This window comes from Stegostoma tigrinum, chromosome 26 (genome assembly GCF_030684315.1).
Source record: "Stegostoma tigrinum isolate sSteTig4 chromosome 26, sSteTig4.hap1, whole genome shotgun sequence".
Lineage (NCBI taxonomy): Eukaryota > Metazoa > Chordata > Chondrichthyes > Orectolobiformes > Stegostomatidae > Stegostoma > Stegostoma tigrinum.
Window position 1 is genome coordinate 4,171,671 of NC_081379.1, and position 72,089 is coordinate 4,243,759.

The following is a 72,089-nucleotide window of genomic DNA, read 5'->3' on the forward strand; positions in this document are numbered from 1 at the left end:
TTTTGTACGAATAAAGTATTTTTTTAAATAAAAAATCTTGTTGGCATGAACTAGTTGGACCAAAAAGTCTCTTTCCATGCTGTACATCTCTATGACTGTATGAGAAGCCTTTAAAATTGTGAAATAGTTTTATAAGGTGGTTGTAGAGAAGTTGTTTCTAATTGAGGAAGAAAGTCCTAAAGTAGGACCCATAAAATACAAGGTAATTTCTGATATGTCAAATAGAGAATTCAGGAGAAACAAATTTAACAAGACAGTGGTCAGAATATGAATACATTACCATAGGGAATCATTGAGGCAAATAACACAGCTCATTTAAGTTGAAGCTGGATAAACACGAGGGATTAAAGGAGACAGATACCATAATAGGCTGAAATGAAGCGGGGTGGCAGGAAACTCATGAGGAACAAAAAAGACCCTGGGATGGACCAAATGGGCTGAATGGCCTTTCAGACATGTAATAGATATTTGAACAGTGAGTTACTGCATTCTTAGTTCATTGAGAATGCCTGGAATAGCCACAGGGGTAAATGTGCTTTATACAAAGAGACTCTGTCACATTGACTCACTGCCTGAAATCCCACTGGGCTGAAATCAAACCCAGCTCAGTGTGGCTTGTGTCTTGGGTCTCATGTTACCAGGCACTCTAATTTTAATCTTTCCTTGTGAGGCTACTTCATAATGTCTTGGGAAAATATTTGCTTTCCTCGTACGCAAGATTGCAAAGGCGTCAAACTGGCGGATGGCACAAGCATACATAATCATTCATTTAAAGTATTTGCAGCATGTTATTTTGTGTGCATGTAGGTGAACACAGTGTGTGCATGTGAGTCAGTATGTGTAAGTGTGAGTGTCACGAGGTGAGTGTGTCCGTGGGTGAGTGTGTTAGTATGAGCATGTGCAATGTGCCAGCGTGATTACGTAGATCAGTGTGGTGGTGTGAGAGTGTCAATGTGCGAGGATCTGTGAGTGAGTTTCAGCAGGTGAGTGTGGACAGGGTGAGAGTGATGGATGTTGCTGGCTGGGCTTAGCCTTTATCACCTGTCCCTAGTTGCCCCTTGAGAAGGTGGGGGTGAGCTGCCTTCTTGAACCGCAGCAGTCCCTGTGCTGTGGGTTGACCCACAGAGCCCTTATGGAGGGTGTTTCCAGGATTTTGACCCAGTATCAGTGAATGAACAGTGACATATTTCAAAGTCAGGATGGTGAGTGAAAAAGAGCCACTGGACTCAAAATGTTATCTCTGTTTCTGTCTCCACAGATATTTCCAGACCTGCTGAGTTTCTCTCTAAGTTTGTTGGAAATGGTACGTACTGCTGAGCATCAATGATGGAGGGAGTGAACATTTCTGGATGTGGTGTTAACCAAGCGGGCTGCTTTGCCCTGAATGGTTTTGAGATTCTCGAGTGTTTTTGGAGCTGCACCCATCCAGACAAGTGGGGAGTATTCCATTACACTCCTGACTTGTTACTCAGAGATAATCGGCAGGCTTTGGGAAATCACGAGGTGAGTTACCTGCTGCAGTATTCCTAGCCTCTAACCTACTCTGTTAATACAACATTTATCTGGTTCATCCACTTCAGCTTCTGGTCAACAGTAATAGCATTGAACCCAGCTGCGCTGCTTCCACAGCTGATCAGCCTGTCTGAATGTATCACCAATGTTCACAGATGCAGAATGGATACTTGACAGGATTGCTGTGCTGTAAATCCTTAAACATGAGGTGTCTGTTTCTCTTGAGAGAAACAGAATGATGCAGTGCAGACAGTGACCATTCAGCCAATCATTCCAATGCTAGCTGTTGGGACAAGCAATCCAGTCAGGCCCCCTCTCTTTTTTTTATAATGTCCTTAGCCCTGCAAATGTTGACATATTCATAGTTGGAAGTTTTTATTGAATGTGCTTCCGCCATATTTTCAAACCAGACCACAAAATAAACCTCACAGTGCAAGAAAACGTTCTCATTTCTCCCCAGGTGCCTTCATGTTATTTAGTTTAAATCTGTGGTTACTTCCTCACCCATTGGTGGAAAAAGCTTGTCCTTGTTCGCTTTACTAAAGTGGCACAGCTACGAACGTCTCTTAAAAAAACATTTTCCTGTTATAAGATGTGATGGAGATTGTTACATTTTAAAAGAATCTTGATTGGGTAGAGATAAGGTTCCTGGTGTTGGGGTGATCGCTCAGGAGCTCAGCAAAAACCGTTTCACCCAGAGGCTTGGGAAGGAAGGTGAAAGCATGACCAGGGAAGCAGTTGTTAATCACATTTCAAAGGAAAGCCCAGTAAACACGCAAGGGGGAAATGCTTGAAAGGACTCACTGAGAGGCTGAGAGGAAGTAAAATGGATGGTGGCTCAGATGGACCATAAACTCCAGAATGAGCCGGATGGACCAAACTCTGTGTAAAACTGTTAGTCCCTGTCACCAGCAAAGACTGAAGTAGGAATCTATGAAGAATTGAATCCCAAGTGAACAGCGCCTGCATTGTCAACAGGATTTGCACTGTCATTGCTTCCCTCAGCCATTAGGCATCTGCTATGTCCTGGTAGCCAGGCACAGTTTAAGAGGCTCAGACATTCTGCAATCTATCTCAAATGAATGAATCCATTTGATGGCAGTTTTCCAACCAAGATTATTTTGGAAACCCTGCAGTTCAGAGAAAATGCAAATTACATTGAGGCGTCTGTACCCTGCCATTCTCCCGGTTGCCATGCTGATAATTTGAACAGATGCTTCCTGCAGTCACACTGACATAGCGAGTGAGCGTCCGCTCTCTACTGAGGGAATCCTATCGTGAAGCTTAAAGTAAAGGATCCTGAAGTGTCAGTAGGAGAGAGACGGTCAGCCCTGGTGCTTTACCAGGTGCTTCTAGCCAGCAGCATGTCTGACACCCTGGGGAAAGGTAGTGTCACCTCTAAGCAGGAATGGGGTAGAGGGAGCAAGTGGAATGTCACTGCTGAATGTGGAGCACAAATGTCTATCCACAGTCATTACCCGCTCAGTCGGGTCTGATCTGGGATCAGTGATTCACCCCAATCAAACCTGTGCTGTAGGTTGACCCACAATGCCCTAAGGGAGAAGGGTGTCTGACAGCCTGACGTTGCTAAGGGATACGATTGCCTATTTATAGGATGGGGGGGGTGGACATCTGCCTCATCAGCATGGATCAGGAGGAATGCCTTTACGGGGATATCTCACACCAACAAAATTGTGTCTAGCAGATCCACAGTTACCTCCCGACTGCTCTACACCGACATCAGTAACGTGGTTTCAGGCAGTGGGTGGGAATCAGAAAGCGTTCAATTAAAGCTGGGGCCTGGCCCTCGCCCCCAGCTGCCTTGCTTGTGTCTTGTGTAGAACGGTGTGTCAACTCCATCAGGAGGGACGTAAGCGAAAGTGGGTGATGATCCCAGGCAATAGAGTCACTTAGAGTAAACACCCCCACCCCTCCACCACCACCACCGACCCCCCCCACCCCCCAACCCCGTACATGGGCATTGTCACTGCTTCCTGCTCGGGTCCGCTGTCACTGTACAGACCTACAAGTGTCTGCGAGAGGCTCAAACTAGCCCCAGAAGCTAAAATAAACCACAGCAAGAGCAACAACATGTCCTTTTGGGAATGTATCGACAGATCCTATGTCCCTTTCCCCATCAGGGCGGATGACCTGAGCTGCTGGAGGTTTGGTTTGGGGGGGTTAGTAGAAACTAAAAGGAGCGAGTAGCTACGGTCAAACCGTACGGTCCCCGCTGAGCAGCTGGGGAGGATGGACCCTCTACATTAGCAGGGGGAACTGGTCATCAGGCGGGAGTCTCACCCCCACCCTTCCACACATGACTCTCGAGGGGGCTGCGTTTGGGAACCACGCACCTCCTTCTGGAATGGTACTTTTACAAAGAAGCTCTGGAGAGGGGTGCAATGCTTTTTGTCAAGGTTCATCATGAGCAGATCTGTGATGCAGGACTCTGTGCTGTACAGGCTGCTCCCCACGAAGCTCACCGAGTCAACTCTATCCGAAGCACCATCACCCTCAGTGACAGACCCAATCTTCTGTCTGCCTCTGATCTTCGAATGCAAAGTATTGTCCTCAATCAAGCCTGGCAGAGTGGCACATAGGTGCAAGGAGAAAATCTCACCGTCTAAGGCCACTTGGTCTTTGTACACACTGGTGCTGGTTGTCTGACAAGTAACGTACAACGTGTACATCAAGAGAATTGAAATTGTATTGAGACACCTCAGAGTGAAACACAGTGCACGGAGAAAAGTTTATTTCCATTGCATTTTCTAAAATGTTCAACCTGAAATGTTTTGACCTCAGGCTGCATGCCTAACATGGAATGTACTTTGCAGGCATTTAAACTGTTGTAATTGTCCTGAGACTTCCAAAGGCTAAAACATTATGAGTGAAGATTAGTTGAATCTTATCATTTTCAAGTTGAAATGGTTTGCAATGTACTTTTACAAATTTTGTGGGTAAATTACAATTTTTTTGTTTTTGGAAACAAAACCATGAGAGACGAGAATTGGCAGTGGCAGCTATAGCTCAGTAGGTTGACTCTTGGCTCCGAGTCCGAAAACTGTGGATTCAAGTCCCACTCCGGAGACCTGAGCAAATAATTGAATCTGAAACTCCCAGCATCAAGAGAGGCCTGAGCCATTGGACATGACAGCTTTTGGATCAGATGTTAAACCAAGTGCCTGTCTGCTCTCTCAGATGCCAGGGCACAAGCTAGAGAAGAGCAGGGGAGTTCTCCACACAGCGCTGCGCAATATTTAAGCCACCAGCAACCTCAACAGAACAGATTACCTGCTCATTATGACCTGGATGTTTGTGGGAGCTTGCTGTGCACAAATTGCTTGCTGCATTACAACAGTGACTACACTTCAGAAGTACTTGGCTAATAGTGTTTTGAGCCATGCCAAGGCCATGAAAGGTACTACAGAAATTTAAGTCGGAATAATTATTAATTCATTCACCTACAGGATGACAGGCCCTAATGGTCATTTAGATAACTAAGGAGTATGACTCTTCCTCATTCCAAACAATAGTCATACCAGACTTAAACTGTTTACTGCTTTTCCTTCCATAGAGCTGCTGAGTTTCTCCAGCATTTTCTATGTTTGTTTCAGATTTTCAGCATCCCTGGTATTTTATAAAAGAAATGTCCACTAGGTTTTATTTAAATGAAGATAAAATGATCTGATCTATTAGCGATAAGATTTACTATTAAAGCAAGTACAAACACTGATTAACACCTTAACCACAATCCAGAATTAATACTTTATCCACTTAGTTCCAAACATATCTAACATAAAAAACAGAGATGGAAATAAGAACAAAATGTGAAGATTTATCACATCAAGTGGATTTCCTGTTGATGAAGCTGAATTACTGACAGCTAGAGATTGAAGATGGACATCCAGTTCTGATTGTAATGACTTCAATTTGAGTCTTTGTGGGTTGGACATAGTCTACCTCTTCAGATTTAACCAACTTGGCAGAAATACTGGTACTTGGAAATTCTATTAGTTTTCCAGGAATATCTACTGAGGATCAGGATTTCAGGAGAGAGTCTTGTAATTTCTGGAGTCATCTCCAGTGTAACACTTGGGTCTAGAGCTTAGAATTCCAAGAGCAGAAAAAGCTGCTAAGCAATCATTAATAGAAAGGGCTCAGTCTTTTCAAAGTCAGGTTTCCCAGTAATTAGGGCAATAAACTTTATCTTTTATCTTCTTGAAGGCTTTAATTTCTGCTAAACAGCAGGATATTAAGCTGCTGGCTTTACTTTCAAGAAATTACAGGATAAAAACCCATTTCAAATCAGAGAGTGGGCAATAGCTGAAGAACTTCCTTTTTCTTCCCAGAAAGTCCTTAAGTATATATACAGACCCCCAACATTTATTTAACTTGATTTGAATTGCCCGGCTACGATTATGGATTTGAACTCATTTCTCTAAATCATTAGTACAGTGCTCTGGATTACTCGCCCAAAAACATAATTACTACAGTACTGTTCTCAAATGGTGCTTGATTCTTCTATTCAGCTCGGTTCCCAATCTCAGCTAGTTCCACATGAAGGGAAGACAAGTCTAGGGCCGATCCCCTCTGTGATCAGGTGAAACCTAAATTAGTAAAAGAGGACTTTGTTCAAAATGTTGCCGAAGGAAAGGAAAAGAGGAGAGAAATGGAGGAAAGAGCCTTACAAAGCAACAACAGGGCCTTCTGCTGATTGCTGGCGATGCCATAATGCACTGAATCAGCACAGAAGGAAGCCTTAAAACTCTCTCAAGTGCTGCATTTGGAACCAGGAGGCGCCTTCTCTCAATTCAGACACAGGAGCATCTTTTCTGTTAATCCACATTGAGGAAAACTATGACTTGGAGAATTGCTCCAAAGTCCTTTTCTGTTCCCAACCACAAACAGGATCAATTGATGAGCAAAAAAACAGAAATTGCTTGAGAAAACAGCTGCGTCTATGAGGAGGAAACAGATTCCAGACTTGAAACATTAACTCTGTTTTCTCTCCAGGATGCTGCCAGACCTGCTGAGTTTTTCCAGCCATTTGTTTTTGTTCCTGATCACTAGCATTCGCAGTTCTTTGATTTATTCAATTGACAAGATATTATCACTGGTCACATTTCTCTCTGGCTGCAGTCTGCTGCTATTTTACTTGCAAAATAAACAAAAAGTAATGTCACATTTCATAGCCAGGTTTTGGATATCCAGTATCCCACCTACTCTTTGGTCACACTATCCTACAAACTAAATGCACGTTGCATCTATATTGTGTCTTTATTGTAGTAAAACATCTGAGGGCAATTCACAGGAACACAGAGTTTGACATTTAGTAATGTCAGGAGTTATCAGACAAGCAAAGAAAGGCTTGGTTAAAGAGGTTGGTTTTTAATGGAGGCAAGAGAAACAGAGGAAGACGAGGTTACAGAGAATATCCCAAAGTCTAAGTCTTGGCAGCTGAAGATATAACTATCAACAGCGGAGCCTTACAAGCAAGGATGGGCAAGAGGCGAGAATTGGAGGAGTACAGAGATCTGGGAAGGTTGTGCGTCTAGAGAAAGTGACAGACATAGAGAGGGGCAAGACCATGGAGGGATTTGAGAATGATGAAAGTTTTAAAATTGTCTTGTTACTGGAACCATTTGATTGAAGATAAGTCGCTGGAAAGCTAGTTCTGGGCATAACCCAGGTCTGTTTTTAATCATTTCTTGCTGCCCTCACCAATGCCTGAGGAATATGGGGTGTATGGGAAAGGGAAGGCAAATTCCGGGCAGTATTAGAGTAATCAATTCCACACTGACTTGTTGGGAAGATATAGGGAGGTAATGGGCTCGTGATAATATCACTGGACAGTTAATCCAGAAACACAGGTGATGTCCTGGGTACCAAGGTTCAAACCTTGTCTTGGCAGATAGTGGAATTTGAATTAAATATAAGCAAATCTGGAATGGATTCTAATGATGACCATGAATCAATTGTCGACTGACAGGAAAAGCCCACCTGGTTCATTAACGTCCTTTAGGGAAGGAAACTCCCATCCTTACCTGGTCTGACCTACATGTGATCCACAGAAGTGTGGTTGACTCTCAACTGCCCCCTGGGCAATTATGGATGGGCAATAAATGCTGGCCCAGCCAACAATGCCCTCATCCCATGAATGAATTTTAAAAAAACATTTCAGGCAGCCAGTGTCATCTTCATGAGATTCTGAAATCAGGGGCCACTGACTTTATTTGAGCCCCTAAAATAGCAAGTTTAATTGTTTTCTTGTAGATTGAAGACTGTACATTCAGGGCTTCAGATGGAAACTTAAGGCCCCCCTGATATAATCTTCCTTGGCTCCTCTCTCTAACATCTGCCAGGACTGTAGACACATCTCCTCAGAGGCAACATCCCCCACTTGGAATTTAAGCGATGGAATTATTGTACCAACTCCTTAATGTATTTGTATGAAACTGTTCTCTTCACCATGTCATTGGAGAGTTTAACCTGTTTACTTAAAGTGAGCTAATGTCATCATTGAAACAGTGAGAAGAGTGCCTAGTGTGACAGTGTTGAGTGTTCTTTTAATAATATTGCAGTGTGATCTGCGGCCTCCAGCTATTTATCTATTTTTAGCACCTCCACATCATCAGTAGCAACCTGCCTCTGAGGATTCAGGTTTCTTCATCTTCAATGTCCTGCATTATCCGTCACTGGGCAAGTTTAGCATATTGATCCCAACGCATTGAATTTATAGGCCATTCAGTCCATCTTGTCTATATTGGTGCATACACTGCTGAGTATTCTCCTCCTGCCTTTCTTCATCTCATTCTGTCAGCATTCCTTTCTCCCTCGTGTTTTATTTATCCAGTTTCCAAATAAATCCATCTACACTGTTCACCTGAGCCATTCCCTATGGGAGCGAGTTCCACGTTCTCCCTATTCTCTGGGTAAAGAAGTTTCTCTTGAATTTCCAGCTGAATTTATTAGCATCTACCATGTTTATGACCCCTAATTTTGGTCTCCCCTCCCTGCCCCAACAAGTGGAAATATTTGCTTTATGCTCACTGAACCCCTTCAAAATTTTAAGGACCTCTATCAGGTCACCCTCGGCCATCCCTCTCCTAAAGAAATGTTTGCCAGCCTATTTGAAAGATTAGGGAGAAAGAGAGAGTGGAAAACAGTCATTGCTGTGAGGGAGGAAACAAGGCAACAAGCTCCCACAAGTAGCACTTTGATAAGGACCAAGTAATCTGTAGTTATGATGTTGGTTGGTGGATTAATATTGGTGAGGATGCCAGGTGTATTACCATGCTCTATTCAAATTTTTTTTGTGGGATCTTTGACGTCCATGCAAGAGGGCAGACGGAAGCTCACTGCACTGCAATTTTCAAAAAGACAACTTCTCCAACAATGCAGCAGGCGCTTGGCATTCACTCCTCAGCCTAGACATGTTTGTTTAGCTCTCTAGAGTGGGAATCTGGCCAACAGTCTTCAGACTCTAAGGCAAGATTGATATCCACCAAGCCATCAATCAAACTTTGCCCAACAATTTCCTGTTTTATTAACTGTCAGTCATATTAAGAATTATTTTCGGAAAATTTTTGTTTTGAAATAAAGGAAATATTAAATGAATGAATCAAACTTCAGTTTGAGTGTCTGCAGTTTGAATGTCAAATAAGTAACCACATATGATTCAGTGTGTGGGAAAAGCTGTCTGTGGCCTGAAGGCACTAGAAATACAAGTGTGTCGTACACCAGGCCAGCTGATGCAGTCTCCTTTATAACGTAAAACCTGAGAGACATCAAACAGCATGTATCATCAGCCATTATTGTGATGGGACACTGGTTTATTGCCATGCAATCCCATTCTATTTTATATCCACAGCCGCTGATAACTGTAGAGTTTCAGATATGACATTTCTGTAAAATTTCACAACTTATTTACAGGGGGTAAATCTTGAATTTGTGGGCTGACGGAAAATTGCTGATAGCAACCCATTGTGCACCCTCTAAACTATATCCCATCACTGCCCAAATGACTTTATTTCCGTTGGCTGCGATGATGAGGTCACCAATAGAATTCAGATTTGCTATCACCACTTTTACACCAGAGATCAATTGGACCCTTCACGTCTTCATCAATGTGGCCATTTTTGAGAATAAAAATACTTATCCATCCACTGCCCACCCCTAACAATGCCGGTGGCCACTGAAATCACTCATTAATGAGTCTGATTGTTCTCCTAGGAAATTCCGTGTCACTGGCCATGGGTCCTGTGGGTCATTGGGCGGTTAATGAGCCCAATCCTCGAGCCGCATCCTACAGCCACATTGCTGATTACACATTTAGCACATTTCCCAGAGGTGGTAGTGCTCCTTAGCCTTGAGATCTTTGGCCCATTTCTTTCTTCGGTTCCTTCTCCATAACTTCTTCTTGCCGATGAGCTTTCTCAAAGAATTGTACAGGAGGCTCATCCAAGTCAGTTTCTTCTGGAAGAGGCTCTCCCAGATATTGACATCTGTGTTGCATTTCTTGAGAGAAGCTTTTGAGAATCATTGAAATGCTTCCTTTGTCCTCCCCTCACTGAGCTGGGTGAAGAAGATTTGCTGTGTCAGTTGGATCTCGAACATAGAACATAGAACATTACAGCACAGTACAGGTCCTTCGGCCCTCGATGTTGTGCCGACCTGTCATACTGATCTCAAGCCCATCTAACCTACACTATTCCATGTACGTTCATATGCTTATCCAATGACGACTTAAAAGTACCTAAAGTTGGCGAATCTACTACCGTTGCAGGCAAAGCGTTCCATTCCCTTACTACTCTCTGAGTAAAGAAACTATCCTAGACACATGGCCTGTCAACTGCCCAACAAGATTTACCCTCTGTAAATAAGTATGTGAAATTGTACACAAATGTCATATCTGAAACCCTACTCTTATTAATGGGTGTGGATATAAAGTAAAATAGGATTTCATGGCAATAAACCAGCCAGCCCGGTTGGTTTTAGCTGATCATGGCTTTGATGCTGGTGCTGTTAGCTTCTTCAAGGATGCTAATGTTTGCACGCCTGCCCTCCCAGCTAATGCAGAGAATCTATCTCAAACAACATTGATGGTACTTCTCAATGTACACCCTACAAACCCTAACAGTGTGTACTTACACAGCATCACTGACAAGGCAAAACTTCCCAAGGCATTCCATGGGAGAATGATCAGACAAAACCTGGCATGAGTAGAGGCAAAACCTGGTCAACAACAAAAGGTTTGAACAGACTCTTAGAGGATGAGAGAGGGAAAAAGGGGTTTAGGAAAAGCATTCCATGGTTCAGGTTTTGTCTGTGAAGGAATGGTCACCGATGGTATGGAGTATGGAAAACTGGGAATACTCAAGAGTCCAGCATTGGAGGAGCACAGAGGGTTGTAGGGCTGGAGGAGGTGAGAGATGTATAGGGTTGGAGGGCATAGAAATGTTTGAGAATTAGGATGACCATTTTAAATCTATGGTGTTACTAACTGGAAGTCAGTGAAGGCCCATGAACATAGCAGTGATGGGTGAACAAGACTCAAGGTAAATTCATGTATACCCAACAAGAGCTTTGACTAAGCTCAGGTTAAGGAATGGGAGATTGGTCAGGGGAGCTTTGCAGCAGTTGAATTTGGAGACAACAAAATATGATTTCTAAAGCCTGGATTTCCATTCCTTGGCTAGGATTGCAGTTCAGTCCCATTTATCCATCAACAAATATCTACATATTACCTATATCACACAGCATAAAGTCTAGCTCAACGGTTCCAGTGCAGTACTGAGGATGTGCTGTACCATCAGAGTCTTTCAGATGAGATGTTAAGTCCCATGTGATCTTTAGATGGTCATGTAAGATCTCAGACAGGCTTTTGAAAAAAAATTGAAGGAACTCTGTCTTGTGAACTGGCTAATGTTTATCCTTCAACCAACATTATAAAAAAGATATTCTCACCATTTACACACTGTGATAGAAAGTCAATGGCAGTCCCTGCCCCTTATCACAATCTGATAACCTCTGCTGAACAGGATAGGGGCTGATGCTCTTTACAGTCAAGCAAATTGGTTCTTAGCTAAAGAACAAATAGTAGACTGAATAGCACAGGATAACCAGTGGTATCTGTGAATGTGTGACAGCACAATGCAGCATCTTCAAATGAGAAGGGGCTGGATATTTGAACTTTTACTTTGAAAAATGAATGTGCTTCTGTCTTCCAGGAGAATAGCCAAACATTTAAATAGCACCTTTAACGGATTACAATATTCAACTTCACTTTATATACGAGATTATCAAATTAAATTTGACACCTAGCTACACAATGAGGCATCAGGAGAAGTGACCAAAAGCTTGGCTAACAATTCGATTTTAACATGAGTGAACTTTGTATCCTATAAGTATTGACAGCTTCACAGTGGCTGCTGATATCAGATTATTACAGCAGATCTTTTGAAATTGAATTCAAATCCCTGTGTGGTGGAGTTTCATTTTGTGCTCCTTACGTTGATCATCCAGTAACATTCCAGATCCTGATGATGTCTCAGATGGATGAAGTCCCACTATGTGTCAGCACTCCGATGGGAAAATAATCACCTGTCAGACACATTGAAATTGTGAAATTATTTATTCATAAGATCCCATTTTATTCCTCCCTCACCCAAAAATGAAGACAAGAATATGGCAGCTGGAGCTTAAAGTCAGAGAAACATCACCCCCCCCCCCCCCCCCCCACCCCCAGTTCACTGGTAGCTTTGGGAATCCTGTTATTATTTAGGAAGCACAATGGACTAATTTGCATAGAGCAAGCACCAAAAACAGTGGCATAGAAATGACCAGAATCTGCTTTTTTTAAAGTGATAACGATGGAGGAATAAATGTTGGCCGAGACCTTGGGGAGAACTACTGCGCTCAACTTTAAAAGAGTGTCTTGGAGTCTTTTGTGCCACTCCGAGAGTAGATGGAGCTCAGGTTAACAGGTCAACTGAAAGACTTTACTTCTGACAATGCAGTCCTCCCTCAGGATTGCACTAAAATGTTAGACTGGAATATAGTGTCCATGGCTCCAGAGCATGACTTGAACCCCCAAATCTTCTGATTCAGATGCATCTTGTTACCTACTGGTTATTACTTGGGAGAGTTATTTCATGATTTAGGATTTTGTCTCAATCCTTCATTATTTGCAATAGACAATGCAGTAAGCTGATATGAAACCTCAAAATGGTGATCCAGGTGCAATCTTGCACTGGGAAAATTCCACTTGGATCTGTGTCCGGGAAGGATTGAAGGAAAAAGTAAACAGAGAAAATAGTATGCAGCTGGCTTACAATGTAATTATAATAAAGTACTGGGAGCATGCGTGGAACGGGAGAATAGATGGAGAACAGTCATATTTTCTGCAGTGACATTCAGGAGCAACATGATAAAAAGGATGTAGTGGTCACCACAGTCAACAGAATGAAAGAACTTGCATTTCTATAGTGCTTCATCACACTTCCTGGAAACATTCCAGAGCACTTCACAAACAATGACTGCCTTTGAACTACAGGCAGCATTGTTGTGCAGTCAAAGGCCCACGGGAGCGGCAATTTGCAGACTGCACTTCATTCCTGTATTTTACAACTGTTCTAATTTTGAAGGCCATTGCTTGGAAATTGCAGAAGTGCAGTACTAACTACTTGTGCACATGTTGAACTACATCATTAACAAATAAGATGCACTGATGTTAAATTTATTGTTAGGTTGGATTGGGAGAAACCATTTCCTGTAATAAGCAAGATAACAAAGTGTGGAGCTGGATGAACACAGCAGGTCAAGCAGCATCTTAGGAACACAAAAGCTGACGTTTCGGGCCTAGACCCTTCATCAGAAAAGGGGGATGGGGACAGGGTTCTGAAATAAATAGTGTGAGGGGGGGAGGTGGATTGAAGATGGATAGAGGAGAAGATAGGTGGAGAGGAGAGTGTAGGTGGGGAGGTAGGGAGGGGATAGTTTAGTTCAGGGAGGACGGACAGGTCAAGGAGGTGGGATGAGGTTAGGTAGGAAATGGAGGTGCGGCTTGAGGTGGGAGGAGGGGATAGGTGAGAGGAAGAACAGGTTAGGCAGGAGGGGATGAACTGGGGTAATGGGAACTGCAGATGCTGGAGATTCCAAGATAATAAAATGTGAGGCTGGATGAACACAGCAGGCCAAGCAGCATCTCAGGAGCACAAAAGCTGACGTTTCGGGCCTAGACCCTTCATCAGAGAGGGGGATGGGGGGAGGGAACTGGAATAAATAGGGAGAGAGGGGGAGGCGGACCGAAGATGGAGAGCAAAGAAGATAGGTGGAGAGGGTGTAGGTGGGGAGGTAGGGAGGGGATAGGTCAGTCCAGGGAAGACGGACAGGTCAAGGAGGTGGGATGAGGTTAGTAGGTAGCTGGGGGTGCGGCTGGGGGTGGGAGGAAGGGATGGGTGAGAGGAAGAACCGGTTAGGGAGGCAGAGACAGGTTGGACTGGTTTTGGGATGCAGTGGGTGGGGGGGAAGAGCTGGGCTGGTTGTGTGGTGCAGTGGGGGGAGGGGATGAACTGGGCTGGTTTAGGGATGCAGTGGGGGAAGGGGAGATTTTGAAACTGGTGAAGTCCACATTGATACCATATGGCTGCAGGGTTCCCAGGCGGAATATGAGTTGCTGTTCCTGCAAACAACTGCACCTCCCAGTCGCAAACCATTTCCACTCCCCCTCCCATTCTCTTGATGACATGTCCATCATGGGCCTCCTGCACTGCCACAATGATGCCACCCGAAGGTTGCAGGAACAGCAACTCATATTCCGCCTGGGAACCCTGCAGCCATATGGTATCAATGTGGACTTCACCAGTTTCAAAATCTCCCCTTCCCCCACTGCATCCCTAAACCAGCCCAGTTCATCCCCTCCCCCCACTGCACCACACAACCAGCCCAGCTCTTCCCCCCCACCCACTGCATCCCAAAACCAGTCCAACCTGTCTCTGCCTCCCTAACCGGTTCTTCCTCTCACCCATCCCTTCCTCCCACCCCCAGCCGCACCCCCAGCTACCTACTAACCTCATCCCACCTCCTTGACCTGTCCGTCTTCCCTGGACTGACCTATCCCCTCCCTACCTCCCCACCTACACCCTCTCCACCTATCTTCTTTGCTCTCCATCTTCGGTCCGCCTCCCCCTCTCTCCCTATTTATTCCAGTTCCCTCCCCCCATCCCCCTCTCTGATGAAGGGTCTAGGCCCGAAACGTCAGCTTTTGTGCTCCTGAGATGCTGCTTGGCCTGCTGTGTTCATCCAGCCTCACATTTTATTATCAGGGGATGAACTGGGCTGGTTTTGGGATGCAGTGGGGGAAGGGGAGATTTTGAAGCTGGTGAAGTCCACATTGATACCATTGGGCTGCAGGGTTCCCAAGTGGAATATGAGTTGCTGTTCCAGCAACCTTCGGGTGGCATCATTGTGGCACTGCAGGAGGCCCAGGATGGACATGACGTCTAAGGAATGGGAGGGGGAGTTGAAATGGTTTGCAACTGGGAGGTGCAGTTGTTTACTGTGAACCAAGCATAAATGTTCTGAAAAGCGGTCCCCAAACCTCCGCTTGGTCTCCCCAGTGTAGAGGTAGCCACACCGTGTACAGTGAATGCAGTATATCACATTGGCAGATGTGCAGGTGAACATCTGCTTGATGTGGAAAGTCATCTTGGGGCCTGGGATGGGGGTAAGGGAGGCGATGTGGGGGCAGGTGTAGCACTCTCCTCTGCACCTATCTTCTCCTCTATCCATCTTCAGTCCGCCTCCCCCTCTCACACTATTTATTTCAGAACCCTCTCCCCATCCCCCTCTCTGATGAAGGGGCTAGGCCTGAAATGTCAGCTTTTGTGCTCCTAAGATGCTGCTTGGCCTGCTGTGTTCGTCCAGCCCCACACTTGGTTATCTTGGATTCTCCAGCATCTACAGTTCCCATTATCTCCTCTAATAGGCAAGCCCAGGCTGATGAAATATGTCAGAAAGAACTTCTTCACACACAGAGCAATGGAAATCTGGAAATCTCCCCAGGAAGTCATTGATGCTGGAGGTCAATTGAAATTCTGACAACAAAAAATTGGAGAAAGACTGCAGAAAGCTACAGAACAGCCGGATTTGTGAAGCCTTGCCCATGAATCACAAAATCCTAGCCTTCACATTCAGCGGGTGAAAGGAAATGCAAATGGAATGTTACCCTGCGTTTCCAAGGGATTGGGGTTTAAAAGTCGGGAAGTTTTGATAAAACTGTACAAGGCATTAGAGAGACCACACCTGGGATACTGTGAACAGTTTTGGGCCCCTTATCTAGGGAAAGAGGTACTGGCAGTGGAGGCAGTGCAGAGGAGGTTCACTCTGCTGATACCAGGTACAACAGGACTGTCTTATGCTTAGGTTGGGGATGTACTCATTTGAATTTAGAAGAATGAGGTGTGACCTTTTTGAAATATACAGGATTCTTGGGGAACTTGACAGGGTAGATATAGAAAAACTGTCCCTCCTTAAGGGAGAGTTGAGGACATGATCACATAATCACAGAGTAAGAGGTCACACATTTAAGTCATGGATGAGGAGAAATTTCTTCTCTGAGGGTCGTGAGTCTGTGGAAATCTTTACTGCAGATGATTGTTGAGGCTGAGTCGCTAAGTATCTTCAAATCTGAGACAGACAAATTTTAAGCCAGGAAGGGAATCGAGGGTTACGGGGTAAAGGCAAGAGGGAGGAGTTGAGAATTATCATATCAGCCATAATCTCATTGTATGGTGGAGCAGACGTAATGGACTGAATGGACTACTTCTGCTCCTGAGTCTTATGGCCCAATATTTTATTAATCAAAGACAATAGGGTGTATGGAACCAAGGCAGGTATTAGAGTTGAGGTACAGATCCATCTTAATATAACTGATTGACAGCAAACGTTCAGAGGACCAAAGGTTCCTGAGATTATGGCTCCTCAGCTAAAAGCCCTTTGGGTTGCTGGCTCACTTCTCACAGAATCACATTTAGATTTCAGACCCCAATAATGTTGGCTGCGGGAGGATAGTCTTACCCCGACCAGCGCAGATTCTCCAACTCATGATCCGTATGTGTGCTTCCTCTTAGAGACACAGGATTGTGGAAATAGCCCTGCAGAATCTACTGGGGTTGGTTAACATCAGTCATACTCAGCCAGAACACTCAGCAATACTCAGCTCTGCAATTGGCTGTTCAAATGCTTCTTTAAGCAGCCAGCCATTTTAGTTTCCTTCACAAACTTGAAGTGATCCAAAGCCGAATCAAATCCCTTTGACCCATCGCAGCATAGTTGCTGACTGTAATGGCTGATGGGTCATAATGCCTCAAACATAAAATTCCCACCCATGTTTGCAAATTCTGTCATTTGTTCAAATCCCCTATGGCCTCAACACCAGCCAAATTCCTGCAAAGCATTTTAGTACATTTTATTGCATGAGGAATGCTATATAAATGCAAGTTATTGTTCTGATATCTTTATGCATATGTAAAACTGCAATGATAACCACTTTGATGGAAATGTAAGCCTGGGATATAACACTGGGTTTTCTGAGTACCAATCTCAATCAGCTCTCCAAATTTCAAGCAAACTAGGAAGTGACTGAGAACGTTGAACATTTACAACCTGTCAGTCCATCATTCATATAATTTTAACCTCACTGTGAAGCATCTTCCAGGGATGCCTAACCTGAAGAAGTTACCCTCCTCCCTCTGGGCAAACCTCAGGGGATCTCTCTCCCATTGCAATTCTCTTGTACTATCCGCCTCCCCCCTCTCCCTATTTATTTTAGAACCCTCTCCCCCTCCCCCTCTCTGATGAAGGGTCTAGGCCCGAAACGTCAGCTTTTGTGCTCCTGAGATGCCGCTTGGCCTGCTGTGTTCATCCAGCTTCACACTTTGTTATCTCGGATTCTCTAGCATCTGCAGTTCCCATTACCTCAGTCAATCATTTCTGTACTAGTTTGTTGGTTGATCCAAAGATTTTTTTTCATTACCACCAAAAGGTTGAGATCATGTCATGAACAATAAGACTGATTTACTAACATTACCTCCAATCTCTGATAGGAGCTGCCTTCAAAAACACAGTCCAGTGTTTGTTATTCTCAAAATTCTTGCCTGATTTCTGTTATTCAGCAACACATGGTAATCCTGTCAAGTTCTTACATGGTCTATCACACAGTTTGACCTGCAATGATAATGTTCAGTAAGATTTGACAAACTGCGATATATGGATTACCTGGAATATTTTAGGGAATGTTAGCGTTCCCGTCTATTACAAAGCAGCCGTCAGCAGCCAGAATGACCAAGATGCTACCCACGATACTTCAAATAAATGGCGAATGAACCATTTGAAAGCTGTAATGGAAGCACTGAAGGTTTTTTGTTTGGATGAACTGCAAAGAAGGCTGACTGCCTTTCCTTGCAGTTCTTACTTTGTGACCTTGTGAATTACACTTACATTGCAAAAGAAAACTGCTGGGGCCATCTACGCTGAGCTTTTAAGGTACCACAGCAAATAAAGAAATATTATCAAATTACCAGTAAGAGTTTTCAATGATGCATGCAATTTCTTTAGGTACCACCCTGTATAAGTGGATGTAGAGGCATTTGAGAGAGTGCATCCTGATTTACTAGAATGGTAGCAGAACTGATAGGGTATAGCTGTCAGGAAGAAAACTTAGCCAAGTGGGATGCTTTTCTCCGGGAAAAAGAATCTATAATATTCAATCAACTGCACCATGTGCTACTGAGTTTTACATTCTCGCCACCCTCTGGGATCATTATTTATCCCAGCGACAATTCACTGTCACTCACCTCCTGCTCTGTCAGCGCCACATCTGACACCAACTGCAAATCTCTCACTCACCACAATGTCCAATGCAAATTCCTTGTGCTGTTCAACAGAAAGCGTGTGCATCAGGCTGACATACACAACTCTCTCCACTCAGCTGGACAGTAACCAAATGAGGGAGCAGGCAGCTGGTGAGATCCCAGTCAGTTAGAATCATTTGACTCATCCTGATATGAACTGAATATCATCTATTATTATCTACTTTAATTACTGTCCCTTATGTGCCTGTACATTTTCCTTTGATTACAATTTTATTTTGTGGCTGCCAATCTCACTTGAGTCAGAAGAAATAATGGAGGAAAATAAGGTGCATTATCGAGTGCTTGGTATAGAATGGAGAAGGGAGGGCTGTGGGAATCTCAAAAGCTTCCTCCAAAAGCAGCGCTTGATGATACTTGTTAATGACAGAATGCCAAAACTGAGGCTGATAATATTTCTGTTAAGAAGGGAACACCTTGTGAGTGGATGGAGTGAATCTATTGGCTTTTAAATCCATCCGTTGCATTGCGCATATCTAGTTCATGGCTCATTAACGTTTATCTATTGAAAATGGGATAAATGCAACTGAAGAGCGTGGAAGTCTATTAAAGGGATGATGTCACAAAAACTAAAAGAACTGCAGATGTTATAAATCAGAAACAGAAATTGCTGGAAAGGCTCAGCAGGTCTCGTAGCATCTGTGGAGAAATCAAAGACCCATCCTCGGAACTCCAAACGTCATGTTGTTTTAAGACTCTAAACAATAAGGTTATTGTTAATCATCTTAACCTTGTCCCGAAATGGTCTAGCAAGTCACTCTAAAAAGGCAACTCAGAATGGCCAACTAACACTGGCATTGCCAGTGATGCCTAGATCTCATGAAAGAATAGATTTTTTAAAAGGGTTAACAACTGGAAAGATAGAATCAGAAACAGCAGGTGGCCGTGTTTAGTGGAGACATGGTGTCTACATTTGCAGTAATGACAGTCTAGACACAGAGATTATTTGTTTTGGGATTTAAAGTAGTTAAAAGCATTCACTGAGCACGAAGTCTATAAAACAAATTTGCTTCATCAGATCAAAGAATAAATTGTAAATGAGAGATATTGCGCTAAAAAAGTCTGGGTAAGGACAGTTCAGAACAGGCTACATCATCATAAGGTGAATCTTAAGAAAGTTGTCTGGTTTCAATTTATATGATTGTTCAATTTGAGAGGAGTTAGTTGTAGTGTGGGGCTGGGAGAGTCAGTCAGTCACAGAGTCACTCAGAGTGCTGAACAGAAAGTGACTCCAAGCATCAAAAGTAGTTGTGAGCAGACTCCAAGCAGTTAGGAGTCCTATGGAGCAGTGGTTCCATACTGTGGAAAAGTGTTAAGACTGAAACATAGCATACGGTGCCAGTGATAGTTCAGCACAGCTGAGAGTGGGCTGCAGAAAGACCAAAAGCAATACGCTTGATAAAATTTCAGAAGATTGGAGCTTAGAGAAATTCAGTAGAAACTTGAGGAAACTAGCTGTTCATTAAAAGCCGAAATTGTGCCAGTAATTAGATATTTGAATGTAATCTCTGGAGTCTTAGGAACTCAGTCTTAGGAGATAAGTTTTAACAACCAATACATGAACAATCATTGAAGCAATCTAAGATGGTGAGGCTCTGAAGACAATCCAAGACTAGATCTTCAAAATTTAAAAATTGAAACCTCTGTGAAGGAGACTGAGTTTTAACAAGATTTGGGTGACCTACAGTTGTTTAACATCTGGCTAGCATCAGTCATGGTTGCACAGACAATTTAAAATGCAGTGGAGGATGTGATTACCATTTGTCTAGTAACTCATATTTACCACTTTTTAATCATGAAATTAGCATTTAACTGGTATGTTTTGTATATGCTATAGAATCACCATCTTACTTGTGCAATAATCTAATTTAGTCAATATTGCTTTCACTAACTTTGTTCAAGTTTCCATAACAGTCTTTTTTGGCATTTCACTTCAACCTCGGAATCCTGCCACATATTTTCTTGTTCTGGTTTTTCCACACACCATGTTATTTAAAAGATTATTACCTAACAAGCCAGATTGTAATAAAGATCCAGCTCGTTTAGTTGTCTCATACCTGGGATCATAACAATTTGGTGGTCACGTCTAGGACTGTAACAACAGCCACACCCCTCCTCTTCTCTATAACGTCATCTTGCCTGACAAGCCTTGAGATGTCTGCCTTCCTCCTAGACTTGATGAATCCTGAATTTGAATTGGTAAACCAGTGATTAAATGTTTTCAGCTACTCAATTCTTGAGCATTTGGATTTCCTCCTTAAATCTTTCTGCCTCCTTCTTCACTTTAGACCATTCCTTAGAAGTTAGAACTTTAGTCTTTGACAAAGCTTTTAGTCAACTGCTCTAATACAGATAGTTCACACACAATGCTGTGGTTGCACTCCTGAAAATTACATCTTTAAATGAAATGACTTTAAATGAATTAATATTTTCCCATTAAAGCCAATTAAAATCTGCAGATTCAGCACGATCTATTCATTAGAAATAGATATTAAGGCTTTCTCGTTTGTGAGCTCAAATACTTGAGTTGACAGTCAAAATGAAAACAGAAATTGGGGAAACTTTCAACTCCAATGATTCACTTAACAAAACCTTAACTCTATTTCTCTCCCTATAGATGCTACAGTTTTGTTAAGTGAGTCACTGAATTCAAAATGTTAACTGTTTTTCAACAACAAAAACAGAAGTTGCTGAAAAAGCTCAGTAGGTGTGGCAGCATCTGTGGAGTGAAATCAGAGTTAACATTTCAGGTCCAGTGACCCTTTCTCAGAATTGATGGTGGCTGGGAAAACATTGGCTTATGTGCAGAAAATAGGGAGGGGGCTGGTGTAGGGAGTAAATGATACAATAGAGCCCAAAGAGAGAGAACAGCAGTTGGATAAACAAAGGAGTTGCTAACAATCAGGCTGGGAGGGTGAATAGTTGTTAATGGGGGCTGTTAGTGACTAACAACAGGGGGTGTGTTGGCTGGCTATGTGGTAACAAGGCCTGGTGTGTGGGGTAGGGTGCTAGTACATGGGAGAGATTAGGCCTTAAAATTATTGGTCAACATTGAGTCTGGATGACTTCAGGGTCCTGAAGCGGAAAATGAGGTGTTATTCTTCCAGCCTGTGTTGAGTTCACTGGAACACTGCAGCAAGCCAGAATCAGAGATGTTGGCCAGGGAACAGGATGGTGTGTTAAAGTGTGTTAAAGATGGTGCACCTAACCATCATCTCCAACACCATTCATGACCTCATCACCTCAGGGGACCTCCCACCCACAGCCTCCAACCTCATTGTTCCCCAACCCCGCACGGCCCGTTTCTATCTCCTTCCCAAAATCCACAAACCTGCCTGCCCTGGTCGACCCATCGTCTCAGCCTGCTCCTGCCCCACCGAACTCATCTTCACCTATCTGGACTCCATTTTCTCCCCTTTGGTCCAGGAACTCCCCACCTATGTCCGTGACACCACCCACGCCCTCCACCTCCTCCAGGACTTCCAATTCCCTGGCCCCCAACACCTCATATTCACCATGGACGTCCAGTCCCTGTACACCTGCATTCCGCATGGAGATGGCCTCAAGGCCCTCCGATTCTTCCTGTCCCGCAGGCCCGACCAGGCCCCCTCCACCGACACTCTCATCCGCCTAGCGGAACTCGTCCTCACACTCAACAACTTCTCTTTTGACTCCTCCCACTTCCTACAGACCAAGGGGGTGGCCATGGGCACCCGCATGGGCCCCAGCTATGCCTGCCTCTTTGTAGGTTACGTGGAACAGTCCATCTTCCGCACCTACACAGGCCCCAAACTCCACCTCTTCCTCCGGTACATTGATGACTGTATCAGCGCCGCCTCTTGCTCCCCAGAGGAGCTCGAACAGTTCATCCACTTCACCAACACCTTCCACCCCAACCTTCACTTCACCTGGGCCATCTCCAGCACATCCCTCACCTTCCTGGACCTCTCAGTCTCCATCTCAGGCAACCAGCTTGTAACTGATGTCCATTTCAAGCCCACCGACTCCCACAGCTACCTAGAATACACCTCCTCCCACCCACCCTCCTGCAAAAATTCCATCCCCTATTCCCAATTCCTCCGCCTCCGCCGCATCTGCTCCCACGATAAGACATTCCACTCCCGCACATCCCAGATGTCCAAGTTCTTTAAGGACCGCAACTTTCCCCCCACGGTGATTGAGAACGCCCTTGACCGCGTCTCCCGCATCTCCCGCGACACATCCCTCACACCCCGCCCCCGCCACAACCGCCCCAAGAGGATCCCCCTCGTTCTCACACACCACCCTACCAACCTCCGGATACAACGCATTATCCTCCGACACTTCCGCCATTTACAATCCGACCCCACCACCCAAGACATTTTTCCATCCCCTCCCCTGTCTGCTTTCCGGAGAGACCACTCTCTCCGTGACTCCCTTGTTCGCTCCACACTGCCCTCCAACCCCACCACACCCGGCACCTTCCCCTGCAACCGCAGGAAATGCTACACTTGTCCCCACACCTCCTCCCTCACCCCCATCCCAGGCCCCAAGATGACATTCCACATTAAGCAGAGGTTCACCTGCACATCTGCCAATGTGGTATCCTGCATCCACTGTACCCGGTGCGGCTTCCTCTACATTGGGGAAACCAAGCGGAGGCTTGGGGACCGCTTTGCAGAACACCTCCGCTCAGTTCGCAACAAACTACTGCACCTCCCAGTCGCAAACCATTTCCACTCCCCCTCCCATTCTCTTGATGACATGTCCATCATGGGCCTCCTGCACTGCCACAATGATGCCACCCGAAGGTTGCAGGAACAGCAACTCATATTCCGCCTGGGAACCCTGCAGCCATATGGTATCAATGTGGACTTCACCAGTTTCAAAATCTCCCCTTCCCCCACTGCATCCCTAAACCAGCCCAGTTCATCCCCTCCCCCCACTGCACCACACAACCAGCCCAGCTCTTCCCCCCCACCCACTGCATCCCAAAACCAGTCCAACCTGTCTCTGCCTCCCTAACCGGTTCTTCCTCTCACCCATCCCTTCCTCCCACCCCAAGCCGCACCCCCAGCTACCTACTAACCTCATCCCACCTCCTTGACCTGTCCGTCTTCCCTGGACTGACCTATCCCCTCCCTACCTCCCCACCTACACCCTCTCCACCTATCTTCTTTACTCTCCATCTTCGGTCCGCCTCCCCCTCTCTCCCTATTTATTCCAGTTCCCTCCCCCCATCCCCCTCTCTGATGAAGGGTCTAGGCCCGAAACGTCAGCTTTTGTGCTCCTGAGATGCTGCTTGGCCTGCTGTGTTCATCCAGCCTCACATTTTATTATCTTGGTGTGTTAAAGTCTCAGGCAACAGATAGCTTAGAGTCTTTTTAGTGAGCAGAACATAGATGTTCTGCGAAGCGGTCACCTAGTCTATGCTTCATTTCCCCAATGTAGAGGAGACCACATTGTGAGCAGCGAATGCAGTAGACGAGATCCTGAGAAGTTCACATGAAGTGTTGCTTCACCTGGAGGGTACATTTGGGCCCTTGGGTACTGGGGAGGGAGGAGGTAAATGGGCAATTGTTACACCTTTGCCGGTTACAGGGGAAGGTGCTATAGGGCTGTGGGTGGGGTGTGTTGGGGGAAAGGAAGTGTGGAGCAGGATATCCCGAAGGGAATGGTTCCTGCGGAAGGCAGACAAAGGAGGGAGGGGAATATGTGGAATATGTTTCGGGTGGTGGCGTCTTGCTGGGGGTGGTGGAAATGGCATCTGACGATCTTCTGGATGTGGATGCTGGTGGGATGGTAGGTAAGCACAAGGGGGAACCCTATCGCTGTAGCGGCAGGGAAGAGTAGGGGTGAGGACGGAAGTGCTGGAGATGGGTCGGACCTGGTTGAGGGTCCTGTCAACAACAGAGCTGGGGAAACCTCAGGTGAGGAAGAAAGTGGACACTTCAGAGATTTCAGACATTTCCCTTAGGTAGTTGGCCTCATCTGAACATATGTGATGGAGACGGATGAACTGAGAGAATGGGATGGAATCTTTACAGCAAGTAAGGTGCAAGGATGTACAGCCAGGTAGCTGTGGGGGTCAGTGGGTTTGTAGTGGATATTAGTGGCCAGTCTATCCCCAGAAATGGAAACAGAGGTGTTGAGGGAGGGAAGGGAGGAGTAAGGGAGAGACTAGGTGAAAGTAAGGGCAGGGTAGAAATTGGAAGCGAAATTGATGAGCTTTTCCAATTCAGGATGAGAGACGGAAGCAGTTCCGATGATATTATTGATGTATCGGAGAAAGAATTGTGGGTGGGGTCCAGAATAAGACTGGAGCAAGGAATGTTCCATGTACCCCACAAAGAAACAGGTATAACTGGGGTCCATGCAGGTACCCATGGCCACCCCTCTGACTTGAAGAAAATGAGAGGAGTTAAAAGAAAATTTGTTGAGGGTCAGGACAAGCTCGGCCAAGCGGAGGAGGGTAGTGGTCGCTGAGGACAGTTCAGGTCTTTGCTCCAGGAAGAAACAGACAGCCCTGAGATCATCCTGGTGGGGAACGGATGTCTAAGGGATTGCACGTCCATGGTAAAGAGGAGATGGCTGGAACCGGCAAACTGGAAGTTTTGAAACTGGCATAAGGCGTCAGCGGAATCATGCATGTACGTGGGCAGGGATTGGACCGGGGAGAGAAGACTGAGTCAAGGTAGGGAGAGGTGAGTTCTGCGGGGCAGGAGCAGGTTGAAACAATGGGTCTGCTCGGACAGTCCTGTTTGTGGATCTTTAGAAGGAGGTAGAAGTGAGCTGCGCAGGGCTGGGGGATTATCAACTTGGAAGCAGTGGGGGAAGAGGTCGCCAGGTGAAATGAGATCAGTTACCGTAGTAGATACAATGGCCTGATGCGTCATGATGGGGTCATGGTCCAGGTGAAGGTAGGAGGAAGTGTCTGAGAGCTGGCACTCAGCCTCTGCAAGGTAGAGTCTGTACACCCAGACTATAATAGTACCACCTTTATCAACAGGCTTAATAACAAAGTCAAGGTTAGATCTCAGTGCATGGAGGGAGGTGGGTTGGATTTGGTGAGGAGGTGGAGGCAGAGAAATTGAATCGACAAACATCACGTTGACAGTTCTCAATGAACAGGTCGAGTGCAGGTAAAAGGCCAGAGGGAGGGGTCCAGGTGAAGGGAGAGTGTTGGAACTGGGCAAAAAGGGTATTTGTGGCACGGAGAGGACTCTTGTCCAAAGAAATGGGCACAGAAGTGAAGACAGCAGGAGAAGCGTTTGACACAGACAAATAAAGCTGAGGCCTCTGCTGAGTACAGAACATTCAGCATCGGAGAGTGGAAGGTTAGGTGGTATGGTGACTAACCAACAGGACTAGGGGTTAGGAGAGGGGATCGAGTTAGAGGGAAGGGAAGGGGACAAAGGTTCCAGAGAGTCATGGGTATGTCTGAGTTGTTGCATCCTGTGCACCTTGATGCCTGAAAGGAAAAGAAAACATTTCTTGTTAGCACGATGAATAAGTCGAAGGATGAAGTGGAACTGCGGAGTGGTGCAGCCCTGAGCCAGTGTGTTACGATGCTGTTGGAGAGAAAGGTTGAGAGTGCGCATGTGACGCTGCATGGCACCGAGTGTGGATCTCAGGATGCGGAGAGAGCAGCTGTCCGTGGAACGTTGAACATCACGGAGACATCAGTGACCCTGGAAGAATTCAAAGCACGAGGGATGAAACTTCGGTTGGAATCCACATGGGGTGAGTCTGCGCCGAAGGCAGTCACTGAGGAATGTGATATGGCTGTGGACATGAGTTTTAGCAAATACCTGGTCGACACCAGGAGTGAGAGTGAAATTAATGTCGGGGGCAAGAAGAAAGATTGGAACGGGAATCCCAACGGAGAGAGGAGCAGAACTTCAAGGTGGGCATGCCTGGAAGAGATGTGACAGTGAGGTAAACACTCAGTAAAAATCAAAAGAACTGCAGATGCTGTAAATCAGGAACAAAAACAGCAGTTGCCGGAAAAGCTCAGCAGGTCTGAAGCAGGTCTAAACAGTGTGTATCTGTGTCTGTACGATTGTCAGCATCTATGAAGAAAAAAATCAGAGTTGATGTTTAGGTTCCGGTGACCCTTCCTCAGAACTGGTGGTAGCTGGGAAAATGTCGGTTCATATGCAGAAAATTGGGACGGGATGAGGTAGGAAGTAAACAATTGGATGGAGCCCAAAGAGAGAGAAGAGCAGTTGGATCAACAAAGGAGTTGATAACGATCAGGCTGGGACGGTGAGTAGGTGTTAATGGGGACTGTTAGTGACTAACAACAGGGGGTGTGTAATGGCAGGCTACATGGTAACAAGACCTGGTGTGTGGTGTGGGGGGGCTGGGACATGGGAGAGTTTAGGCCCTAAAATTATTGAACTCAGTATTGAGTCCGGAGGGCTGTAGGGTCCCCAAGTGGAAAATGAGGTGTTGTTCCTCCAGCTTGCATTGGGCTTTGCTGGAACACTGCAGCTAGCCAGAGACGGAGATATTGACCAGCGAGCAGGGTGGTGCGTTAAAGTGGCAGGCAACAGGTAGTTCAGGGTTTTTTTTGCGAGCAGAACATAGATATTCTGTGAAGCGGTCCTCTAGTCTAGCTTCATTTCCCCAGTGTGGAGGAGACCATATTGTGAGCAGCAGATACAGTAGACTAGATTCCGGGAAGTGCAGGTGAAGTGTTGCCTCACCTGTTTCTCTCTTCCCATAGATGTGCCAGATTTGTTGAGCTCCTCCATCAATTTCTGATTTTATTCTGATCTCCAGCATCTGCAGTGTTTTGCTTTTAGCTGAACTAATCAGGTCAAAAACATCCCACCTTGGATCCCTGGTCTTTGCTGAGGAAGTCATCACAGCCAAAGTGGTAACAGAGTGCTGTTATTGGGCTGAGTGATAAGGAGGGGAAAAAATATCAGCTGGGATTCCTATTCTCAGGTCATTGTACAGTTACTCACTGGCTATGCTTTTGATCAGTAACGGCAGGATTTGATTTAATAGGGAAGCCCCCTATCCATGCCCACATGAACATACAATCATACAGACACAGATACACACTGTTTAGGCTTAGCTACCGTTAACAAAAACAGAAATTGCTGGAAAAGCTTAGCAGGACTGGCAAGATCTGTGGGGAGAAAGCAGAGTTAAATGTTTTGGGTCAAATGACTTGACCCAAAACGTTTAACTCTGATTTCTCTCTGCAAATGCTGCCAGACCTGCTGAGCTTTTCCAACAATTTCTATTTTTGTTTCTGATTTATATATATAATCCGCAGTTCTTTCAGTTTTTATTAGCAACCATTAATTAGGCATGATTCAGGGGGTGGGGAAGGAGCTGGTATACAGCAAGTATACAATGCCTCTGGAGTGAAAAAGGAAACATTTTCAGAAAGAAAACTGAACAGTACAATAAAAAAAGAAACTAAGACAAGAATGATGTTGGAGGAGGCGATGAATAATCCTGAGCATTGAATGGATCAAGGTTTAAGTGCGGAGGAAGAGAAATTCTCGGCATTGCCCTACGTCTCATTAGCGCTTCATGAAGAAGTCTTCCTGACCGTTGCCGGTAATTCCAAACCCCAGGCTTCGCAAGCAACTCTCGAACTCATAAAGCAGAATGGCTTTTTATGGACAATCTTACTGCCAAGCACCGCAGGCCTGCTTTTCTCCTCACAGACACTTTTGTATTGTGGTGATTTTGTCTCTCCACACATGGGCTACAACAGCTGTTGGAACATTCAAACAATCCTTCCAAAAATCAATAAACTGTTCCCACAATATCTACATAAGCAAACATTTGGCAATTTGAGGATCCAATGTTGTGAGACAAAACTGAATTCTTTTTTCAAGATTTAACTTCCCACCCCTCGGGTATCCTTGTGTTGGTGACGTGATATCTATCACTAGCAGAGAGATTGGAATGCATTGGCACTCTACCAGATGCTGGCTTTTCCCTCCAGGGGCAGGAAATGGCTCTGCTGTGTTAGTGGGCTATTAATGAGGCTGATTAGCTACACTCTACATGGGTATTTCGTGCAACCAATCCCTGATCCCAATCATGCAAAACAAAAATGGCTCAGACATAGAATAGAATCCTTACAGTTCGGGAGCAGACCATTTGGACCACTGACCCTCCAATAAACATCCCACCCAGGCCCATTCCATCTCTGTAATCCTGTATTTTCCACGGTTAATCTACCTAGCCTGCACATAGAGTTATACAACACAGAAACAGACCCTTCGGCCCAACTTGGCTATGCTAACCAACTATCCTAAACTAACCTGGTTCCATTTGCTAACATTTGGCTCATATCCCTCTAAACCCTTCTTATTAATGTACCCATCCAGATGCCTTTTAAATGTTGTAACTGAATCGTTGAACTGCGGGAGGAAACCCACACACGCACGGGGAGAATGTCTGTCTGTGTGGAGTTTGCACAGTCACCCAAGGCTGGAATCAAACCTGGGTGCCTGGCACTGTGAGGCAACAGTGCTAACCATTGAGCCACCGTGCTGCATAGGGTGGCTCAGGAACATAGTCTAATTGTCTATTAGATGCAGAGGGGTTGTTCCCATTGCAGGACCAAAGAGCATAATGAGCTCTTTATATGAGCAGTTGTCCCTTTAACGTGGAGATGAGGAGGAATTTCTCCCAGGAACAAGAGGTGACCATTCAGCCCTCAAGCCTGTTCCACTGATGGGATCATGGCAGATTTGTGGCCGAACGCACATAACTGCTGTTGGCCAATACCCCATAATCTCTTCACTTAGCATAAAATGTTTACCCATCTCAGATTTTAAATTAACAACTGATCCAGCATTCACTGCCATTTGTTTAATAGTGTTCCAAACCCCCCTCACTCTGTGTTTTGAAGTGTTTTTTAATACCTCTTCTGAACAGTCGGGCCCTAATTCTCAGACTCTGCCCCCTTGTTCTAGAATCCCCCATCAGTCAAAATACTTTATCTTTATCTGACCCAGTCTTATCTTGTTAATACCTTGAAGATTTTGATCAAATAACCCCTTAACCTTTTAAATTCTACAGAAAACTGGCTTAATTTGTATAATCTCTCCTCATAACTTAACCCCTGAAGTCCAGATATCATTCTTGTAAATCTAATTTGTACTCCCTCCACGGTCAATCTATCCATCCACACAGGATGCTTACAGAGTCGTCAGTCTGTGGAATTCCTTACCTCAGAAGGCTGTATTAGACTGAGTAATTAAGAATATTCAAGAGAGAGCCAATCAGACAGAGTAATCAGTAAGAAAATCAAGGGTTATATGGAAAAGGCAGCAAAACAAATCCAGAGAGGCCAATACACTTTCACCAAGTCACGTTTTATTTACACACAGAGTCCATGATGCTGATCCAGCTCCCTCAGCACCAGTTCTCAGAGTGAGCAGGATGTCTGACACACCTGGACTTATCTGTCAGCTAGGGCTCCCAGATTGGGGCTGTTTATCCCATCCAATTAGGGAGCTCATATTCTATGAGGTCCACCTGGAACACCTCATTTCAATTACTACAGGCAGAAAACAGAGTTGACAATTATCAGATCAGCTATGATCACATTGAATGGTGGAGCAGACTTGATGGGCTGAATGGCCTACTTCTGCTCCTTTGTCTTATGATAAATTCGGCTTGCCTCTGTTCCTGAACAATGGAAAAGCAGAAAATCCTGGAATAGATTTCTGATCTGGGTGCTTTGTCAAGTTAAAAAATGAAACAGACATTTACTATGGACAGAATGGACCTGTTAACCAAACCACAGGTGGGGGACAGTAGCTGTCACTGTACACTTAAGAAGGGTCAGAATGATGCCAGATATTACTATGTATCTGTGACACATTCATTTATTAGTCAGCAACATTCCTGACAATTTGAATTTCATTGTGTCTAACTTTGCACATACTTGGAGCACTAATTGGGCATAGTTAATAACAAAAAAAGCATTTCCGCAGTACTTTTTGTTATTATCCCAGTTGATGGTCATGCCAGACAAGTCAGACACAAGGATGAAACTTGAGCTGGCCTGATAAATCATAATGTTTCATTTTTGCAGTTAGGTCATGTGGTGATTAGTCACTGAAACATATTCACACGAGGTTGCAGATAATTCTTTAACAGAACATAAGTTCATTACACAAAAGAGAAAAGCAAACAAAAGATCTTATCAATAGCAAAATAAAGTTTCAATCTGTTTCCCAAGACTATCTTTTTACAGATATTCAATCCTGAGACATATCGCTCCGATCAAAACTTCAGCATCTTAAATAATCAAGTCTTCCCAGTTTATTTTCCTTGGACTGTTGGGGGAGGTTTACAATTGCTTTCCAAGTCCATAGGCATGAACTCTTCACAATTTTCATGGCCTAAACTCTTTTAGTTCTAACAACATGAAGGCTTTCAGAGAATTTTCCTGGTTTACAAGCTCAACAAACTAAAACACTGAGGAGGGTGATTAGTTCCCCTGAACAAAACTGAAATACTTGACTGTCCTTTCAAGTGAAAACAGTCCTTCCTTCTGACCGGAACTCCTAATTCTTCTGAACAGAAGTGAAGTCAAAAGCTAAACTAATAGCCTCTGGGCTGCTTGTAAACTCAGTAGCATAAACATTTCACTACTAACACCACAGTTGTCCTGCCAGACACTTGACTGAGATCACATGAGAGCATGTCTTTAGGTCACCCTTCCAAACTACCTTCTGATCTTTAAAAAACATAACTTCATAGAACTGACTAAAGTCATAGAATCTTAATTTTAAAATCTACAGCCCAATTATAATATACACTATGTATTTTTTAATCGCACTTAAAGTATAGTAAAAATAGGAGAGGAAGTGGCCCAGTGGTATTATCACTGGACTGTTCATCCAGAGACCCAGGTAATGTTCTAGGGGCCCAGGCTGAATCCCACCGCAGCAGGTGGTGGAATTTGAATTCAACAGAAAATATCTGGAATTTTAAGAGTCTAATGATGACCGTGAATCCATATGGAAAAACCCACCTGGTTCACTAATGCCCTTTAGGGAAGGAAACTGCCATCCTTACCTGGTCTGGCGTACATGAGACTCCAGATCCACGGTAATGGGGCTGACTCTGAACTGGCCCGTGGGCAATCAGGGACGGGCAATAAATGCTGCCTAGCCAGCAATTCACTCATCCCATTAACGAACAAAGGAAAATGTCCTAAGCCAATTCACAGGAGCAATGCCAGATGGAATTTAAGGCTGAATTAAATAAGGAGGACAGATGAGTAAAGGCAGTTTTGAAAAAGCACCTTAAAAAGGAGAAGAGAGGCATCGAGGTTTTAGGGTGTGAATTCCAGAGCTTAGGGCATCATAGTAATACTGAAGGCTGTTCAAACAGGAAATGATAATGCCCTATCTATAATCTTAATCTTAATTTTTGAAATCTTTTGCTAAATCCTGCAAAGAAAGTTATTTGAATTGCAGAAGATCAGAGATCTCAGGGGGTAACAGGTTGGAGCTGATCAGAGAGAGTGAGGGAAGGTTGAGGCCATGGAGAGATTTTAAAGCAGGGGTGAAGATATTAAAATCACTGGTGTTGTTGGGTTGGGGAGGCAATGACACTTAGTGAGACAGAAACAGATGATGGGCGAATTTGACTTGATATGAGCTTAGATATGGGTAGCAGAGTTTTCTTTGTCCCATTTCCAAGCTCTTGCATTATCATGATCTTTGACACTCCAGCATTAGTAGCCTTGACTTCAGTTTCCAAATTCTCGTATTTTCCCCATAAACATCTTAGTCTCTCTCTTCTTCGAAAATTTGCATCTCTGACCCAGCCTTTGCTCTTCTGCCTTTAATATCCCCTTACACAACATAGTCAAATTGTATGTGATCACCTCTTGTGAAGTACCTTAGGACATTTTACTATATGCATAGCACTACATTTATGCAAGATATCGTCAAGAGAAATTTTATGTTTTATGAGGCAGTTGGGGGTTGATAGAAAATTAAATTCTTTTTCCCTTCTAATGTTAATGCCAACAGGAGATTCACTGCCATCAACATGCTGTCACATGATGCTCTGTCAGTCAGTAGAGAGTTTATGTGACTGTGTAACTGTAGAACTGTTCAATACTAAAATGATTCTCAGAGGAAAATATTGTCTTAATTATGGCAAGTGTGCAGCTGATCGTCAAGTCTGCAAAAAAAAAGCAAGTTTTAGGGTAATTATCATTGTGCAATTAAAAAAAGCAATGATGGGTTTTTGCACATTTCAGGATAATTGTGTCATTAGTAATTGTATGATTTAATTTTACACTGAGTCACAATGCCCGATCAAACCTACCCAACTCCCCCTCTCAGCTGCAATCTCCATCAAACAGGTAAATAGACACTGTGTACTCATTTCTGGAACACTGTCAGAGAGTGAATCAGCACGTAAGGAGACTGACCAGGCCTGTGCCAGCTCTTTGAAAAAGCTAGACAGATTAGTCCCACTACACCGAGCTTTTTAAAATAAAAACACAGGAAGTATTTTAGCTTCCTCCCGGATTCAATTCTCTCCGTCTCAGAGTCAGTAGCTCTGATACTGACTTTCTGACCGAGAAACAAAAAGGCAGCAAATGGTTCAGATGGAAAGAGCATGCATGCTCTAAGAGGAAGCCAACATCATTCAGCATCGACAGAAGTTTCTCAACTCATTTCATGCAATATTAGGCAACAAAATAGGCAGTGTGAGGGACCATGCAGCACCATTGCCTGTACCCATGCCTTGGACCAAATGGGTGTGAGGAGCCAGAAGGGAACAAGCAACATGAAATACAGGTAGGGTAATCTGTGCATGTGTTAGTGCTGACACACTGCACGTGAAACATGATGATGTTGGCAGCACATGTGCAGGTGATCCTGGTACAGTGGCTGTCATGATCACCTGACATCTCTAACCCCATCTCCAGAAGATGCTGATGTCCATTTTGGGATTTGTGATAATCACTCCAAAGCAGAAATGGACAGATTTGTGTATACTATGACATCAGGGGATATGGAGATAATGAAAAAAAAATGTCATAATGGTTGATAATCAGGCGTGATCTGTTTGAATGCTGCACAGGCTCAGTGGGCTGAATGGCCTATTCCTGTTCCAATTTCTATGGAATGCCTCCAGTGACTCAAGCAGATGGCCAACACCTGAGGTTAACCAGTAAATGCATGTGCAGTCTTTGATAGCTAACACTTGGTAACTGATAACAGAAGTGTGAAGCTGGATGAACACAGAAGGCCAAGCAGGCAACTGATTCTAATTCTGCACTTGCAGAATTCGTATTTCCAGAAGGCCTTTGTCAAGGTGACACACAGGAGACTCCTAAATAATATAAGAACCCCATGGTGTAAGGGGCAAGGTACTGGATTGAATAGCGAGTTAGCTGACTTGGTAGAAGGCTGGGAGTGGCAACTAGTGTCTAGTGGGGTCTGCATTGGGACCACAACTATTCACATTATACATTAACAAACTGGACAAAGAAACTGGGAGAATTGTTGCTAAGTTTACAAATGGCACAAATGGTTGGAGGGACAGGTAATGCTGAGGAAGTGGGGAGATTACAGAACAGCTTGGACCAGCTGGGACAGTGAGCAAAGAACTGGCATATGGAATACAATTTGGCAAAGTGTAAAGGTATACATTTTGCTGAGGAGAATTGGGGTGTAGGTTATTACCTAAATGGGGAAAAAATAAAGTTGCTGGAAAAGCTCAGGTCAGAAATGAGAAAGGGTCACCAGACCCAAAACATTAACTCTGATTTTTCTTCACAGATGCTGCCAGATCTGCGGAGCTTTTCCAGCAACTTCTGTTTTTGTTGCTGATTAACAGCAGGAGCAGATTTTTTTCATTTTTTATTATCTAAATGGGAAAAGGCTTCATAAATCTGAAGCATAAAAGGACTTGGGAGTCCTGGTTCTGGATTATTTTAAGGTTAACATGCAGGTTCAGTTGGCACTTAGGATGGCAGATAGAATGAAGGCATTAATTTTATGGGGGCTAGAATGCAAGAGCAGAGATGCATTGCTGAAGCTCCATAAAGCTCTGGTCAGACTGTATTTGAAATACTATGAGCAGTTTTGGGTCCCGTGTCTCAGGAAGGATATGCTGGCTGGGGATGGGGTCCAGAGGAGGTTTACAAGAATGACCTTGGGAATGAAAGGCTTGTCATATGAGGTCCAGGTGAGGACTCTGGGTCTGTACTTAATGGAGTTTGACAGAATGCTGTGGGAATCTGATTTAAACTTATAGAATATTGAGAGGCCTGGATAGAGTGGATGTGGAGATGTTTCCACTAGTAAGAGATCCTTCCGCACAACACCAACCCTCAGAGCATCCCACCCAGAACCACTCCCCTATCACCCACCTAATCTACACATCACTGAACACTATGGGCAATTTAACATGGCCAATTCACCTAGCCTGCCCATCTTTGGACTGTGGGAGGAAACTGGAGAATCCAGAGGAAACCCTCGCGTATATGGGGAGAATGTGCAAACTCCACACAGACTGTCACCCGAGGGTGGAATTGAACCCAGGTCCCTGGCACTGTGAGGCAACAGTGCTAACCACTGAGCCAACGTACCACCCTATGCTGTATGGCTCTAGTAAGTGTCCCTCTTTGGGGGAAGGTTGAGTCAGTTTCACTTCATGGTCTCATTCCAGAACAAGCAGAGTGAATCTGACATAAATCACATTGTTTTGTGAATGATAATCAAAAGGAACCACCCAGCCAGGGTGCTATGTTCCCAACCCAGCTCAACAGGTCATGAATGATCATGACTCCACAGTGGGTCTGAGTTCAGCTCAGTCAGCATAGTCCCAGCTTTTTCATAGCTGGGGTGATAACGGCAATGTTTAATTGGGTAGATATAAAGAAAATGTTTCCGCTGGTGTGAGAGCCCAACGCTGGAATCCAAGAGTGCCAAGCATAAACCCAATCTGGAATTCTTGAGAAACAAATTTCCCCATTGTCTGGAAGTTGTACATGGAGTAGTTGAGGTCAATAGCAGAGGTACACTGAAGAACCCTAACAGCAGCAGCGGCAGAGTAGTTCCTAGGAACACTGTCCTTTAACAAGGTCATGGCTGATGTTCCAATTCAATATATTCCTGCCATTTGCCAAGATGGTGATTCCTTTAGGTTTCCAGACAGAGGAAGATGAACAGGTACTTCAGGCTGCAGGGCTATGCTGTGAGGGAGAGATGAAGTCCAGCGGGAGGAGACTGCTCTGGGTCATGAATACCTACGTGGATGTGCTGGGCTGAATCACCTGTTCCTGTCCCGCACACTGTACGTGACCCGATGCAATGTATCATTCCTTTGGGCCATTCCGAGGAGCCAACTTGATTGCATTGTGGATAACAAAGTGTGGAGCTGGATGAACACAGCAGCCCAAGCAGCATCTCAGGAGCACAAAAGCTGACGGAAGGGTCTAGGCCCAAAACGTCAGCTTTTGTGCTCCTGAGATGCTGCTTGGCCTGCTGTGTTCATCCAGCTCCACACTTTGTTATCTTGTACTCTCCCCAGTGTCACGGTTGGCTTTTCAAAAAAGTTCATTCTGAAGAAGGGTCCCGACCCGAAACGGTAACTTTTCTGCTCCTCTGATGCTGCCTGGTCTGCTGTGTTCCTCCAGCTCCACACTGTGTTATCTCATACAACCCAATTATAGCACAGCCCTGGTATCATAGTCTGAGGGAAAGTGAAAGAGTTTTACATATTTTTATACCTTTGCTTTTAAAAACAAACATTAGACCCACAACTCAATATTTGTTTTGGCTATGTGCCACATTTCTTGTGTGCTTCCCACTACCCCTTCAAATTCTCGAATCGCTTTGTGAACTCTGTCATTTGTGAACCAGCTATTTCCTCATTCCACTGTCACTGTCTCCTCACTGCTTTTCCCTGTGATAAACTTGGCTGTTTTCTAAGCTCCATATTAACAGACTCGCTCACCTTCTCATTCACCTCCCCCGGTTACTAAAGCGTGGAGCCTTTAAATGCCAAAGTGTTATGTTCTATGTTCTGAGCTTCTAACCGTCTCTGAGACACCGGCCACCTGAGTTGACGGTTCCATCCTATAAAAAACTCTTTTGTCAAAAAGAAACACAAAAGTCTGGTGACCACAAGGCACTAAACGCTTTTAGTATCCACACATGCAGCCCCAATTCAATCTAACACTGAAACGTTAGTAAGATTGATGCTACAAATGTCCATATTCGGTCTCAAATACAAGCAATGTTGCACAAATCTGATTTAATATGCGGATAGATTGATTTAATACTTGAAAATTTCAGTGGAAAAATATATGTAACATTTCAAAAACATTACACTGAATTTAACAGATTAAAAGTGCACAACCTACAAAAGTAAAAAAGTTAACCTTCTCATCTTGGCCAGGTTCATCAGAATTGCAGCTTTAAACATACACAGTACGATGTGCACCTGAGCCCACCTCATATCCCAACCCCTCCAGGCTCTCGCTGTAACTAACCGAGAACGCTCCTTGTGTCTCTCAGCAGTGTAGTCCGCGGAAGATGTTAACTGTCGAGGCGGACGGTAACAGTAAGGATCGAGCACTTCCACGCATTGGGACTACTTTTCAGGAGAGTCCTGAATGAATTCGATATCGATTAGAATTCCCTGCTTTGATGGGTCTGTCACTGGAAATATTGGGAGGCGCTTGCAGCCGACAGTGGACATTCGGTAGACGGGTATTTTTTTTCAGAGTTATTTTGTCTACCATTGATCACGCAATGTAGCCATTCAATATTGCAATTTTTAAATAAGTTTCCAGTTTGCTTGTCGCTAAAACACTCTGCAAAGGAAGTTATTTAAACTGAAGTCGTGTGTAATGAAACGCACATAAAATTGCTGTAGAAACTCGGCACCTTATGTGGAGAGAGAGAAAGCAGAGTTAACGTTTCCTGCCCCTTATTCAGTTCTGATTTTTATATGTTTCAGGATCTCCAGCATCTGCAGATCTTTATTCTGTACTAGTGTGCAGTGAAATTCTTTTAGATAATGTTAATGTGAAGCAAGTGCTTAATGATTACTAAAAAATAAGAAAATTGCGGATGCTGTATCCAGTCCTTCCCTGCCTCCTCCAAAGAACAGAGGACCATTCCCCAGTGAACATCCTTGTGAGTAGATTATTGCAGGTTTGATTTTTGATGATAAATGTTATTGATATTTCATAATGCCAAAAGGAACTCTAATTGCTTTAAGATACGATGGCCCTGAGTTGCAGTTTAGAATGAGTCCTGTATCAATGTTAGAGGCAATTTTCTTTCCACAGTTCAGATTTTGCCCGAAATGAGTGTTAGAATGCAGTGTCATGAATGTTGCTTCATTAAATAATTTTTAAAAATAATCAAAGATGATTTGGATTGTATGCAGCATTCATTCACACATCTGTGTGAAATAACTTTTGTTTATAATCTTAGGGACTAAAATTTATTATTTGTCAGTAGGTTCAGTGGAATCATTAATTTTAAAGACAGCAGACAGAAGGCAGACACTCAATGATGCACAATGCCAGAAAGATGTGGTTGTTCTAAGTGTACAAAATTTCTCTTGAAGTCATCATCATAACACTGTTTTCAACTGGTTAGGTCTCACTCAGTAATGATATTATCAATTGTTTACCAAATGTTAGTTTTGCTTACATTAAATGTGACCTTTAACTAATTTAAGGATTTTCCAGTGTTACTGACATTCCGGTGAATGTGTTCCTTAATTTGGGAAATACAAATTTGCATTCCTTTAGCACTTCACATGGCCACTGGTGCAATGAAAACAATCTGTCCTTCAACATTGATAAGACTAAAGAACTGACTTCAGAAAGAAAGGAGAACACACCCTCATCTGCATCAATGGAACTGAGGGTGAAGGGTGAAGAGCATCAAATTCCTCAGAGTGACGATAACCAATATACTGCCCTGGAGTTCCCACGTGGATGTGACAGTCAAGCAGGCACAACAATGCCTCTGCTTCCTTAGATAGCTCAGGAAATTGGGCATATCCATAAGGTCCCTCACTAACGTCTACAGAGGCACCATTGAAAAGCAAACTGTCCGGGTGCATAATGGCCTGGGATGGCAACTGCTGTGCCCACGACCGTAAGAAACCAGAGGGTGGTGTGCACAGCCCAGACCATCATGGAAGCCAACCTTCCATCCATGGACTCCATTTACACAGCTCACTGCCGCGTAAAGGCTACCAACATCCAAGACCAGTTGCACCCCGGTAATGACATCCGAGAACCTCGCCACCAGGCGGAAGATACAGAAGCCCGAACACATGCATGCGCAGGTTCAGGGACAGCTTCTTCCTGGCCATTATCAGACTGTTGAATGGATCCTCTAGCCTCAAATAATGCTGATCTTGCTAATGTTGATCTTGTGTAGCGCAAGTAACCTGTATGCCTCTGTCTAAGTATTTTTGATCTGTACATCCTTTGGTTACTATTATCTGCCTGTACCACACGTAAATAAAGCTTTTCACTGTATTTCAGTACACGTGACAATAAATCAATCAATCAATCAAAGCACTTCATCGTTTAAATTTTTTTTGCAGGAGTTACATAATGTCCCTGCTATAGTTTAAGACCAAGGCTGCTGATTTGTGCAAAAAGTCTCCAACATCAGCTGTGTGATAACATTCAGATCATTCCTATCTTTGCTTTACCTTTCTTTGTAAAACAACATACTAATGTATGGCAATTTAAGACAGAGATAGATAGATAGGTACTTGATTGTCAGGGGAATCAAAGGTTACAGGAAGAAAATGTGAGAGTGGGGTGGAGAAACTTGAAAAACAGCCAAGATTGAATTGTGGCACAGACTCGATGGGCCAAATGGCCTAATTACTGCTCCTATATTTTATGGTCTTATGGTGTGTTATGTGTGTCCCTGACTGAGGGATAAAGACTATCCAGGATCTTGGGCGATCTGGGTTAACACCACAGCTATGCTTCTAAGTAGTGTCATCAATCTTTTATATTTACTAGAACATAAAGATGGTTATATACAAAAGGTATCATCAAAAATTCTGCACCTGTGACAGAGTAGTACACCCATCATCCTACACTGGGATTAACTTTTGACTTTTGTGCTCAAGTCCTAGATAGGGACATAACCCACTCAGGTGAGGTACTTGTGACTCAGGTGAGAGTGCTACCCAAAGAACCCCAGCTGGCACAGCGAGATGTGTAAACGCAAAATTCTGCGAATGCTGGAAATCTGAAATAAAAACAGAAAGTGCAAGAGAAACCCAGTAGGTTTTGCAGCATCTGTGGAGTGAGAATTGGAGTTAACATTTTGAGTTCAGTATGACTCTTCTTCAGAACCGAATAGCATTTCTACTCTGAAGAAGAGTCATGTTGGACTTGAAAATGTTAACTCTGTTCCTCTCTCCACTGATACTGCCAGACCCTCAGGGAGACACAGGCTTGTCTGGTGACCTGTTAATTCTAGCTGTGTCAAATTCTGTCTGATAATTCACATTCCTGTGAAACCTATCATCCTTTGTAAAGGGGCTGCATCAATGCAAGTTGTTGTAACTGGATTAATTCTTCAGGTGTCAGCCATACTTCAGTGGGTGATACTCTGGAATCGCAAGGTTCTTGGTTCACACCCCACTGCAGGAGTGAAAGCTGTTATTGCCATGCAGCCCTGAGAGAATACTGCCATTTCAGAGATGCTTCCTCTCACATGGTACTTTAAATCAAGGTCCTGGCTGACCTCACAGTCGATGCAAGGAGATGTAAGAGAAGACCTGTAGATGTTTTGGCAAATATCCCTTAAATATCATCCCGCAGACTCATCATCTGGTCACTGTCACATTGCTGTTAATGTGTGCGCAAGTTGATTGATCTGTTTCTTTCATTGCGACTGTGGCACTTCAAAAGTATCTCTGGCTGCAAAAAACTTTAGGATCTTGCATGGCCATGAAAAGTGCTTTAGAAATGCAAACCTAGTTTGACCATTATGTCAACCAGCTACCTTGTAGGATGACAACCTCAATGTTTTCAGAATTTGCAGATGGGTCACACCAAAGCCAGCAGCTGAATCATGGCAGGATGTTTACTAGTGGGACTTAGGACAACCCAATTTGAAATGAACACACATGATTAAGGCTAAGAAAACCCAATCCAATAATTTTATGTTGATCTGTCATCCACTGAAGACTGCATTCCTGCTCCTTCTAGTCCTGCCTTGAGAATAGTGGTTACTGAGGCCCGAAAGCTGACTGCCATTGCCTACGCCAGGGGATGGTTAGTGGTTTCAAAGGAAGAAAGAAAAGGAGGTGAAAGGCCGATCCTATTATAATAAAAAACTGTAACCTTGAGGCAGTTAAGAATCTAATAAAGAGCAGCATAGAAACAGAAGGAGGCCGTTCAGCTCCTTGAACTTCGACTTCAACTCCATTTTCCCACTTCAATAGCAGATGGCAGGATGTGTCTGCATTTTTTTTCTCTGTTTTCTTCATTCATGAGGCTCCTGGGATACTGGAGCCCTGCTCCAAGCTGCTGGTTTTTCTCAGCTTTCCTTTCTCCCTTTTCAGCAATTCTTTGTCTCTCTCATGTCTCCTCTTTTCCCTTTCTCTTTAAGCTTCCCTTTTGTCTCCTGCTAACATCTAAGTTGCCATTTAATCATTTATCCTGCACCCAAACGCTTCATGGCTCATTTTGTTTCTTTTCCTGTATGTTGAAGCCCTGCTCTACCCCCCGCCCCTTTCTCTAACTGTGTTTCTTTTAAAAAATGTCACTCATCTATAACATCTCCTGGTCTTGAGAGAGGGCCAACAGCTTGAAACATTGCTGTTTTTTTTCCACAGATGCTTCCGGACTGCTGAGTGTTTCCAGCTTTTTCTGTTTTCCTTTTTGAACAACTGCAAGTTCTTTTTTTTGAACTATCACTTTTAAAAGACTGATTTGGGATGTTATTGGAATGACTTTAAATTTCTCATCATCATTTCCAAATTCCTCCATGAATTTCCCCCTCCTCAGCTGTTTATCTCTGTAAACTCATCCAGCATTGCAGATTTCTGTGTTCCTGCGATGCTTGCCTATTGCACCATCCCAAATTTTCATTGCCACACCATTACCAGTGTGTCTTCAGCTACATGGTTCCTGAGCTCTGAAGTTCCTTAAGCCAATCTGCTTTTTTGCGTCTTCTCTTCATTCTTTAGCATCTCCCATTTTTGGGGGGTTTATCCAGCCTTCTGTACCTTCTTCTGGTAATCACCCATTCATCTTCCGGTCCCACAGCTTTTAAGCCGCTTGCCACCACATCTTTCCATCTAGTCTTAGGCCTTCCTTTTCTCCCTAGAAGCCCAATCTTTTGTAGTTTCATGGAAAGGACAAATGATGACATAACTGTTTATGTTACTTTGACATCAAAGGAGAAGAACAGAACAGAAGAGCATAAAGACAGAGGGCTTTGAAACTACAACAGAGAGCTGAATTCAGTAACCTCTAATGTATAAGTGTAAACAAGAACTGTTACATCATTGAAGAGCATGGAAGAACCTTACACTGGGAAAAGGATGAGTCACGAATGCTTCTCTCCAGATGCTGGTCACATTCTCATGCTTCCCAGCACAAGGCTTAATATCAGCAGCAAATGTCATCACCCATGGCAATTCCTGCTTCAATGATTCTGAAGATTCATAGCAATCAGGAGGAGGAAAGGGCTCATGGCTAATCTTGGAACAACCCAACTTTGACTTGGAAACTCTCACAGTTCCCCCACAGTGCTCCTGACTTTTGTCTGATACTCCTTGAATAAGTCCTGTAATAGTCATATGTATCTCTCTGGGACCTACTCCCTAGGTACCCGATCATAAGCCTTCTCTGGATCAATTAATACAATCTTCATTATCAACATTGTTTAAGATGCCCCCTTGAACTCCTATGAATAAGCTTGAGATCACTTGTCCTAATCTCCTTGGTGATTCAGTGTCAAATTTGCGTGATTATTCTGCTGTAACTTGGGACATTTTATGATGTCAAAGATGCTATATAAATGTAAGTTGTTGTTGAAGTGTGCACCTTTGAAAAAAAGAATTGCTGTCAGCTGGGAATGGTAAATGAACAGTTTACGCCAAGGATCTGGCCCAGGTGCAACCTTCACATGTAGCACTTGAGTCTCTGATTAACAATGTCATGGGTTCCACTCCAGAGATTTGATTACAGAGATGCCTCTCTAAGACGATACTAAAGGAGTGCTATACTGTCAGAGATACATCTTTTACTAAAGTCAGTAAACCAAGGCCCCATCTGCTATATATCATTTTGGAATCAAGGAGTCAGTGAGATTGAAACAATAGCTCTGTTTCTGTCTCCGTAGATGTTATCAGACCTGCTGAATTTCTCTTACACTATTTTTTGTTGTTCTCTGTTATGATAGACCATGTCAGGTGGAAGTTAAAGATTACACAGTCCTATGGGGAGAAGCATTGGAGTCAATTCAGTGCAGATTTGGAAACATTTGTAGAATATCACTGGGAGCAAGGAAATTGCCTATTCAATGTTTAAACTTCCCATCAGTCCCTATGTAGGTCGTGCATCAGACTTCATACAGTGTCTTGATGCATATCTTCCATCGTAAGCCCTATTGCACAATCAGGTGGTCAAACGTCTGGGCCAAAGTTTTTCTTCTCAAGATAGCGTTGAAGCAAAGACTTCACTGTCAGAATTTCCATCTTTCATGTGGCCGTCGAAGGAAGAGCAGAGGGCTTAAGTCCAATGTCCTGGTCAATTTCATCCCTCAAGCAAGATCACAACAGATAATCTGGTTATTATGAAATTGCTGTCAGTGGGATCTTACTGAGCACAAACTTACAACAATGTTTCTGAAATCACAACAGTACATGAATTTAAAAATACGTTGTTTGGTGTACAGAGCTTTTGGATGTCTTGAGGATATGAAAGGCTTTATCTAAATGCAAATTATTTCTTTTAGTGTCACTAATGTGGAGAGACAGCCCTCGGCACTTCTGAAATGCAATCAAAAGGAACTAGAGACAAGTATATTAAACCCATAAACACAAAGGGGACCAGAAAACTATTATAGGCATCAAATTTTACATTTTCCTGATGCCTATTAAGTGTCAAAATCAGCTGCAAGTTGTCAAGCGTTGTCAGTTCAAAATTGAGCTGCGGACCACTAGGAGTATGGTTGCTTTTTTGTTAATTTCCATGACTGATTTGAAAAGGAAGACTACCTTTCAAAAAGAACAGACTGCTGCAGTTACTGACCAAACTCAATTCCCAGATCTATTGTAACTCTGCAGTTTTAAATATGTAAAGGTCAGACTTGAAATTTGACTCAACTGACTAAGCATATAAAATAATTAATGTTCATCCCCTCCTCTCATAATCTTGCCCTCCTTAGCATACTTCTGTCTACACCAGACTGAATCTAATAACAGATATTCTGACCTGATCTCTGCAGTTAATGAATGGTTGGGAGGGAGTAATTATGAGAGGTGTGTACGATACTCAGTTAATCGTAACCAACTGAACAGTCAATTTGCTTTCTGTAATTGAGTCCCATGACTAGGTATTTCTAAAAGTGCATGTATTTTCTTTGCTCATATCCAGCTGCTACAATAAGATGTAAATGTTGTACTGATTGAATTACACACTGGATTTTAGTTATAGAATAAGGTGAAGAGCTGAAATGCAGAAAAATTTGGCATTTTCACACACATTACAATAACAGAATGTATAACATGCAAGTTCTTTACTCAAAATGTGGAAAACCTACTGTGCAGTGTGCTTTTATACAATTTAAATGCAAATAGAAATCTCTGAAGATTTCATTCCAACCAGAGATAAACTTAATTTCACCCTTTTCCTTTCCTTTGACAGTCAATCCAATTTGCACAGAAAGTGTTAGATGATATTATAAACTATGCTTTCAAATGTATTCCTACAATTAAGCTGAGTATTTGTGTTATGTTTATGGAATCAGTTAATGGATCTCACGGCAAGACTGTTACCTCCACACAAATCCTCTTGAGTTTAACAAAAGACCAGATTATGGAAGTGCAAAGGTAACTCCGAGGGAATTATATTCTTTTGCACTTTCTAGAGGGAAGCAAAGAAAAAGAACTGAATGTAGGCATCCTACCATCAGCAAAATGGACCTGTAGCTTGCTTAATTTTGGCAGCATATTTTGATGTATTGTTATGTGATTAATTGCCAGTCCCCAGTGTAATTCATTGCATTCCAATTTAATGGTGTCCATTTCTATTTAGTTCTTGGCTCAGTGGTCACACTCTTAGCTGAGTCAGAAGGTTGTGTGTCTGATTCCCATTCCAGGGACTTAAGCAAAAATTCCAGGATGAATCTTCAGTTTCATAGGAGTGGGGTGTTGTACTGTCAGAAGCATTTTTGGGATGAAGCCCATCTACCTTCCCCCCCACCCCCACCGATGAACACAAACATCCTACATCAATATTTGAAAAAGATCAGTGAGGTTCTCCCTTATGTCCTGGTCAGTATTCGTTCTGCAACAAACATCTCTAAAACCGGACGTGCTGTTTCTAGGATCATGCTGTGTGTAACCCGGCTGCCATATTTTTTATATTGCAACAGTGACTATGCTTTAAAAGTATTTAATTAATTATAAAGTACTGGTCGGTATCCTGGGGTTATGAGAGGTAATCTATAAACGCAAGGGTTCCTTTAGGGGAGTTTTCAGTCAAGTGACAATCTATAATCTCCTGGACAAACACTGACAGTAAGTGCTGGGTTAAGGCTTTTCTGCAAAAAAAACCTTTCCAATGGCTTTCCTCAGCTTTGCATTGCAGCCACACCATCGAGGTAGATGTGTCAATGATGCATGATGAACCCTATTATTCTACATCCTTTGCAAATAAATCTAGCCACATCACCTTGTAAAAGATTTAAATTAAAGAAAGTACTTTCTAAAAAAAATTATATTAAATGCAAAAAAGACTTGTGTTTATATTGTACCTTTCATGATGTTTGGACAACCCACAGTGCTTGAGAGCCAATTAACGATTTTTGAAGCTTCCTTTCACTGTTGTGATGTAAAGAAACACACCAGTAAGTTTGTGCACAATGAACTCCTGTAAACAGCAGTGGGATAAAGACAACATAGAACATAGAACATACATAGAACATAACAGCACAGTACAGGCCCTTCGGCCCTCAATGTTGTGCCGACCTGTCATACCGATCTCAAGCCCATCTAACCTACACTATTCCATGTACGTCCATATGCTTGTCCATTGACGACTTAAATGTACCTAAAGTTGGCGAATCTACTACCGTTGCAGGCAAAGCGTTCCATTCCCTTACTACTCTCTGAGTAAAGAAACTACCTCTGACATCTGTCCTATATCTTTCATCCCTCAATTTAAAGCTATGTCCCCTCGTGCTCGCCGTCACCATCCTAGAAAAAAGGCTCTCCCTATCCACCCTATCTAACCCACTAATTATATGTTTCAATTAAGTTACCTCTCAACCTTCTTCTCTCTAATGAAAACAGCCTCAAGTCCCTCAGCCTTTCCTCATAAGACCTTCCCTCCATACCAGGCAACATCCTAGTAAATCTCCTCTGCACCCTTTCCAAAGCTTCCACATCCTTCTTATAATGCGGTGACCAGAACTGTACACAATACTCCAAGTGTGGCCGCACCAGAGTTTTGTACAGCTTCACCATAACCGCTTGGTTCCGGAACTCGATCCCTCTATTAATAAAAGCTAAAACACTGTATGCCTTCTTAAAATGATCTGATTTTTGGTGTTGGTCAAGGTATAAAGTATTAGCTGGAGCACCAGGGTTTAATAACAAGACTATGACTTTATTTTAAGGGTCATGGGTTATTTTTACTTGAACCTGATGTGGTTTAATTTAACACCTCACCCAAAGGTGAACCTTTGAAGGTGGTACTCTCCTTCAACACCAAACTGGTCTAATCCACATTGTTACCAACTTGAAGGGAAAGATAGTTTTATTTGATTTTAAAAATTATTGACTATTCAGATTTCAGACTAGTCCATCAAAATGAGGTGTCATTGATTTATTGCCTTTAATTTTCTCATTCTCATTATATTCCCAGAAAAGGGAGAAATGTAAAACCAAATGATTGCGCTTTTTCTTCATGCAAAGGGTAGTGGAAATCTGGAACACTCCTTTCCATGTTGAGGTTGCAAGTCAACTGGAGATTTCAAAGCTGAAATTAATGGAACATTGGAACCAATAATATTCAGCGTATGACACCAAGTTGGGTAATTGAAGCTGTAGAGATTTGTCATAGTCAAATAGAATGGAAGAATAGGTGAAAAGCATTGAATAACCACCACTCTGTTTGTTTAAGTAATTTGAAAAAACAATTTTGAAGTGTTTTATGGGAAGGACAGTGAGACCTTTAGACCTCACGACACATATTGATGACTTAGACCCGGGTGTGTAAGGCACAAATTTCAACGTTTGTGGATGATACAAAATTTGAAAGCAATTTTGTGTGAGGGTAGTGTAGAACTTTGAAAAGATGCAAACAGGTGTCAGATGAAGCTCAATTTAGGGAAATATGATGTGAATCATTTTGTTAAGAATAACCTGGAAAGACAATACAAAATAAAGGGTTCAATGTGTAGGCAGTGCAAGTGGTGTATATGTGTATAATTCATTAAAGGTGCAGGACAGGTTGAAAGCACGGTTAATAAAGCAGACTGTATCCTAGACTTTGTCAATGCAGGCATACAGGAGCAAGAAGATTCACTGACCTATATCAGACATTAGTTAGAATACTGTCATATTTTTGGAAGGATGTAAAGGCATTTGAAGGGCGCAGAAGAGATTTACAAGAATGGTTCCAGGGATGAAGAATTTCAATTATAAGGTTAGATTGGAGAAGTTAGGACTGAGTTCCCTTGGACAAGAGAGGACTTAGAGGAGATTTGATAGATGTCTAAAATCATGAGGGATTTGGACAGCATGAATTGCATGACACTGTTCTCACTCGGCAAAGGTTCAAGCAAGAGTGCACAGATTTAAAGCAATTGACAAAAGATTTGAAAGCGATGTAAGAAAATGCATTTTCATGCAGTGAGTAGTGAGGGTTTGGAATGTACTGCTTTGGAAATGTAATGGAGGCAGGCTGAATTGATGCATTCAAAAGGGAGTTAGACTGTTATTTTAAACATGAACAATGTGTAAAGTTAAGGGGAGAAAACAGAACTAATACATTAAGCAAAATGCACATTTGGAAAGAACAGTACAAATGAAATGGACAGAAATGTTCTCCTTCTAAGAATTATGTGATTTTGCAGCACAGATCACTGTTTACCACAAGTCATGAAATACTTCAAAAAGAATTCACTGTCTGAAACATCGGAAAATCTCCATTATATTAAATTGAAATATTTTTATTCTTTACACAATTTTGTTGATTGATATAATCCTGTGTACAGGGTCTTCCTAATTCGACATTGATGCAGGTAATTTATCCTTTTCCAGAATTAACTTTCCATAACAGAACAAGCTGTCAAATATTCAACTTTGTCAGAAGTTTAAGTGAGACTGATCTAGGCACAGTAGCAATTAAATGAGTTTCCCTGGGCAACTGGATGCTAAGGTAAAAGTCATGGTGCAGGAAAAATGAATAAGCAATTAGTCTCACTTCTGATATTTTCCAGTTGTAACTCAAAGCAGGTGGTGATAATGCATAGTTCTTTTGCTTGCCATCTGCAAAATGTGGTGAATATATTTTCTATAAACGCTCTGATAATGGAGTGTAGTGGGTTTGGCAGATGTCCCAATGTGCACTGAAAGCAATACTGCTGAGTTTATTTCAAAATCCTATACACCTGAGACATCTTTATAAGCCTTTGTGATCTGGATCAAAAGAAGATATGTATAAATACAAGGATATCTTAGGTTGTACACACACCTCGTTATTTGATGAGAACCACCTGATTTTCAATGGCAGCACATCCCCTGGAGAGAGGATTCAAATGAACTTGCAAGAAAGTACTGTGGAGTTTTAGCAGGAAATCCTCTGTGATTTGAAAGGTAAACCAATTAAACGGGTTTTGGAGTATTTTTTTGAACTGCTATACTTCAAAATAAGAGTTCATAATTTAATGACCTTCATCAGGTGACCAGAACAACATTTGCATGGCCTATAGCACTTGCTGAATATTTATCCCACTTGCTCTTTCTCCATTCTGCAGCTCTTCCAGTTTTGGCTCTCACACTATTTAGTGATAATATCAGCAGAATATTTACTGCATTTTCACAGGAGATGATGGCATGCTGCTCTGTGCCAATATATTCAGTTGAACAAATATGATCAGTTCAGAATCTGGCATTTTATGTTCCCTTAGCATTTGAGCAAGCTCATCCATTATACCCGGTAGATTTAGGGTGTTTCAGACAATTTACTGTGATCAATTTATGGTCTTAAAAAAAGACTTGCATTTGTTCAGCATCATTCATGACCGTAGCACATTCCAAAGTGCGTTTCAGCAACAACTTGCATTAGGTGGAGGGACAGGTTATGTTGACGAAGCAGGGAGGCTGCATAAGGACTTGAACTTAGAGTCATAGAGATGTACGGAAGCAGACCCTTTATTCAAACAGATATTCTGCGTTAGCCTAGTCCCATTTGGCCCATATCCCTCTAAGCCCTTGCCCATCCAGAATTACAAATGTTGTAACTGTAACAGCTTCCACCACTTCTTCTTGCAGCTCAATCCATACACACACCATTCTTTGTGTGAAAACATTGCCCCTTAGGTCGCTTTTAAATCTTGCCCCTCTCACTTTAAGCCTATGCCCACTAGTTTTGGATTCCCCTACCCTGGGGAAAAGACCTTGACTATTCTATCTATGCCTCTCATGATTTTATAAACTTCTACAAAGTCACCTCTCAGTCTCTGATGCTCTAGGGAAAATAGCCCCAGCCCATTCACCCTCAACATGCTCATTGAGTGGGCAGAGAACTGGCTGGTGGAATACAATGTGGCTAAGTGAGAGGTTAAACATTTTAGTAGAAAGAAGAGAGGAGTAGATTATTTTATAAACGGGGAAAGGCTTCAGAAATCTGAAGTGCAAAGGGACTTAGGATTTCAAGATTCGGATTCTGTTAATGTTAATGTGAGGATTCACTTGATGGTTAGGAAGGCAAATGCAATATTGGCATTCATTTCAAGAGGGCTAGAATATCAGCGCAGAGAAGTACTGTATAAAATTCTGGTCAGACTACAGTTTTGACCCCCTTTTCTAAGGAAGGATGTGCTGGTGTTGCAGGGAGTCCAAAGGAGGTTTGCAAGAGTAGCCCAGAGGATGAAGGGCTTATCATATGAGGAGCTGTTGAGGACTTTGAGTCTGTACTCGATTTTTGAAGAATGAGGGGAATCTCATTGAAATTTACAGAATAATGGGAGGCCTGTATACAGTAGACATGGAGAAAATGTTTCCATGAGTAGGGGAGACTGGACCTGAAGAGAGAACCCTCCATCTAGAATCATAGAATCCGTACAGTATGGAAACAGGCCCTTCGGCCCAATATGTCCACACCTACCCTCAGAGCATCCCACCCAGAACCCATCGCCCTGTACACCCCCTAATCTACACATCTCTGAACACTGTGGGCAATTTAGCATGGCCAATCCACCTAACCTGCACATCTTTGGACTGTGGGAGGAAACCAGAGCATCCAGAGGAAACCCTTGCAGACACAGGGAGAATGTACAAACTCCAAATAGACAGTCACCCGAGGGTGGAATCAAACCCAGGTTCCTGGTGCTGTGAAGAACACCACCACCTTCACATTCTGCTCCAAATCACTCTCCATCCTGTCTTGGAAATATATTGCCATTCCTTCATTTTCACTGGGTCAAAATCCTGGAATTCCCTCCCTAATGGCATTGTGGGTCAACATGGTACATGGACTGCAGCAGTTCAAGAGGGGCAATTAGGGATGGGCAATAAAGGCTGGGCCCAGCCAGCAATGCCCACATTCCATAAATGAATAAAAGAAAGATTTTGCTCCCTCACTGTTTAAGAAAGCTTTTCCTTGTGTTGCTTTTGCTTGTTTTTACTTATTACTTTTAAATCTATGCACTGTTATTGTCATTGCTTTCACAAGTGGGAACAAATTGTCCCAAATTCTCTGTCCAGATCCTTCATGGTTTTGAATATCTCTATCATGCCTCCTCTGTCTTCTTCTCTCCTAACTTCTCCAATTTATCTTCATAATTAAAGTTCCTCACACCTGGAACCATCCTTGTAAATTCATTCTGCACCTTCTCCAAAACTTCACATCCTTCTTAGTGTGACACCCAGAACTTGATGTGGTACTTCAGTTTAGGCTGAATCCGTGTCTGATACCTGTAGCTCTATGTCCCTATTAATAAAGCCTACGATACTCTATGCTACAATTAATACCCATAAGATTTGGACCGATATATGAAACTGCCATTTGGGGTATCATCAGTCTGTGCCATTTTTCAGCAGGTGACAGAGAACATTTTATAAGGTCTACCCCAGGTCACCACTTACTTGGAGGACATGCCAATAGCAAGAAAGGCCATTACAGAACATTTAGAGAACTTGGACATCATCATTACAAGTTTCTCCAAGGTGGGCTTACGCTTTAGAAGAGAAAATTGTGTGTTCCAAGCACCATAAGTAACCTGTTTGGGCTACAGAGTAAACAAAACCAGGTTGTACTCCTTGGAATATAAAGTGAGGGAAATCAAAAGTGTTCTTGCTCCCGAGTCTGTACCGATGCTTAGGACTTACCTTGGATTGGTGAGTTATTATGGAAAGTTCATATGTAACCTGGCCTCCGACCTGACACCCTTACATCTGCTATTGAAAAAGGGTCAACCTTGGAAATGGTCTTGTAGCCAAGATGTAGTCCTTAAGGATGTGAGGAAGCAGCTACTGTTGTCTAAGGTGTGGCACTCTATGATTCAAAGCAGGATCTGGTGCCAGCATATGACTCCACATACCAATCGGGGTTGTGTTGGCTGACAGATGGCTCAATGGAGAGGAACACCCTATAGGGTATGATTCCAGGACTTTGGCTAATGCAGAGTGCAAATACATCCTGATAAAGAAGGAATGTTTGGTGGTCATCCTTGGCGTGAGAAATCTCCACCAATACCTTTCTGGACATAGATTGGTCACAGTAACAGACCATAAGCCCCTGCTAGGGCTAGAACATAGAATATAGAACAGTACAGCACAGTACAGGCCCTTCAGCCCATAATGTTGTGCTGACTTATTATCCCATAAAGATCAAACCACTCTGCATACCCTACATTTTACTATCCTCCATGTACCTATCCAAGAGTCGCTTAAAAGCCTCTAAAGTAGCGACTATACTACCACTGCCAGCAGCGCATTCCGCATGCCCAATACACTGTTAATTATTCTTTAATATCTCACTTTCCAAGCCTTGGTATCCCTGCTGTGCCATCCATAGCTACAGACCAAATTCAGCAGTGGGTTCTCATCTAAGTGCGCACAGTTACAAATTGAAACACTGACCTGGAGACAAAGTAGCAAATGCGGAGACCTTGAGCTGCCTCCCACTGGCAGATACGCTGTCGGTGGTGCAGCTGCTGGAAGACTTTGTTTCACACCACTGACAATATCAGACTGTGGATGCAAAACTAAAACTGTTGGTGGTAATGGGGGAAACAAAAGAGCCATCATAAACAAAATTGAAGCCTTCCTGTAATCGGCAAGACCAGATTACCATAGAGGACGGGGGCGGGGTGTGAGGGATGCACATCCCTCACCTTCCTGAACCTCTCAGTCTCCATCTCAGGTAACCAGCTAGAAACTGATGTCCATTTCAAGCCCACTGACTCCCACAGCTACCTAGAATACGCCTCCTCCCACCCACCCTCCTGCAAAAATTCCATCCCCTATTCCCAATTCCTCTGTCTCTGCCGCATCTGCTCCCACGATGAGGCATTCCACTCCCGCACATCCCAGATGTCCACGTTCTTCCAGGACCGCAACTTTCCCCCCGCAGTGGTCGAGAACGCCCTTGACCGCGTCTCCCGCATTTCCCGCAACACATCCCTCACACCCCGGCCCCGCCACAACCTCCCCCAGAGGATCCCCCTCGTTCTCACATACCACCCCACCAACCTCCGGATACAACGCATCATTCTCCGACACTTCCGCCATCTACAATCTGACCCCACCACCCAAGCTATTTTTCCATCCCCACCCTTGTCTGCCTTACGGAGAGACCACTCTCTCCGCGACTCCCTTGTCCGCTCCACACTCCCCTCCAACCCCACCACACCCGGCACCTTCCCCTGCAACCGCAGGAAGTGCTACACTTGCCCCCACACCTCCTCCCTCACCCCCATCCCAGGCCCCAAGATGACCTTCCATATCAAGCAGATGTTCACCTGCACATCTGCCAATGTGGTATATTGTATCCATTGCACCCGGTGTGGCTTCCTCTACATTGAGGAAACCAAGCAGAGGCTTGGGGACCGCTTTGCAGAGCACCTCCACTCGATTCACAACAAACAACTACACCTCCCAGTCGCGAACCATTTCAACTCCCCATCCCAGTCCTCAGATGACATGTCCATCATGGGCCTCCTGCAGTGCCACAATGATGCCACCCGAAGGTTGCAGGAATGGCAACTCATATTCCACTTGGGAACCCTGCAGCCCAATGGTATCAATGTGGACTTCACAAGCTTCAAAATCTCCCCTTCCCCCACTGCATCCCAAAACCAGCCCAGCTCGTCCCCTCCCCCCACTGCATCCCAAAACCAGACCAGCGTGTCTCTGTTTCCCCAACCTGTTCTTCCTCTCACCCATCCCTTCCTCCCACCTCAAGCTGCACCTCCATTTCCTACCAACCACCTCATCCTGCCTCTTTGACCTGTCCATCTTCCCTGGACTGACCTATCCCCTCCCTACCTCCTCACCTATACTCTCCTCTCTACCTATCTTGTTTTCTCTCCATCTTCGGTCCGCCTCCCCCTCTCTCCCCATTTATTCCCGTTCCCTCTCTCCATCCCCCTCTCTGATGAAGGGTCTAGGCCCGAAATGTCAGCTTTTGTGCTCCCGAGATGCTGCTTGGCCTGCTGTGTTCATCCAGCTCCACACTTTGTTATTTGGATGCAGACATAGCTGTGTTGGTGGGGCAATGTCTAGAGTGCCAACAAGGACAAAAATTGCCGCCAGCAACTCCCCCACATTTGTAGGAATGGCTGGGTAAACCTTGGATTCGGTTACACGTCAACCATGGGCCCTGTGTTTTCAAGTCATTGTGGGTGCCCACTCAAAGTAGTTGGATGTGCATGGAGTTCATTTGTCAAACACGGGGAGTACAATGGAAAAGCTGCGATCATCCTTTGCATTACGTTGGCTCCCAGAAGTGTTAGTCACAGACAGTGGGCCATCATTTACCAACAGGGAATTCAAATATTCCCTAAAGTCAAATGATACTCAGCATATAAGGACAGCTCCATAATGTCCTTCGCCCAATGGTCTGGTGAAAAGAGCAGTCCAAACTTTGAAGGCAGGCTTAAAGAAACAGCCTACAGCTTCACTCAAAATCAACTGTCCCAGTTGCTATTTGATTAGAGGGCTGCCCAACATGCAACTACAGGGATAGCTCCGGCAGAGTTGCTAATTGGGAGAAGAATCTGTACCAAGTTAAACTTGATTATCCTGGACCTGGCAGAGGCAGAGGGCTAAATGACATCAGATACACCAATGCCAGACAAAAGTCTCCTCTAAACAAGAGAGACAGTTTACTTTAGAAAACAAAGTTTCATGTCAAAACCACGGAAATGGCCGTGCCCGGCTAAGAGGCGAGATCGACACGAGGTCAGGTCCTGTGACTTACGAAGTTCGAGAAGTGAGGCAGTCCTAAACAAGCATACAGACCACATGAAAGCTGCAAACTCACAAATGGAACAGGAGCAAAACATACCTGGCCCTTCAGAACAGCTGGAAAGGCTGTTGGAATCTGTAGAATCTCCCCCCCTCACCTAGTGTTGAAGGAACCTCGGAGTCTGAGATGAACATAGTGGATGTCACATCCTTGATGCTTTTACTGCCTGAAGAAGAGGATGAATTTCTGCCAAGATGCTCTGGGTGCAAGAGGCACACTACAGTTCAGTACACACTGCCGGTACCCAAGTTTGATTAGGAGGCACTGGACCTGGTGCAAAAACGTCCCAGAAGTGGCTACAAGAAAAAGAATAGGCCTACATCCTAGGACTTGGAAGGAAAGGGATCTGGTGATTGTAATGAGGCAAACCAGGTGGACCTCACGGAATTTGAGCTCCCTGACTGGGGCTATTAACCTGGTCCATTCAGGGAGCCCATGCTGGCAGATAGAAACAGAGGTTCTGTTCACTCTGAGATCTGGCTCTGAGGAAGCCAGGCAAGAGTCAAGTACTTTGCACATCTAAATAAAGGGTGACTTGCTAATTGGATATCTGCCTCAGTGGAGTAACATTTTCATTTGGTACACTTCTGGGTTTATTCCCCCTCCTGTGCTTGAACACAAAATTCAAGACTGACATTTCACTGCAGATGCTGCCTTTCAAATGAGAGGTTAAACCAAAGGACCCATTCAAGTAGATGTAAAAGATCCTATGGCCCCACTTCAAGCAAAAGCCAGGGGAGTTATCCCATGGTCTGGCTGATAATTGTCTTTTCATCAACATTGCAAATTACAGTTTGTTTGGTCATTACAATGTTGCTGCTTCTGAAAATTTATGAAGTGCACATTGCTGCATTTCCTCCAATATATTTGTGGCTACACATCAGAAGATATTTATTTGGCTGTAAAATTCTTTGAAACATCATGTGCTTGTGCAATATACTAAGTAATGTGAGTCTTGTTCTGGTCATCTTGCAGAAGGTTTAAGATTATTGCAGGGTCAGCAGCATTCAAGCAGCTTAAAACTTAAATATATACATGTGGATTAAAAAGTAAACTCACTGTCTCTTCTATGTACACATGAACTTGTTAACACGAGCCTTCTTTTGCACGGGAGCCTGCAACAGACTTCCAATGAGTTTGTTGGTTTATCTGCTGTGAAATGGAGTGGAGTCTCAATCCCATTCTTCAGTCTCTGCTGATATCACTTGGAATAGCAAGGTTGACAGCTTTAACTCGGGTTGCATTTGCTTTTCTGTAACCAGTTGTGTGAGGACCAACATAAATCTGTGCAGAGAGAGAAGTGGATTAAATCAGAACAATTTCAAGCAGCAGTGAGCTCGGGGCACTTTGTGAGGGGGAGGGAATGGAGTCAAGAATGTTTTATCTTTGAATATTTTTTTTCATTAATAAAAGAAAGTGGAAATTGATCCTCACAAATCTCTTTCGTAATGAGTGACAAAGTTGGCTTTGTGCCTATGGCAACGGAAATTACAAGATCAGTCTAGTACTCTCCATTTTAACTGAAGCAATGCCACATTGTTAATAAAACTACAAATGTGAATTTGCAATTATTATGGGGCAGGTTCTGACCTAAAAACAGTTCTGCGAAAACTGTATGATCCTGACACAGAGCAAAAGGCATTTTCCCCTTGTTTGTATTTTTCCCATGTTTTCTGATGATGTGATGTAGGTGATTGAAATCACGGTAATTCGTGAAATTAATATGAGCCTGTGGATTTTAACAATCAATATATAAAATCCACAGTGTACACTAATTTAATACTTTATAAGAAAATAAGGAACAGGGACTGGAAGAGACAGTTTGAAGCTTTTGAGCCAGCTTTTTTATTTAAATCCCTTAGTACCCAAAAATCTATTGACTTCTCTTGACTCAATGACTACTCAATTCCTGAATATCTACAGCTCTCTAGGGTACAGCATTCCAAAGATTCACAGCCCTTTGACTAAAGATATTTCTCTTCATCTCATTCCTAAATAGCTAACTCATTATCTTGAGATTTTCAGGCATGTGTACTGACTTCGGATAGTCTGCTTATTTATCAGGCTTTAGGGGAAATGTATTCAGCTATGGTCATCTGAACTTGTAGCTTTGTCATGCTGTAAAATAAATAGGTCTTTAGAGACATAGTTTAAACTGAATCACTTTTCTCCTGCATTGTAATAAAGCATAAAAGAAGCCTTTTGAACTTCATTGATTTGAGAAGAAGCTGCACTTTGGATGCGATTGTGGACATTAATTTGTTTGACTAAGGTCAATAATTCAAAGGATAAAGCTTACAGTTTTGAAGAGACTGTACTGACGTGGTGTCAAATTGGGAAGTAAAACCTACAGTGTGGCAAAGATTAGTGGTAAGACAGACAATTGGAAAGTTTGAAAAAGCAACAAAAGTTGACCAAAAATATACTAAAAAAGGGAGAAAGTAAACTTTGAGGATAATCTCACAGAATCCCTACAGTATGGAAATAGGCCAATTGGCCCAACAAGTCCAGACTGTTCCTCTGAAGAGCATCCCATTCAAACCACACCCCTACCCTTGCCCTGTAACCCTGCATTTTGCATGGCTAATTCACCCAACTTATGCACCCTGGGACACTACGGGCAATTTAGCATGGCCAATCAACCTAACCTGCACATTTTTGGGCTGTGGGAAGAAACCGGAGTACCTGCCAGAAACCTACGCAGACACGGGGAGAATGTGCAAACTCCACACAGACAGTGCCGAGTGTTGACAAATAAAGAGACCCGGGGGTGCAGGTTCATTGTTCCTTGAAAGTAGAGTTGCAAGTAGATAGGATAGTGAAGAAGATGTTTGGCATACTTGCCTTCATTGGTCAGAAAGTTGAGTCGTGTTATGGCTGTACAGGATATGGCTAAGGCCGCTTGTAGAATGTGGCGTACCGTTCTGGTCTCCATGCTATAGGAAGGATGTTTTGAAACTTGAAAGTGTTCAGAAAAGATTTACAAGGATGTGGCCAGGTCTGTAGGGTTTGACTTATAGAGAGAAGCTGAATAGGCTAGGACTATTTTCTCTGGAGTTTTGGAGGCTGAGGGGTGACCTTATTGAGGTTTCTGTTTTCTGCATTTTGTTCTGCTACTTTCATGCAATTTGTATAGTATGACCTGCCTGTATAGCATGCAAAACAAAACATTTCACTGTACATGTGACAACAATAAATCAACTCAAGCTCAATTCATACATAGAATCATGAGATGAATAGCCAAGGTCTTTTTCCCAAAGTAGGGGTGTCCAAAACTAGAGGCCATAGGTTTAAGGTGAGAGGGGAACGATTTAAAAAAGACCTAAAGGATAACATTTTCACACAGAAGATATTGCAAATATGGATCGAGCTGACAGAGGAAGTGGTGGAGGCTCGAACAATTACAACATTTAAAAAGCATCTGGATGAGTATATGAGTAGGAAGGGTTTAGAGGGCTTTGGGCTACATTGGCAAATGGGGCTAGGACAGATTGTGAAGTCTCATCAGCATAGATGAGTTGGACTGAAGAGTCTGTTTCCGTGCTGTATGACTCTATGACTAATCTAATAAAAGTAAATGCCGACAAGTAACCCTGGACCTGATGGATTGCATTCTAGAATATTAAAGGAAGTGGCTACAGAATTAGTGATTGCACTTAGACAGTTACACTTGTAAGGACCTTTAGATTTTTGGAAACATCCTGGAGAATTGTAAAATTGTTAATGTAATACCATCATTCAAAAATATAGGGAGACAAAAATCATAACTGTAGGCCAGTTACCTTAACATTGTCATTTGACATGTCAGAGTCTATTGTAAAGGATGTAATACCAATGCAATTAGAAATATATACGATCAAGAATCAGCATGGCTTCATGAAGAGAAAATCACACGTAACAAATTTATTAGAATTCTTTTAGGGTTAATAAGCAAGATAAAGAGGAACCAGTAGATGTAATACATTTGAATTTCTAAAAGGTATTTGACAGGGTATTGCACATCGGGCTACTTAATAAGAGCCCATAGTGTTGAAGGTAATATATTAGCATGGGCAGAGGATTCGCTAACTAATAGAAAACAGAGTTGGGATAAAGAGGATATTTTCAAGATAACAGCCTATGACTGCTGGAGTGCCATGGAATCAGTTCTGCAGCCAGAATTATTTACAATGTACATTACTGATTTGTACGAGGGAAACAAATGTATTATTACCATGTTTGCGCATTACACAAAAATAAGTAAGTAACTGGTGAAGATGACATAAAGAGCCTGCAGATTCTCAGAGGTATGTAGACAGGTGATGTGAATGGGCAAAAATGTGACAGATAGTATATACTATGGGAAAATGTGGTGTTATGCACTTTGGCAGGAAGAATAGAAGAGGCAAATATTATTTGAATGGCAAAAAACTACAGAAAATTGTTGCAAAGAGGGATTTAGATGTTCTTCTACATAAATCGCAATCGGGTGTTGGTTAGCTTAGTTGACTGGATGGCTGGTTTGCCATGCAGAGTAATGCTAACAGAATGGGTTCAATTCTCACACCAGCTGAGGTTACCATAAAGGACTCTTCTTCTCTAGGGAAGTGATGGCCAAACAATTTTGTTGCTGGGGTATTAATGCAAAAATTGAGCTAATGCTCTGGGGTCCTGGTTTCAAATCTGGCTACAACAGATGGAGGAATTTTAATTCATTGATTTGAATTAAGAATCTACTCATGAGCATGAAACCATTGTTGATTGTCGGAAAAACCCATCTGGATCACTAATGTTATTCAGGGAAGGAAATCTGCCTTCATCACCTGGCCTGGTCTACATGTACCTTCAGATGTGATCGACTTTCAACTGCTCTCTCTAATAGACCCGCAAGCCACTCAGTTGTATCAATTATGATGAAGTCTCAAGAAAGAAATGAAATTAAACAAAGAATGTGGCATTGATGTAGGGACCAGAAACAACAAAGGCAAAAACAGATTTTGCCATTCTTTTCCTGTCATAGTCATACAGTCATACAGCATGGAAACAGACCCTTCACTCAAACTAGTCCATGCCGACCATGTTCCCAAACTAAACTAGTCCCATCCCATTTACCTGCTTGTGGCCTATATCCCTCCAAACCTCTTCTATTCACACGCCTGTCTAAGTATCTTTTAAATGTTGTAACTGTGCCCACATCCACCACTTCCTCAGGAAGTTCATTCCACACATGAACTACTCTCTGAGTAAAAAAATTGCCCATCATCTCTTTTTTTTAAATCTCTCTCCTCTCACCTTAAAAATATGTCCCCTAGTCTTGAAACTTAGGGAAAAGACACCTACCATTTACCCTATCAGTACTCCTCATGATTTTATAAATCTCTATCGGGTCACCCCTCAACCACCTATGCTCCTTTCTTTATTGCACAAATCTTCCATACCACCCTAGCAACATCCTGGTAACAGGGTGTTAGAGTTGGATGAACACAGCAGGCCAAGCAGCATCAGAGAAGCAAAAAGGCTGAAGTTTCGGGCCTAGATCCTTCTACAGAAATTCTGGTAAATTGCTTATGAATTCTTGCTAGCTTAATAATATCCTTACTTTAACAGTTGCTGGGTCAAAATCCTGGAACTCCCTTCCAAACTGTATTGTGGGTCCATCTACAGCATATGGACTGTAGCAGTTCAAGAAGGCAATTAGGGACAGGCAATAAATACTGGCCTGCGTACAAGTTCAGTGGACAATAGGCAAGGCAAATGGAAATTGCGCCTTTATTTCAAAGTGAGTGGAGTATAAAGATAGGAAAACCTTGCTAAAATTATACATGGCACTAGTCAGACCACAATTAAAATACTATGAACAGTTTTGGGCCCCTCATCTATGAAAATATGTATTGGCATTGAATGTATTCCAGAGAAGGTTCACTAGGTTGCTCCTGGGCACAGAGGGATTTCCTTATGATGAGAGGTTGAGTAGGTTAGGCCTGGTACTCATTGGAGTTTAGATAAATGAAAGGTAACTTTGTTGAAACGAGTATAATTCCTCAAGAGCTTCACCAGATAGATATGGAGATGTTGTTTCCTCTTGTATGAGAGACTAGGACAAAAGGGCTTTATCTTAAAACAAGGGATTACCTATTTAAGACAGAAATGAGAAGAAATTTCTTCCTAAAAGGTCATGAATTCTTGGAATTCTTTACAGCAAAAGGCTTTTGAGGCTGGTCACCAAATATATTCAAGGCTGAGACAGATACATTTTTAATTAGCAAGGTTATGGGGAAACAACAGGATACTCAGATCAGCCATGATTTAATTGAATGGTGGACAGAATGAATGGACCATATAGCCATGTTTCAACTATATGTGAGTGCAGGCTGGTGGGATTAGTTTAGTTAGGGAACATTGTTGGCATGGATTGTTTGGACTGAAGGATCTGTTTCTATGCTGTATATCTCTATGACTCTATTAGTCTAAGAGTGAGGGATTATAGGTGAGCTAAGGTACTGCCAGTGTTAGAAAGTAGACTTAAAATCTTCCTTGGCAGACTGGCTTTTACAGCATGACAGCTTTTGTCACAGATCCAATGAAAAAGGCTGACACACCAATTCAAAATGGTAAATATGGACAAGTGTTCTAAAATCATGATAATTGGGAATGGGCACCCCGTGTAAAGTATAAGCATGTTAATAATAGGCTGGTGATGTGGTAGATGTAGTGTCAATGAGGAAGAAAGTGCAACATGTTTCTCTGCAGAGGAAATAGAAGTCCATGCAAGATACTTTGAAGTATTTCGTAGTGGCTAGATTTAAAGCATGATCAGTAGAAGCGTGTGAACAAATTCTCTGCCTGTCTTCAGTCATAACGTGAAGGGAGAATTGAGAGAAACAAAGCAATTGCTTGCGAACTGTACTTGAATAAAAATCTCCAACAGAATCTAAGTTTCTTCTGTACACAACAAAATAAATTTGGTCAGAAGAAGAGTTTGTTCCAGATCTCATACTTTTCTTTTGGACAACATCCCTATAGACCAAAACAGAAAGTTCTGGAGAAACTCAACAGGTCTCTCTCTGTGGAGAGGGAAACAAAGTTAATTCTTTGAGTACAAATGGTCTTTGGATTGGACCGAAACATTAATTCGTCTCTCTCCACAGACTGTAACCGTACTTGATATGCTTCTCCAATGCATTCTGTTTTTATTTTAGATTTCTAGCATTTGCAGTATTTTGCTTTAATAGCTATAGATCTTTGATCAATGTGTAAAATGCGTGACTTTTGGTAATCTCACCCTTCCAATTGCTTTTGGCAAAATCTTTTCTTCTGCATTACACCAAATTTGGAAGAATTTTCACACTTGTGATCTCAATTTTTGTAATTTGGATCAGTCCCGAATGTGCTGACAAATCTTGCATAAGTTTGACTTCACTGAATTAATTATACAAATTTTGCTGAACTTGATGCAGAAGAATGTCAATTATGCTACTGTGACAGCAGGATGAGTGAGATTTTGATAATGACTGTTAAAAACATTCACTGAAGTACAGGCATGCAGATGAGATAAACTATAATGAAATTTAAATTGCTTTTGTCTCCCTGATCACTCAAATCAGAATTACTATCTTAGATTGATTTACAGTGATCTGATGAAATGCACAATAGAAAAACTTATTGAAAAAGAAATTTCTCACTATGAGTTCTCTTGATTGTTCCCCCACTGTGGACTTTGATGTTTGAACAGGCAAGTAATGCTGTGTGAAGTAGCACAAGAAGTGTTATGTTTTGCACACTATAAATCCTGGTGGAAATGTTGGATTAAATATTTAAAAACCTTCCTCTTTGACCACACTTTTGGCACCTGGCCTAATATGTCTCTGGGTGTCAAGTTCTGTCTGATAACACTCCTTTGGAGTATCATAAGAAATTTACTCTGTTAAACATTTGTATAAATGCAAGTCATCAGGTAGAACTTCAACATTCCCTGCTTTTTTATTAATCAAGATTATATGTGAGTGTATGTGTGTGAGTGTGAGTGTTTGGAGGAGTACAGTGGCTGGGCGGAGAGGGGTTGGGTGAGGGGTATAGTGGAGGAAAAAACTGCAGACCTCCATCACCACTTCCTATGTGAAGAAATGTCTCTCAACATTACATCCAAGCTCTTTCCCTTATGTCCCCCACCTCTCATCTTGATCTTGCCCTCTTTATGAGATCTTCCAGGCCTTTGTTTTTGTCTCCTCATCCTCCTACCATATATGTTGAAGAAGAAGGTAAGATGGGAGCAGATGCTCTGGTTTTCCCAAATGGCATTATATTTTTTAAATTCATTTGTGGGATGTAGGCATCACTGGCTGAGCCAGCATTTATTGCTCATCCCTAGTTGCCCTTGAGAAGGTAGTGGTGAGCTGCTGTCTTGAACCTCAGCAGTCAACCTGCTGTGGATTGACCTGCAATGCCATTACGGAGGGAATTCCAGGATTTTGACCCAGTGACAGTGAAGGAGCAAGCGATATATTTCTAAGTCAGGGTGGTGAGCGGCTTGGAGGGGAACTTGTTCCCATATATCTGCTGCTCTTGTCCTTCTAAATGGAAATGGTCATGTGTTTAGAAGGTGCTGTCTGAAGATCTTTGGTGAATTTCTGCAGTGCATCTTGTAGATGGTACACACTGTTGCTATTGAGCATCAGTGGTGGAGGGAGTGGATGCTTGTGGGTGTGGTGCCAATCAAGCAAGGGCTGCTTTGACCAGGATGGTGTCAGGCTTCTTAAGTGTTGTTGGGGCTGTACCCGTCCAGGCAAGTGATGAGCATTCCATCACACTCCTGACTTGAGCCTTCTAAATAATGGACAGGCTATGGGAAGGCAGGTAATAGAGTTACTCACCACAGTTTTACTAGCATCTGATCTGCTTCTCTAGTTCTGCAATGATTATTTTTATGAATTGTTTTATCACACCTATCTGTCTTATAATGGCACGGCAAGATATTCAGATTCAACCCCACTGCAGTCAGTATATTGACTGCAGAAGAATCAACTCACTAAAGTAAAAAGTGACACAGTTCAACGTTAAATTTCTGACATACCACTTGTTCAGCTGTAATGGAATCTCTGAAAGCACTTGGGTCAGAGTAGGCAGCTTGAGTTGTTTCAATCAAGGGTAAACTGCTATGTTTTCTCAATATAATGCATATTAGAGAATGCTGTGTAAATAAAATATTCTCCTAGACATCAGTACAAACTCTGAGTTGATGCTTCAGTGCAGTATTGAGGAATTGTCAAAGGTGCTGACTTCCAGGTGAGAACTTTGGAATGTCCTGATATCATGAAAGTTCAGCTGTACATAAATTCCTCTGCTTTTTACTTCATACAATCAGGGGTAGACAAAGCAACTGGACTGAACAGCATCATATGAAATGTGATGGTTGAAATGTTGAGTGTCAGGTGTGATATTTCATCTGTGGATCAAAGAACAAGAGGTTACATGCTTAGTACTGGATGCAAGAAAATTAAGAAATTAAGAAAATAGAGCACATTTTAAAATACTTAGTTGACGTAAATTCAGACCCCACTTGATTATGATACAAGAATTCAAAAATAATTTTTTTTGCTCACTCATGAAAAGGCTAATTATTTTAACTACTGTCCTATTTACTTGGACAGAGTGTGTGTAAGAGCCACCTGTAGATTTTATTTTCTCTGATGATAATTTTAATTCCCATGCATTAGTTTGAAGAGACATTGCACAGTTAGGAATGTTTATTGAGTTTGAATCCAGCTGCTTTCCTTTGTACACAATTTCTTTTGTGATGGTGCTGACACCACTGGGTCACAATTCCTGGCAGACTGGAGGTAAACTGCACAAGTTGCAAATGGTGATCTTTCATTTGTGAATTGTGAAATTTGTGTATATAAACTGTTTCACCCTGTGAGAGGTATGTTATGGCCAAATCTCAACCAATGCTCAATATATACAGCACATTTTACAAGTGTAATTGACAGATGGCAACTCCAAGAGCTATTTGGCAGACTAAGTTGAAAGTTTATCTAACAAAGTGAAGTTGGGATATAACACGTTCCCTTTAAGTGGTGCATTGAGATTTTCCATTTTAGTTTCTGACATTACACTCTTTCAGACTGTGGATTAAGATAACTTCTGAATTTCACTTCCAAATTAAGTATGGCACGTGCCAAAACATTTTTCTTAACAACGGTTATTTGCCTTGGCTGTAAGAAAATGCAACAGTGTGGGGATTCAGTTATCAAAAGTAAAGTTCATCAGAGATTACATGCAAAACGGTTTATGTTGCTGGGTTTCTGAATATAAACTTTTCACAGACATTGTAATCTAAATAAAGCTGTGAGATCTTGCTAAAATCAACAGCCCAGTGTAAACATAGGCTCTTGTAAATGGTCTAAAAGTGGTCCAGTGGTAAATCATGACTCCTAAAACCAGTGTTAGTGTAAAACTGAAGCTGGGAGCTTCTTACACAATATAAAAACATTTAAATAGAGATCCTCTGCTACACCATTCATGTTGCAGCTATATGTTAGCCAAACTATTGTTGTCCAGTAGAGGCAATGGGTAGTGGTTGTAGTGTTGTGGTCCAGTTTGGAGCAGAACTTTGCATGATATCGTGTACACTTCCAAACATGTGCAAAAATTATCTATACAGTTATTTAATTTTTAAAAACAAATTCAATCAATCTGTTTCAGACGGACCTGAACTAGGAACTTCTATCCCAGAGGTTGGGACACTAACACTGTGCCACACAATTCCTTCAGCTATGACCCCTACCATTATAAAAGCTGATATAAACTAATCCTGGAAAAAATTGATTTTGGTTTGTTCAACTCCCAGGCTATTAGAATCCTTTATGTAATTCTACGGTATTTTTGACCAAATCAAAATTCCAGTGGCTGTTCCCAAGAAGTGAGCTATTAAATACATAAACCACATTTTCTTTAAAAAGTTCAATTTCTATAGTGCCTTTCATAATCTCAGAATTTGCCAAAATATTTTGCAACCAATGAAATACTTTTTCAAGTGTAGCTACTGTGGTTGGAAACATGGCAACTAATTTACAAGCCAGCTCCCACTAACAGTTATAGATAATTACTGGGTAAATCTGCTTTATTATGTTGGTTGTAGGATAAACGTTGAATGGGCATTTGGATAATTTTATAATAACTCACTTGTTTATTTATCCAGAACCTTTGCTGCAGTCAATGCAGTAACTAAAAAGTGCCATAATGGTGAGTCAAATCTCAGATAAAATAAGTGTCGGTCATATTGTGCTGTGGGGAAAACCTGAACACAGTGTTTTTAAGTATCATTTTATCTCCACCTCTACTGTTTTGTTTCATTAGGCTTGTAGTTCCAAGCAACATGCAATATTTACAATACATTTAGCTCTACAATCACGTGTGGTATTAAATTCTTACATTGACAGGTTCTGTCCTTGTGCAGAAAAATAGTTCCTGCTTAGAAAATGTAGGGCGATTTGTTTAAAAACTGGTCAGTTGTGGCAAAATTGCAAATTGTTGGTGTGTGTGTGTGTGTGTGTGTGTGTGTGTGTGTGTCTGAGTAAATGTTTACTCACTGAGGTAAATATTTTGACATTCAACTGATTTTTCCTTGCTCTGAAAATGTCTTGAATTTCATTATTACTTGTTGCAAGTTGTGAAACTTTCAACATTCAAATAGAAATAATTTTAATACTGCCAGCATTATCAGGACGTTGGGACTTTCAAAATATTACCGTAACTGCTCTACAAGTGACTTTCTGTAAATTTGCTGCAATGAATTACAGAAATCCACAGAATTACAGTTTTATGACGGCTTTGAGTGGAAAACAGTCTTGTTTGTTAAGTGTTCCTTTAAGGCACTCAAAAATGTGATGGGCTATAAACCGATCTTTGCTGTGCGACACCAGTGAAGCATTATAGTATTTGCTTCTGTTGCTTCGGGTCACAAACATAGTGGTTACTTCAGTGTCTGTTGGATAGGAAGGAAAAACATCACTCAGGGTTCCTGTTGCCATCTGATGTGTCCATGGAAGTGTGACTATTTGGATGTCAGATGCTGGGATTGAGCTAAATTGTAACATACCCATTCGTCAAATAGCTTGCCCATTGTTGTATGTAAATTTAACATGTTAATATCCATTTGGGTGAAGTACAATAGAAGCAAAGGTATAGGAGAAGACTGTTCAGCTGCTGAAGCCTGCTGTGTCATTTAATTAGATCAAGGCAGATCTATCTACAGCTCAACACCGCTATCTTAGCTCCATGTTCATTTAAAAATCTATCAAACTGATTCTTGAAAGCTTCAAATGTTCCCAAACACCCACAACATTCTCAAGGAAGGAATTCTACAATCTTTTGTGCCTCACTGCTGAACGCTTAATTGAATGCTTTGCTGCCAAATGTCTGACATATGAATTTCAAAATTATATCCTCTCACACTTGATTCTCTATCTCAGATACATAGATTCATTGTAGTCACTTTTTAGAATCCAGTAAGTCGTGTTCCACTTCAGATAGTGAGGTGAAAAATGAAACTATAACCCATGTTTTATACACCTGTAAACTTTTATTTATAGTGACACATGTCATTACTGGAACTTCCAAACTCAAGGATCTATCTTTGGCCCCCATCCCATGCTGCCCTTTGACAATATCATTTGAAAACACATTGTTAATTTTTACATGTATATTGACAACGTGCAGGTACCTCATCACAATCTCTCTCAACTGCTCCAGCGTTATCAGACTGTTGTCTCATCCAGTACTAGAGGGGCAGAAATTTTCTCCCATTGATTATTATGAAAACAGAAGCCATTGTTGCAGACCTACTCCAAACTCTACACCCAAAGAACTGATTCCATGTCTCTCTCCGTTTCTGTCTGATCACAGTTTGCGATCATATGAATCTGTTCATGACCCTAAGGTCGTACTTAATCAGAGATAAGCTTCCAACCACTTATTACTAAGACTGCCTATTCTCACCTCTGTAACATCACCCAATTTCACCCTTCCTCATTTCATCTGCTCCTGAACCTTCATCTTTCTTTTGTTATCTTGAGACTTGATTGTTTCAATATGTTCCCAACATGTTCTCGATCGATTCTCCTTAAACTTGAAGTCAGTCAAAATTCTGTTGCCTATTCAAATTCCTATTCATCTATCATCCCTGTGTTCGCTAGCCAACATTGTCACCCAGTCAAGCAATGACATGATCTTAAAATTGTCATCTTTTTAAAAAATTGTTCCCTGTTTTTACCTCTCTCTAGCTCTGAATTGCTTCTAACCCTACAACTCTCAAGATACCTGTGCTCATCTAACATGGGAATCTTGACTCTTTAATTGTAATTGCTCCATGATTGGTGCCTGCAACATCTGCTGCTGTTAAGGCGCTATGCTCTGGAATTCCCTTCTTACACCTTGTTGATTTTCTACTTCTGCCTCCTCCTTTCCTAAAACATGCCACTTTGACCAAGATTTGGTCATCTGACCTAATATGTTCGTAAATGGTTCAGTAATAGCCCTGTGAAATGCCTTGGCAAGATTTACTAAATTAAAGGTGCTCTATAAATACGAGTTGTGAAACAAGTTGATATGCAATTGACAATAAAGGTCACAGTAATGAAAAGCCAATAACATTATTCTGGAGAATTAAGCACCCAACAGAGTTGAGGCCTTCTTTAACCACACTGCCCATTAGCAGGCCCTATGTAAGATCTGCTATTATTACTATAGCTAGCATAGTTATGGGACTGCAGGAGGTTACAAAGAAAGGTGGGGGGAGGGGAAATGGAGGGATTTGAAAACAAAGATGAGAATTTGAAAGTATGCATGACTTAACAAGGCGACAGTATAATTCGGAAAGGGGATAGGTGATGGATGATGGGAACTTGATGTGATTGAGACATAGGCAACAAAGTTTCAAGTTTATGAAGAATAGAATGTGGGAGATCAACTGATGTGTGTTGGGATAGTTGGAAGTAACAAAGGCAAGAATTAGAGTTTCAGTAACAGATGAGATGCAATGGGTGAAATCTGGAGATGTTACAGAGGAGAAAATAGGCTGACTTCATGATGACATGAATAAGTAGTTATAAGTTCATCTCAGTGCCTAATATGACACTGGTTGGTTTGGACACAAACTGTTGTCAGAGAGGAAGAGAGTCAAACTGCATGATGAAGCAGCAGGAAATGGCTAAGTGTGATGATATCAAGGAGCCAGATTAAAAGTTAAAGTGTGTGGATTTATCAAAACGATGCTTTAACTTGAGGTTAGAATTGCTCATCTGAAGCATTCAATCCTATCCAAAAGCTCCAGTGCTTGAGATTTTTCCTGAAGTCAAGCAGTGAAATGCAACATTACTTTCAAGCTTGTTGCAAATTTATAAACTGAAGCCAATGATACCCTACCCTAAAAGCCAGGAAACTGAAGGAGAATGGTGAGAGGGTAGCCTGAAGGCAACAAAATGTCTGAACCATCATTATTGTCATGTTGGTGTAAATGTGCCTTGTACAGGGTAGTGCCCAATGCTAATGCATGTACTTAATGGTCACTAATCATTGCATTGCTCGGGGGAAAACCATACTTCAATTTACTTGTCATAAATGTCAGTTAGAAAAAAATGTAACTAACCTTTTTGTATGAGGAGATTTCTTTAAATCTCCCTGAGATTGTCCCCTCCCACTAATTGGCGTTTAATGTCATACTGTGGTTTGTGGTAAAGTCATTGTATTATTGAATGAGCTTCCAATATGCAGATTATTATCATATAAAGATTTTAATTTCCCATCTGTATTTTGCAATTGACTTTACAGTAACCCTAGTAAACTTACCCTGTTCTCTGTAACTTCAATACCCATCACTGCTGCCTTTTTCACTCTCAGCCGAAAGGAACAATAATTATGCATTCAATGCACTGCAACATATCCAAATAATGTGGTCTCTGCTTTTCTATTTCAACCTCCCCATGAGTTCATCCTACAGTTCTATCTTCTCCTTGCCATCTTTCAATTTTACAATTATTTCTAATTTGAAAAAATGTTTTAGCAGAGCTTTTGAGCTTTATAATCAATTATATATGGTATTTTGAAGTTCTCGTGTAACTCTAAACTTTACAGTTACACTTTTTACATTTTTTGGTTTTATAAACTTGTATTCTTGTCTTGCATAAACTGTTAAAGGCATAATTCATAACAAAGCTGAAACTGATTGATAATGTTGACAGCTGAAATAATATTGAACTTTTGGGAAATTGGATTAAACGATGTATCACAAAATGATGTTTATGCTGAAGTTCAGAGATTCAGCTTTATTGTTAAAACTATAAACTGTGATTTCATTCTGTGTTTACAGTTTACTATTATCATGTATACACCCAAAGTTATTAAAGTTTAAAGTTGCACACAATTTATATAAATAACCTGCATAGATTCTTAGAATTAACATGAATTAACATGCATAATTTCAGCTCTGAATACTAAATAAAGTTCCAATTCTAAACTTGTTGCTTGAATGGTCCTGTTAAGTTTTCCATATAAGAGCGTCCATCACCAAGAGTGACTCTGCAGCACCAATACTGCCCAAGTCGGTTGAGTCCTAAAGGACATAGACTGGGTCTGCAGCAGTTGGTGAGGGAACCAACAAGAAGAAAAATCGTACTTAACCTCATCCTCACTAATGTGCCTGCTGTAGATGCATATGTCCATGACAGTATTAGTAAGAATGACCACTGCATAATCTTTGTGGAGACGAAGTCCCGACTTCACATTGATAATAGCCTCAATTTTGTTGTGTGGCACTATCGCCGAGCAAAATGGGAACAACTATGAACAGATCTAGTAACTCAAAACTGGGCATCTATGAAGTATTGGTGTACATTAGCAGTATCCGAGCTGCCTGGTATATCCCCCATCAGACCACAGGTTCAGAAACAAAAACTGAAATTGATAGAAATACTCAGCAGGTCTGGCAGTGCCTGTGGAGAGACAGAGAGAGAAGGAGAGACAGAGATAATGTTTTGAGTCCAATAACTCTTCTTCAGAACAGGGGATCAATCCCTGTACAATGGGGAGTGCAAAAGTGCATGCATGAGTAGCACCAGGAATAAATTAAAATGAATTGTCAACTTGGTGAAGCTGCAAAACAGGTCTACTTACATGTCAAACAACATAACCAGCAAGTGATAGTCATTGGTTCCACAACCAACGAATCAGGTCTAAGCTCTGCAGTTCTACCACATCTGGTCATGAATGGTGGTGGATAATTAAACAACTCACTGGACAAGGAGGAGGATCCACAAATATCCCCATCCTCAATGATGGGGGAGCACAGCATATCAGTGCAAGACATAAGGCTAAAACATTTTGTGCTATTTGTTATTTACACAAATGATCAGGATGTGAATGTACAAGGCACAATTAGTAAGTTTGCAGATTATACAAAACTAGGAGGTATCATTGATGGTGAAGGTTATCAAAAATTACAGAGGGATCTTGATCAGATGGGGAAATGGGCTAAGCATTGGAAAATGCAATTCAATACAGATAAGTGTGAGGTATTGCACTTTGGAAAGTCAACCAAGGTAGGACTTATACAGTAAATGGTAGAGTCCTGAAGTGTGTTGTGGAACAGAAGGAGCTAGGAGAACAAGTACATAAAGTGGTGTCACAGGTGGGCAGGTTGGTGAAGAAGGCATTTAGCATGCAGTTCTTCATTGGCCAAGGCATTGAGTGTAGGAGCTGGGATGTTATGTTATCGTTGTATAAGTCATTGGTGAGGCTGCACCTGATTTATTGTGTACAGTTTTGGTCAGCCTGTTGTAGGAAATACATAGTTAAACTGGAAAGTGTTCAAAGAAGATTTACGAGGGTGTTGCCAGACTCTGAGGCCTGAGTTATAGGGAGAGGTTGGACAGTATAGGACTTTATTTCTTGGAATGTAAGAGAATGAGGTGTATAAAATCATGAGGGGCATAGACAGGACAAAACATATAGCCTTTTTCCCAGGGATGGGGAATTGAAAACCAAAGGACAAAGATTTAAGGTGAGAGGTGAAAGATTAAAGAAAGACCTGAGGGGCAACTTCTTCACACAGAGAGTGGGCTGCCACAGAAAGTGTTTGAGGCGGGTACAAGAGCAACATTTAAAAAACGTTTAGATAGGTACATGAATAAGAAGGGTTTAGAGTGATATGGACAAAATGCGGGCAATTGGAACTAGCTGAGTGGCACCATGGTCAGCACAGACCAGTTTGGGCCAAAGGGTCTATTCCCATGCTGTATTGCTCTATGACTCTATCTGCGACAGTCTTTAGCCAGAAGCCCCTCATGGATGATCCATCTCAGCCTTCTCCAGAAATCCCTAGCATCACAGATGGCACTCTTCAGCCAACTCACTCCAATGATATTAAGAAACTGATGGAAACACTGGATATTGCAATGGCTATGAGCCCTGTCAACTTTCCAGCAATAGTAGAGAAGACTTGAGCTCCAGAACTCGCTATACCCCTAGCCAAGCTGTACCAATACAACTACAACACTGGCATGTACACAATAATGTGGAGAATTGCCTAGTTATGTCCTATACCACATTAAAAAAGGGAAAAATCCCTTAATTAATATCTCATCAGTCCACTGTCGACCATCCATAAAATAACAGAAGATGTCATTCACAAGGCTATCATGTAGCACATGCTTAGCAGTAACCTGCTCAAT

The 72,089-nt window shown here is 42.5% G+C and overlaps 1 long non-coding RNA gene across 1 annotated transcript; it reads left to right on the forward strand.

The window, feature by feature from the left end:
• Positions 1 to 36,896: 36,896 nt before the first annotated feature.
• LOC125464236 (uncharacterized) lies at positions 36,897 to 38,951 on the forward strand. Its single transcript, XR_007249989.2, has 3 exons — positions 36,897 to 37,165; positions 37,416 to 37,594; positions 38,221 to 38,951. It is a non-coding gene; the product is annotated as an uncharacterized LOC125464236 (long non-coding RNA).
• The last annotated feature ends 33,138 nt before the right edge of the window (positions 38,952 to 72,089 follow it).